Below are 72,089 nucleotides of genomic sequence, written 5' to 3'. Positions count from 1 at the left end.
AGAAATCTTCATCACACTTCCCAAAAAGGCATACTTCAGCATGATGAATTCGAGAACCTCACTCTAACAAAAACTTGAATTTCCAACATTGTCTAAGTAGTTCTTAACGTGGCTGTAGGCTTGAGGCTTGAGGCTTGAGGCTTGTCAAATGTGTTATAACCCTCCTTAGGCAGATTTTCCAATTTTATCACACCCATATTTTCAGACATTTGATCCCAACTTTTATGGTATTTTCAGGCTTATCACGTCTTTAAAAGCTTTAGCTGTAGACATTTTAAATTTTTAATCCCTTTTTCCATGGATTTCCTGGCTTATCAGTTATCACACTTGGCTCTATCTAAATGGTGTGTAGCTTATTATACAATGCTCTTGAAGAAAGCGCTGGAATTATCAATGCTGAAAGGATATGGGAAAAAAAATTAGAAAATTTTCTTGTTTCCATACGATAGTGGAATTGACTTAATTCAATGTCTCTGATTTTCTGGAAATGAATTATATACTTTTAGCACTAGAGTGAAGTGCATACAAATTGTGGATCCTCTTTAAAATTAAAAGTGAAAAAAATAAAATAAATGTAGAATATGTAGTACTTAGATAAACAGTCTATATGTGACATAGAAAAGAAATATTTAAACACAATTTAGCTCTTTGGTTGATGTTTACAGTTTGCACCCTCAAGTATTTATCAAATATAACAAAAATGCTTTGATTAGGACCAAGAATCTTCAATGTTCTGATGAATAGATTTATCTTAATAAGTTTTCTTTATTCTTTATATCTTCAATGTATCTGTGAAAAATCCTGAAGGAGCAGTTTGCATTTATTTACTGTTCCCAGAAAACACAACTTTGACACAGCATGGCAAATGTGTAACTATCCAGGAGTAATTAAGATAATTTCAAGCTTTGATTCAAATCTCACCTCGCAATATGGAGCAGATCCTTCGTTATAGAAAGAATATTTTCTTGATTTCACGAACATGTCATGTTCAAATTTGGTTTCTTTTTGAAGTTCCATTGAAATTTCTTCTTCTTGCTCAAATTTTTGAGCTGCATCTTCCATTGCTGATATGTCCTCCCTCAAGAAAATGGTACATTTTTCCCTACATGAACAATTAAGCAAATCAATCTCTGTGTCACATGATTAGGATTAATAAAACCAAGTCATAGTATATTAATCAGGTGTGTAAACACTAAATTGAAACAAAAGTATTTATATTAAATTAACACAGTTGAAACTAAAATCCTAGATGATTTAAACACAGTTGAAACTAACTAAATTGATTCCAAACCTTATTGTTACTTAACGGCAGCAGAAAACAAAATACTTTATTTAAACACGGTTAAAGACTAACATATTGATCTGCTTTGAGGTGTGGTAACAAAATATGACATTCAGAGGAATGTACATTTTCAATGAAATTAAGATCTCTAGCAATATTCTCATACCATGAAAAAGGCAGATGGGATCAGAGTAGCAGCAGTTGCACATGATATATGCCAAGTAACAGTCACGCTTGCAGAGGCTGCAATACTAGAGTTTCTTGAGCATGTGAGGAAGTAGAGGACACTTTTAAGCACCGAAAAGCCTGCTCATGTAGTCCTAAAACAACCAATATATGAACACTCAGCTCTTAAAACTTAGACAATCGCTAAAACAACCAATAAACCTGTACAGATAGTGTGATCTTCCAATACCAACAATTACTGTAATGTATATATTAATTTACCATACCAATATGGCTTAAAATCAAGTATTTATCAAATATAACAAAAATACTTTGATTACTAGGACCAAGAATCTTCAATTTTCTGATGAATAGATTTATCTTAATACTAGAATTAGAACATAATCGCTATATAATTCTTTCTAATAACAATATTCTAACCTTCCGTTACAAGTACACATCTTTTTGACAGTGTCTTACTAGGGGCATTTCAATGAAAAAAAATAATAGAATCAAAGGCACACATAATGTTTCTAAGGGTTATATAAGAGATCTGAAGTTCAATTTTTGCCTACACAAAAAATCGGTTGGTGTCTTGATCTCATGATAAAGAACTATCATCAGAGCGGATGCCATAGGTTGAAACTCTCTCAAAAAAAAAAAAAAAAACACACACACACACATAATGGGCGTAACAGCTAGATAGGTAATAATTTAATTCTTCAGTCTTCAAAGAATTAGGACAATGCCTATTCCATGATGGAATGTCCAAATACAAAACTTAACAAAAGATCATAAACCAGATTGCACTTCAAAGGGTTTGCTATTATACAACTAGAAATGATGTTTCAGCTCCCACTGGTTGTGTCATGTGGCATCCAGATGAAATTTATGGAAATGAGAACTTCGATTTCAATTAGCCTACGACAAGAGATAGTAAAAAATGTCCTTTTTAAAAAAAGAAAAAATTCATAATTACATATTTAGTAAAGATAATTAAAAAGGTTGACCAAATTACTTAGGCTATAATGGATCCAACCCGGTCTAAGGAACAAAAATCCATTGGGCGTAAGAATGGAAAAAATGGAAAATCTTATTCTAACTCCGTTTCCCAAAAATAAAACTATTTTCGTTCAATATGGCACGATATTATTTTTGATGAGGAAAAATAAATTTTAGACTCATAAAGTAGATGATCATGAGGAATTTTGAGAGAGGCATAGCATTGATAGCAACCCCAAACAAAGGAAAATCAAGGCCATTTAGGGAACCAGAGCCAAAAAAAAAAAATTTGTTTAACCCGATCATTTTGGGGTAAGAATAAAACTAAAGACTACCCCAACAACAGTAGCAAAAACTCATTTAATCAAAGTATAATGGTTAGTTTTCTATCATGACAGAAATGTACTTACCCATCAACTGAAATTTTATATGCACCGGAAATATGAATTTTTTCTGGTAAATCACTGATCCGATTTGATAATTTCTAGTAATATTGTTTGAGATCATATTCACGTTTAATTTTTGAAAGGGTAAGTGTATAGGGGGATTAATGGATTGGATTGGCAAGGGAAGATTGGGGACATGAGCAACTGAGGACGAAGACATGGATACTAGCAGTGGCAAGGGCATTGAGAATTGAGATGAGAAATCAGGGCTAGCCATGAAGGGTATTTATGCCTTCATGACATGTACTGAAAATAAAAGCGTGACACATCTACTAATGTTAACTTTGGAAACACATTCTAGCACTTATTGCAATTTCAAAAACAAAATTAAGGGCAGTTTATTACATTACAACTAGCTACCAAATCAAAGATGTCCTCTCAGATTTTCATGCCAGACGTGCTTTACATGCCATTATATCATCAATGCAAGTTGATTTCTTGTCTTAAAAGGCTGTCCAGACGTGCCAGACGTGCAAGTTGATTTTCATGCCAGACGTGCTTTACATGCCATTATTTTGCCAATTGGTAATTCTTTCAAGAAGTTCTCATATTGCATGGTGACAATACTTTAAAAACCAAAAAAGCAAAAACACTGAGTGTATGCTAAATTGGATTTCATCTCGGCATACTAGTTTGTTAAACAACGATTTTTTTTTTTTAATAACTGAAAAAGGGAGCTTGTGCATGTGTTCATTGTCCCCACCCACTTAAACCCTATCATGCATGGCGTGAGACCACTCAAGCACTAGTGGGATTTGTCTCTACTCAAATCCACAACTCTTAAACTCGCACTTATAATGGGTCACAAGAATTTCTTACTACTAAGGTATGCCCTTTATTGGTCAAGCAACGATTTAAATATTATGGAGAAACATATTATTTGCACTAGTACCTATTAGGGTGTTAGATTGAGGCAGTCTATACCAAATCTCTAGATGTTTTATCTCATTGTTGATGACTACTATGATACTTATGTATCCTAAAATCATATTTATATCATATGTTATATATTAATAGTAGGGGTGGCAAAATTTGACACGACCGGCGAACTTGACACGACTAACTTGTTTATAAATAGGTCATGGGTTAAGGTTAAATGGGTTCGGGTCATATTCGGGTTGACACGACTAACCCGTTTAATAAACGGGTCGGGTTCGTGTTCAACATGCGAACCCGTTTGACCAATTTAGCTTATTAAGTTATTAGTTTTTTTTTTTTTTTTGATATTACTGCTTAATATATGGTTGTTTTATATGTTTATTACTATATTTATGATTGTAATTGTATTTTTATTTTAGATATATGAAAATTGATAAAAATTATATATGTTAGGTATGACCTATTAATCAAATAGATTACTAAACGGGTTATTTGTATTGACTTTTACATGACTTGTCAATTAAATGAGTTAAATGTGTCGGGTCAGGTCGACCTGTTTAATAAACAGGTCGTGTTCGGGTTAAGGATTCCTAATACGCTTACTAAACAAATCGGGTTCGGGTCAACCCATTTAGCCAAATACTCATGACTTGACACGACATAAACCCGACCCGCAAACACAAATTGCCACTTCTAATTAATAGTTGTATCAAATTTCAATGTACGTAACTTTTTGACTTTTTTGTTGAATACATAATTGTTCTAGCTAGTAATTATTTTACTATTAAAAGAAAATTTAGTAATTATTTTTACACATTAACTTATTGCTCATCAAAGCCTCCACCGTCCATCTTGACCCCGACGACGTTGTTTCTCTTTCATACTCTTTTTTTAAGGATAAAGTTTAAGTACAAAATTAGTTGTACTCTAATACTACAATATTACTGAATATCATTAATTTTACTATATATTTCGAAGATCTAGCTGTTGGATTGCATCTTCTTTATTCTACTAATACACATGTCAAATTTTGTAACAATAGGATATTATTTACTATATGATCTATAAGATTATATTTTATGTATAATTTTAAACTATAAAAACTTGTAATTTAAGCAATTTATTGATAACATAGCTATTGATCTTTAACTTTCTAGAAATTTTGCAAGCATAAAAGATACAAGAAGAAAATTTAATCCAAAGGTGGATTTGTCAAAATTCACCCCCAATAAAAAATAAAAAATAAAAAATTGTTGAGTAAGATTGTACCCTTAGACTACAACCAATTTTGTAGCTAAACTTTATTATTTAAAAAAAAAAAAAAAGAGTTTAAAACTTAAGATAATATTTAGGTACAATTCTTTAAATGTTGCATTTTAAATTTCTCAATTAAATTAAACCATGTGATTGTATTGAGAAATGCAATGCAAAAGACACATATTCTCCTAAAAACAATTGAATTCAAAGCTAAACTACAAATTACACCATTTAATTTCAACATGTTTTGCCCAGAGTCTTATAACTCAAATGGTTGGCATTTCCTAGCATTTCCAAATAAGACATCAAGATACCAGAGTTCAAACTTCAAATCCCCTTTATTATTATTTAAAAAAAAAAAAATTAACAAGCTTTTGATTCAGTCCCTTAAGGGTTTTATTTATTTATTTATTTATTTTTTAATTTGTTTTGAACTTAGTTCGGTTGTCTAGTTTCATCCAATCTTATCGTTAGTGAAACGACACCATTTTAATGCACTTAACGGTGTGGATTGGCTTGAAAGACTATATTTGGAGATGATTGGAAGTTGAATGATTGAAATTAAGAAATAAAACATTAAAAAAAAAAAAAACCAAAAAAAAAAGTATTGGATTTAAAAATGTCAAAAGTAGATGATATAATTGGAACTTAGCCTAAATTCAACTTTGTTCTTCATGACCAATGTAATCACATGGTTGAATTCAATTAAAAATTTTAAGGGACAATATATAAAGAATGATACCAAACCTAAGTCATTTATACCCGTCAGCTTCAATCTCAACCCCCTCCACCCCTCCCCTTTTTTTTTTTTTTTTTTTTTTTAGAACAATGTGTGCTCCCTTCATTAATCTCAACTGAGCTAGTGAATTTTGATTAGGGTAGCCCAACTAGGTCTGTAAACCAATTAGACCCGTATTATAAACTCAAATTAAAATTTTGTAATAAACTCTTTATTTTGGAAATTTTGCTTGCCAAGTGTCAATGACCAATTGAGGTCACACAAAAAATAAAAATTTTCAATTTGCACCCTTTGGACAATTATTATTATTCATCAAACACATTTGGTTAATTATCATTTATTTTTATTTAAAATAAATTCTAATAATTTGTTAGTATTAAAAATTATACTTTAATGGTTAAAAAATTATATTTTAATGGTTAACAGCAATTATGGATGGAAGGGTTAATAGTGACAAGTGGCAAAGAATGTGAACTTAAATAAATAACAAAAATTAAATGTTTGTTGGAAAAAATTGGATTTAAACCCTATATGTTTTCATTAGAAAATAAATTAGGATGTGTGAATTAAGCCACTAAACTCTTGGAGATGATAGTGATCATTTTTTCCCCCATAATTTGATAGTTAAAGAGGATTTAAACCCTAGAGGTTAGTTGTTTATGTTAAAAACGCCAGAAGATGCTAGTTGAACTATAAACACTGGCGAAGTCATGAATTTAGTCTAGGGGGCAAAATTAAAAGACAATGTTTAAAGCGAAATTACTCTTAGAAATAGTAATCACTAATAATAACAAAATAAATAAAGAATTGTAAACAAATATGTATATATTTGATATCATTAAAATAAATAAACAAAAATAACCAATTCATAGCTACAACAAAAAGTCTATAAATTGATGTGGTAAAAATGTGATTAGTGCTACTTAAACAATATAATGAATAGATGTTTGAAATGATTTTTTGTGATTGGTGACTTGCCAATTTGCAAGACATAAATAGTAAAATTTTTAATATCTCTAATATCACTCAACAATAAAATACTGTGAAAAGTTTCGTGAATGGTAAAATTCGTGAAAATAATGATTAAAAAAAAACAGTGACAAAAAATACTGTGAAAAAGAAAAAAGAAAAAAAAAATAGTGAAATAGGTGCAAAATGTGGGACAAGACAAAAACTATTTATAAGAATAGTGAAATGGGTGAAAATGAGATACGGTTTGCTATTTGAGAAGAATTATATATATTTTTTCCTTTATTTTTCCTATGTCATAGTTACTTTCATCTAAGTGGGAGTCATTTTTTCGTTTTTTTCTCAATATCAGTGTGTAACTTCTTAAGACTTCATATACAAGGAAATTTTAGGAATCAAGGGGCAATTGCCCCTCTCCCCTTTTAGCTCCGCCCTTGTTTACAAGGCTTCTAGCATTAAAAATGACAATGGACAAACTTAAAGAATGTAATTTATACTCTCAAAAAAATGTCACACAAAGTCATATTTAAACACATAACTTGTTGAACTGATGGCTAAAATATTTTATCGTCAAATAAAATATCTAGATTCCATGCTGTGGGCGACTAAATTTTGAGTTTGAAATAAATCAACCAAGTAAAATAGTTTCACAAATATGAATTTGTATTGATGAATGTGTGGTACAATTTTCTGTAATTACAAAAGAGTAATCCTTTGATTAGATCTCCTTTAAAGATTTGTTGATTGGAATTAAGGTAATGTGATTTTGATTCGAACACCAAATATACTTCAATTTGGCTAAAAAAAGGATCAAAGATCTTTGAAACAGAATTACAATGAATTTCTAGTTATGAGCTTGTTAGAAATCCTTTGTTCTTCATGTTCTTCATGCATTCTTTGTCATTGAAATTTTGTAGTGGAAATTCTTTGGAGCTTTGGAGGCTTGAATCCATAGAACTTCACCAATTTATGGTTTCTTGAAGTTTCTGAAGGCTTTTGAGCTTGATTCTAGTAAACTTTAAGATTTAAGAAGATGATTTGGATGATTTCTCTTCGAATGTTCTTTGTATTCGAAAGTTTGTAGTTGAAATTTTTTGGGGCTTTAGAGGCTTGAATTCGAAGAGTTTCACCAGTTTGTGGTTTCTTGAAGTTTCTAAAGACTTTTGTGCTTGATTCAAGCAAACTTTAAGATCTAGGCAGGTAATTTGGATGATTCTATTTCAAATGTTCTTCGTATTTGAGGTTAAAGTTTTCAAAGTTTCTGGAGGTTTCAAGGCTTGATTCTAGCATAGCTTCTGTACTTCTGAATTTTCTATGATGTTGCTTGAGGCATGGATGCCTTGGTGTATCCCAACATGTGTTGGTGTGTAGAAATGCCTTAGGAAGGCTTTTATTTATAGGAGTTTGGGGGTAGATGAGTGACATGTGGCGAAGTTTGCTTGGTGACATGTGTTATAATCTGATTAGAGGAGCTTTAAGACTTTTTCTCCAAGACATGTGGCATTTTTTGATTGGTTGAAATGTTTTGATTTTCAAAGTGACACATGTCAGTACTTGATTGGATTGCTTATGTTATTCCTTACACGCACTCACGTGTGATTAGTTTTTGCATGCTTTTTATAATTTTATTTTAACAATACTTGACAAATTTCTATTGGTTTCTAAATAATGATAGCAGAATCTAGAATCTAGTAGCAGTACACGGTGCTTTGTAATTGGCCGTATGATACATTTGTAATACTACCACATCTAATTAAAATTAAATTAAATTATTATGATTTAAAAAGAAAAAAGAAAAAAAAAAAGAGAGCTCAGCTTGTTATATTAAAGCTTTATTCTAGCATTCAGGCCCATACCGGTTATAACGGTCCCTTTCTTTCGGCCACGTATACCGCACGGACAAGCAGATTGGACCTTAACGTTGATGGACTTAGATTTAAACCTCGTATGGGCCCAAAAATAAAGGCCACGCACAGGTTTGTTCTTCTTCTTCAATCTTCAGTCTTCACAGGTTTGTTCTCGCTCTCTACAGCCAATTGAAACAACTATAAAGAGATGCTTTAGTTTGTTAAACGGATGGGATTTTGTTAGGACTGAGCTGCTTGTAAACAAGTTCTAATTGAAAATGATCCTTCTTTCAATAATCTATTCTAATTTCTAAGTATGTCTCTCCAAAACCTCCTCAAAACCCTGAAAACTGTGAAAAGAAGTCACCGTCCAAACTTTTCCCCTACTCCTAACCGCTACCAGGAAATAGCACAAATTATCTCTAAACCCCTAAAACCCTCCTTAGCCTCCAAACCACTCAGCACCACAACCACCACTTTCCTCTCCAATCTCAACCCCACCACACTCCTCCATGTTCTCACTGACCCAGAACTCAAATCCTCTAAATGCTTACGTTTCTTCAATTTTCTCCTCCACAACCAATCTCTCTTGTCCTTCAAACCTGACCTGCAAGCCCACTTGACCTTAATTTGCAGGCTTCTTAGGGAAAGAAGGTTCTCAGATGCTGAGAAAACCATGAAATCTGACCTGGTTTGCCAAAATCCCAGGTACCCATTTTCTGTTATTGCCTCTACCGTTGTGAATTGTTGCAATGATCCAAAAGTTATAGCCAAGTTTTTCAATTCTATGCTTAAGGTTTATTCAGATTGTAAATTGTTCGATTTTGTTTCTCAAGATTTTGATTATATGAAGAATAATGGAATTGAGATTGATGAGAGGACTTGTACTGTTCATTTGCTTGCACTTAAAAGTTGTGATCTTTTGCAATTGGTTTTAGACTTCTTTTATCGAATGACTGAATCGGGTATCGAGGTTTCTGTGTATTCTTTGACAGTGGTGGTGGATGGGTTGTGTTGGAGTGGAGAGGTCAAGAGGGGTAGGGAGTTAGTGGAAGAGATGATTGGTAGAGGAATTAAGCCCAATATTGTTACATTCAATGTAATGGTGAATGCTTGTGCCAAGAGATGGAATTTTGAGGAGTTGGATTTGGTTTTGCTTTTGATGAAAAAGGAAAGAGTGGCATTCAGTGACCATACGTATAAAGTTTTGATTGATGGGTTCACGAGTTCTGGCAAGGTCGACGAAGCTAACAAGTTGGTTTTGGAGATGCATGATAAAGGTTTAAAAGTGGATACTCATTTGTACAATTTGATTATTGATAGATATTGTAGATTGGGGTCTATGGATAGTGCAATGTCAATGTTTGGTGATATGACTGATAGAAGCGTTTTCCCTAACACTGATACGTACTGTGCTCTGATAAGTGGTCTTTGCAAGGCTGGAGAAATGGGGCTGGCAATGGCATATGTGAATATGATGCAGAGTAAAGGGATGGAACCAGAAAATGTTATGTTTAGTATGTTAATTGATGGTTTTTGCAATAAAGGGATGGTCGCTGAAGCTTTTGAGGTGCAAGTTCTGATGGAGAAGAAAGGATTTGCTACTGATTTAACTGTGTGTGACAAGATAGTGAGTGGGTTATGTAAGTTGAATCGGTTTGAGGAAGCAAAGAGGCTGCTGAACGTGATGGTTAAAAGAGGTGCAACCCCAGAAATTGCGAGTTTCGCTATGCCATTTGATATTTGAAGCAGACGGGGGCTTTTTTGTGGAAGGAAAGGGCTGTTTTAGAGGATGGAGCAATGGGCATGTGTTCTAATATCTAGCACTTTGATAGTTGGGAAAAGTAGGGAATTGCCAAGAGGCTTGTGACTTAGTGGTATTATCCAATTCTCCCATGAAGGAGAACTTGGATTCTAATCTCCTTCCCCAAATATAAATGTTGCCTGTACGCTTGTAGTTGAGATGAAAGATGAAGGTTTTATGCTGGACTGGACTCATTCTTTAATTAGAGTTCCTGGAAACTCTTTTGTTGCGTAAGGCAAAAGATTCACTAAGCTATTCTGTGATACATGTATGGCCCCCCAATATGAGGATGATACATGGCAAAGTTTTCAGGCTTGTCAAAGGACTGGCAAGTGGCAATCAACTGAAGCTTGGGATATGTATGATGATGATATAGTAGAGAATTGTTAAAGGTGACAGGACCTTATCACCTCCCTTGATCTTTGGCTTCACTCGGCTAAATATATGACAGCTGTGCGCAGTAGAAGAAGCATAAATCTTAGACACAGTCACACAGTTAGAGCAATTGCTACCCACCTGGGATAAGCAAAAATATAATTGTGTATAAATAATTAATGAATAACGGTGTTTAATAAAATTGATTTCTGCTATTAATTGTGTTACTTTTTACTTCCTCTTATTTACTTGGGGTAAGGGTAAAAAACTTGACAACTGGGAAAAGCTGGGTTTTCTGGTTTTCCTCTAAAAGAGATAGATAAGCAAATAATTCAAACAATACCAGACCGAAAGAAGAAGTGACATAGAAGTTTGTAACTAAATAGAACTCTCACCAAACGGAACAAACTTTTGAACTCATTAACATTCCCTATTGCTTCACAATTCACATAATCCCACCATAAATACACGTGACCATCATGCCCTCCAAGTCCAACCCTTCAAAGTAAAATGCAGCCCAACAATTCCAGCGACCAAGGAATTCCATTCCGGTCAATTCTCATCCACTCCCTTTGGCTCACTATCGTTGGCATTGTCCTCTTCCGCCTTGCCACCGCCAACACACAAGCACTTATCTACATCAAAGTTTTTGGTATATCCGGTGCAATTATTGCCACAGCTCCTTGGATTACACAGCTTATTGTTTCAATGGCAATTATCATTTTATACAAAGTTGGAGTTTGTGATCTAACATGGCTAGTTAAATCTGAGGTCTCAGGTTGTGGGAGTCAGAGAGAGGTTGAAGAAGATTTTGATCAAGGTGCAGCTTTGCATAGGGTTGTTATTGCTCGTGGAAAAGCTAATGTGCGTGGAGGATATAATCTTAGAGACAGATTTGGCATGTTTGTGCGAGTTAATGAAAGAAACGGTCCTCAACTGCAGAGGAACATGACGGTTTGATCATAGGCTTTGCTTAATGATAACGGAGTTTGTTTTGCACATTTTTAGTATTTTGCCATTGCCAGATACCTCCTCTGCTCTGGTTGTCTTTGTTTGTTAGCCTTTTTCTTGCTCCATTTTGTTTCCCCCAATTAATGTGATATTATTTAGTGTACAATATATGGGATCAACTAGGCCATTCAGGGCATTCAGCCAAAAAAAAAAAAAAACTAAGCCATTCAGGGCTTCTTGTTTCTCTAGATATAGGTAATTTGCTAATGAAGGATCTAATATATATATTTTTTTTAAAATTAACAAGTAAATGAAGGACCTCATAATATTTTTTTTTTTTTAAATGTAACAAGTAAATGAAAATATATTATGAGGAACCCATCTAAAATTTTTAGCCTTTTGTGCCTTCAATATCCAACAAAGATCAAATTCTCAACAGGATTTTAACAAAGATGGTTTTGGCACGTTCATATGGTAGATGTAAATTTGATGGAAGATCTGGTCCTCAAATGGAAAGCGGAGCTGTTTATTGGTAAGCTTTAACCAGTGATATAGAAACTGAGTCTTTTACCGGACTAAAATCGGGGCTGGCAGAAAATGCAAGCTTTGTGAGCCGTAAGTGCTGGCATTATAGATTATCTTAGGGTTGCTAATCCCATAATTTAAATCTAAGCAACAGGATATATAATAATAATAATAATAATAAGGCCCATTTTGCCTTTTCAATCCAACAAGGTGCAAATCAGAAGGAGATTCTGACCTACAATTGAGAATCAGAACAATTTATTTTCTCGTATGGCTTTTGTGGTGTCAAACATGTCTAAAAGTTACCCCACACATCAGATGCCCTCAGAATCACCTTGAACTCCAAAACAAAAGACCTGGTATACTTTTTTAACCTTTTCATTTTTATCTTTATGCTCCATGAGCAACAGAGCAATCCTATGGCATGGAGCAACAGAGCAATCCTATGGTATACGTATATACATCGTAAGTTTCTAACGTAGACCAGAAGAATGATATAATCACTCAGTATTAACTCTTTTTGGCAGGATCGCCAAGTATTACCTCTTCCTGCTTTTCAGCCTCTTCCTGCTCTTTGGAATCACCTTCTACCAGAGCTTGATCTATTGCTATAGTATTGAGTGGGCCTTGTGGGGTTCCAAAAAGTGTAGTGAATATCTGCCTATGACATTCGTCACAAAAGTAGACGTAGGTAAAATGGCCCTCGTATGGGAGCTTATGTACTGCAGCTCCTGGTAGAACCCGGTGCACAAAATCAGTCATGGATGGGGGCACTACCCTATCATCCATCCCCTGTAAAAAGGATATCACAAAAATAGTGTTGATAGCAAGTATACCTCCAAGTAATAAGTAAACATCTATTCAAAGTTCTGTGTGAGTTTATAACTGATCTTCTTGTTGTCTCATCATCTTATTAAACATTAACTACATTAATCCAAATGTCTCCATGGAAAAAAAGTCTATCGGAATTGATAATCAGACTACTTTAAGCTGATGATGTCCAAGTATCTATGGAGTGCTAGAGAATAAAACATTATTCAATCAAAACAAACATGAAGCAAATGGATATGCCACTAACCTGCCATAAGTGTATTGGGCCAAGGAAGCCTGTATATTCCTCTTTAGCTTCAGTGAGCATAGACTTGAGCCAATTGAGCAAGCCTTTCCCTCTTTGTTTCTTCTGTAATTTAAGGTCCGCAAGGCTGAAACCCCAATTTGAGACCTGTAATGCAGCTTCCTCCACAAAGGGTTTTGCATTTCCCTGCCTGATCGATTCTTCCACATCCCTTTGCCAGAATTCTTCATAAATTGGGTCCTCCATCAATGCTCTGTCCTAGAAAGATAAGCAATGTCTTCAATAATGATGCATACAAGTAAACAAGCAGCTAAATAGGCTTATCTAAAAGAACCAGAAAGTAAAAGCCTCAGAGCAACAATGCTTTTCTCCAGTTTTAAATGGAAACAGCAGCATCAATCCTCTTTTACCATATAGCCTACAAGAACTATTGTGTAATCTACATAAATCACCAGCTCTATCCCTGTATCTTCACACACACCCCCACCCCCCCTTTGTTTTCCCACAAGGATAGAACACACTATAAATACAGGCTTTCTGAATACCCCAGAAGGAAATTTTCCACCCCGTCTATGCTCCACTATACAAGGGACTGTTCTTACTCATCTATACAAACAGCATAAAGGGTACTGGCATATAAAAGGACATGTCAGCCAAGATTTCACAGCTGTGTATAACTCTCCTTCCAATATTTGGAGTAATGTGTTTCAACTGAAATTGCAAAAGTGCCTAACTGGAAATAAGAAAAAAGACAGGAAGGGAAAATAAAATACATCAGCAGCCATCAGAAGATATCAAAGAGTAGTGATGGTACAAGGGTCAAATTTGTAGAAATATTAATCTGAAAGAAATTATCGATGATAAAATGGCTCACCCTCTTTCCCAGTGACAATGAAAGCCACTTATCAATCTGACCATGCTTTCCAGACAAGAAGCTTTGATGGTAGAAGTAAGCGAGAAATCTAGGAAACCTCCGAGCTAAAATGTACATAAATTTCCTCTTTTGATTCCACTTCTCCCAAGTTCCACGTCTCTCTTCCTTAGTCATGATTGTATCATATGGATTAACCATTGGAGCAAACATGGCTGCACCTGTTATAATACAGAAAAACTATTCATTTCCTCAATCATAAGTTCTGGATCATGGTCGTGTCATAAACTATTCTATCCTCTTGATGAATTTAGATTATTTAAAAAATTCAATTTCATGAATGAGCTCTAGCTCAAATTGCAACTCCTCCTCTTGTAGGAGTTGTGGGTTCAAGGGCTACCCATGACCCACCACCAGGTGCCCACATTACTTTCCAATAAAAGAAATTGATATCAACAACATGCCTATAAGTAAGGCATCTTAATTCCTTATATGTCAAGACTTGTTTATATTGACATTGATTACCAAAGTTAACCAATAACTTGCCTCCTTTTTTTTTTTTTTTTTTTTTTTTTTTGCAGTTTACTAGTTCACTTCCTTCAACAGCAGCAGATTTTGGGGCTATGTCACCAGTATCAAGAATAACAAATCAATAAAAAATGGCTTCAATCACACAGCACATTTAGTCTTTTTTACTTTACCATGCTAAACGTAGTTACAGCTTAGGATTAGTGTATACTGTCACCTCCTCTGTTGGACTTAATTATTTTTTTTCCTAGCCACTGCACTATTCATACAAAGCTTTCAACTAAGTTAAAATCTAGCGACTACATGCGCAATTTTGCCCCACAACTTATATAAAAGAACAAATTTTTATTTTTCCTTTGATAAGTAATAATATAATATCTAAAGCTTAATTGATGGCAACTAAAACTTGTCTTCTGCAAATATTTTAGTCTCTTTATTTTGGGGGGAAGCAGGGGGAAGAGGGGTTGTGGAAATTCTTTGATCAAGTCCTTTACCAACTGAGGAGAACCTTATAAAAAATCAAATAAATTTAAAAAAGTGATTTCCACCACATTTATTCTGCATGAGGAAAAGCAAATCTATATCTATATAGTGTGACTAGTGTCATTACATTTCACAGGGAAAGGTAACCGTGACCAAAAGATCTAGCATTCAGGAAACTCAAAACTCCAGAAAGGGACAAATAGATATTTCCTTCATAAAAACCAAATAAATGGTATTTATTATAATTTTATTTCATTCAAAGAGAGGGCCGTGTATTATTGATGTTCCACATTCTAGCCAAGCTAAGCTGATCAAAACAGATATTGGATGGTAAAATACCTGCAAGTCTATCAGGAATGTATCTGAGTGCAGCCCAAGCATGCATGCTTCCACTTGAGTATCCCACAACCCAAAACTTGTCATTGACACCAACAGCATTTGCTAAGAGTAACATGTCTATTGCTGATGACTCAAGATTTCTTTTAGGATGAGGATCACTCTCACCAAAACCCGGAAGATCATACGTTATCAAGCGAATGCCAAACTCTTCCAGCAGTGAAGCCTTAAGCCCAGGTATTCCTAATCAAAAAGACAATACAGAATCCAAAAAAAAAAAAAGTCAAAACATGTGGCTGATTTTACACAACACCAAATGTTACTCAAATGAACTGTGAAGCTGTATTCTTTCATTTCTGCCATTGTACAACCTGCAAGCCTGGAGGAAAGGAAAGTATGTGGAGCAATCATAGAAAATCTAGCTCTTTCAGCCGAAACACCTTGCTCCTTGTATGCCAAGTATCTACCATCCGGAAGCACTATGAGCTTAGCACTAGGAGGATGCAGGTACACTCTCTTCATCACCGGTACGGGGGAGGTATCCTGTTCGGTATTAATTTTCAAGGCTGCAAATTAACTAACCATGTCAGAAATTATTAGAGTCTAGAAGACATATACTAAAACATACAAGCATCTCAGGAACATACATAACAAAAGCTATACTCTAAATGAACTCACGACTACAAAGACCAATCATTAGGTTTTGAGTCTTAGGTTCCTCGATTAAATTCAATTATGTGGCCTTGGAAGCTGTAACTAACTAACTATAAACAAGGAAGTGCATTGGGCAATAAGCCACATGGTTCAATTTCATTGGGGAACTTAAGATAGCACCTAAGTAACTGTACCTAAGTTTTGTCATATGTAATACAGTTTTTTCCATAAATTTGAGACAAAGAAGGAAAGGATTTGAGTTGCAATTAAAATCCCATACAACATACTAGGAAAGTATTATAACAAAACATCATGAAACTACATATTACAAAATAGGATAGGATTTGAAGCCAATCAAAATCAATCAATCATCAAACAAAAAAAATATCCAAACATTCGCTAAATCCCAAACAAAGATTAAACCCAAGTTCTTTTGTCCCAAAAAAACATTCCACTTTCTAAGATCCAAAATAAAAACAAAAACAGAAGTATTAGAAACTGAAATACCTGCAAAAGCAATGAGAGAGACAAAGAAGATGACTAGCCAAGAGTGCAAGGGGTTCTTATCTTCAGGCAGGAACTGATTGAAGAACCTAAGATTGTGTCCAAGTCTCTCACAAAAAGGCTCACCGATATTACTCCACAAGTAAGAACCCTTTCCCAACTTTCTAGCAATGTAGGAGTCTTCTCTGACTACACTCTGTCTCACTATATCCCTGCACCCTTTTCCTAACGCCACCGTAATCTCCGCCGCCGCCTTCATAAACTCCGTTACCTGATCCGTCCACGGCAAGTCCTCCGGCACCCTCACATTACTATAAGCGCCTGACATTTCTCTATTTTAACTTTATTAATTTTTGTATGGGTGCTCAAAATGAATAGTAGTAAGAAGAAGAAGAAATGGAGTTGGGGAATATTGATATTGGTTCATTTCGTGGAAATGTGGAGGAGAGTGGGTGTGGGGGCAAGTTATAAAAAGGCTTCACTGGTACGCAAAGGTGGAGGCGAGAGAGAGGGGGACCAAAAAAGTTTGACAATGAGAGAGAGAGAGAGAGAGAGAGAGGGCTAAGTTTGGTGAGAAAAATACATAGTGGTGGCTTTCTTTGTGCTTGTAGGTTGGAAAATGTCGGCCCTTTTTTACGTAAATTTAAATGCATGTTTTTAATCTTTAAATAATATTATATTTTTTTATCCTTACATATTATAAAAAAATTAAAAAATATTGATTAAATACACGTACTAAAGTCCTTAGTCTTTTTTTTGGGTATTGCCCTTTTTATTTTCTTTTTGCTTACTTTGGTTTTTTTAGCTTTATACCATGTGAAAAGTTGAGGTATTCATTTCATTCCAAATCCTAAGCGGATAAAGTAAGATAAGATAAATAAATAAATAAATGTTAGAAGTTATTATCACTTTATTATTAAAAGTTTACAAAATTCTTTTTGCAATGAAAGAATTTTGTAAACTTTTAATAATAAAGTGATAAAAGAATTTTACAAAGAATTTTGTAAAATTTCATTGCAAAAAAAAAAAAAAAAAAAGTTTACAAAATTCTGATTAACTTTTTGCCAATAACTTATATGAAGTTGATTCTCAAAAAAAAAAAAAAATTTGAAGTTATTATTATTGATGGTTAACAAGAAAATCAGTGAGCTAAAAATCTCCAGATGTTGATGATCTTGAAGGCTGAGTTTTGGAAACTCAAATAAAATCAGAGAAGACCAGTGGAGGTCGGTCAAGAATCTTTTGATGGTAAAGTTAGTGAGTTTGTAATTCCAAATAAAAATAAGTGTTTCTTGGAATCAAAATAATGAAAAATCCCCTCTTTACCTTCCCGTGGACCAGTACTTATATAGTGTACGCCTTGGGACAGTTATTTGTTTAGCAACTGTCCCTATTATTAAGGAACTAGAAAAATCCGGAGGTAACTTCCATAACTGCCTTGGAAGTTACCTTATCTGGGCTGTTTCCCATAACTGTCATGAGAAAGTGCTTTTAGTAATAGACTTGCCAGTTGTGAGAGATAAAAGAGGAGTTCTTGTCCTAATCAAGGACGAGGAGAGGGGTTAAGGATGCAGGGAGGTCGTTCTTCACATGGACGACTTCATAGAGTCCCAGGGAGGTCGTCCTTCCCATGGATGACCTCATAGAGCAACGAGCATATCGTAGTACTGTCTATCCTTTTTCCCTTTGGATGATTTCAACGAACAAATTTGGAGTTGGTTCTTATTATGCACCATCAATTATCATTTATTTTTAATTTCATAAAGTACTTAGATAGTAGGTTTATTGATTTGAGACATGAAGTAAATTCAAAGGACTAAAGACTAAAACACTACTTCTTTATTTTAAAAAATAAAGTTATTATCATTTTTTTATAAACTGATATGATAAATATGTATATGGATTAATTTTTTTGACTATATCTTATCTTTATTTTGTAAATTATTTGATAATTAAAATCTTGTTTTTTTCCTATATGACAATTAGATCTTTGTCAACTTTTCATGAGTAAGCTTTTTACTCATCCAAACACTGCGAAATGTGATTTGTGCCACATTTAAAAATTAACCGATCAATTTGTAAGCTTATATACAATTTTTTTTAATAATAATTATGACTTTTTATTTTAGCTATTTAGCACCACCAAAACTTAATTTATCTATTTTACCTACATACATACTGCAATAGTGAATCTATTTTAGCTTTCAACACAATAAAATAATATATCTACTACAATAAAATAATTTATCCACTCAAAAAAAAAAAAAAATACATACTACTACCCAAAAAAAAAAAAAAAACACTACAAATGGCACAATCCACATCCACTGCCAAAGAACAACCACCCAAAACAACTACACAACAAAAGACAACAACACAAACCCAGACCACCATCAAACCCACCATCTGAGCTAGATTGAGAGAGAGAAGACCAGCCATCGCCATCGCCATCGCCATCGCCGTCACCGTCGCTGATCAAGCCATCGTTGACCCCGCCATCGCCAACCCACTATTTATCTTATGCTCCAGACCAATCATCGCCGACCCACTAATCCATGCCATTGCCGACCCACTTACCCACGCCATCCACGAAACCCACCGTCCCACACCATCACCGATCACACCATCCATAAAACCCACCAACTCAACCGCCGATCACGCCATCCATGAAATCCACTGGCCCACGCCATCCACGAAACCCACCGTCCCACACCATCGCTGATCAAGCCATCCACAAAACCCATCGATCCAATCGCCGATCATGCCATCCACGAAATCCACTGACCCACGCCATTCATGAAACCTACCGACCCAATCGCCGATCACGCAAAAATAAGAGAGAAAAGATAACGAAGAGGTAGAGAAGGAAGAGAGAGGCTGAGACTCTTGTCCAAGACGAAAAGAAAGAGAAGGCAGAGAGAGAAGGAATATTTTAATGAAAAAGGGGTAGAGAAGTTAAATAAAATATATATATATATATATTTTTAGCTTTGCGCTACAGTGCAAATCTATGGCTAGATGTGCATTGTAGCTGAACATCTAAATTTTTTACTTATGCCTCCACTGCTGCAGCGTGATTTTTGTGGTCAATCGTGCTAAAAAATAGCAATATAACTATTTAACACTACTGCTATGAATGCTCTTGAGGCACGAGTGAAGATTAACGGTGTGGGTACAGTCCACGTGGAGGAGATGAAGTTACGTCGAATATTTATCATTATAGTAATAGGAGTGGGAGGAAGTGGCGGTTGCTTATGCTGGCAGAAAAAAGGTTGGAAATAACGGCCCTGTTCGATTTTCTGTCCTATCCTATTTCCTTTGTTCTACTCTCGTTGATTTGCGCGTGCATTGCCCAGCTCACACATTACTAAACACAATGTCACTAATCCATACATCATAAATACGTAAAATTATTAGCTTCTATAATAAGAGTACATTGGAATTTGGAAGGACAATTTTTATTGAGCTGCTTACCTTTAATTTTTCTTTAATCAATTAATTTGTTTTTTAAGCATTGATTAATTCAATACCATACAGCTACAATTAGTATCAAGGCCATACACCTGTAAAGGTTGTTTAGGCATCACTTAAGAGAACAATTGTTTAGGCATCACTTAATCATCAAACAATTTTTTTTACTTTTGTTTTCCAATATTCAAGACATAGTATTATGAAGCTGTTTGGCTTTACTTGTTTGTTGTTTAAAACCCAAAGTTGAAAGTTTGTTTCCCTTTTTTTTTTCTGTAACACTAATTAATTTTTTAATTAAATAAATTGACATATAATTATATGATAAAAATGACTTTTACTCCATTGGTGAATTATGGAAAACCTAGTTACAATATATATTTTTTCAAAAGATAAATAAAAATTATTCAAAAACAGTTATTTTGTATCTTTTCTTTTATTGATTATTCAAAGAAATTTATTTAGAACCAATTGATGTATCAATCTTTAAAACACAATATAAAATAATTAAAAATTTATTTATTACATTGTTGAAATTGTGCCAATTATATTTGTAGGGTCAAGAACTGTAGCATAAACCCAAGAAATATGAAATATGAGCCCAACAAGCCCAATACAATGAATTTGTAGAGAGTGGGTGAAAGAGCTAGGCCGATAGTGAACTCAACAATGTCTAACAAAGGGTCCACAGATAAATAAGTGTAAGAACAAATTTGAAACTTGAATAAATTGTTGTCCGAAGAGACAAACTTTTGTTTATATAATTCTTAGAGCTACAATAAACCTTCTTCCTTTCTTCCTCTCTCTCTTTTCTCTCCCCTCCTTATGAGATGTCCTTTACATTTATATAATTTTCTTTTTGTCTATCTTGATCGTACACTTGTTCTTCATCAAAGCATTCACTTGAGTGTATGTTCCATTAAGTATCTTCTTTAGTTCTCCATGAGTGGTGGTAGCTGAGGCTACACTGTTCAAGGGTCTTCTCCACATAAATGCAGCCAGAAAAGTTGCTGCAGTACATTTAATGCGGTAGTAGCAGCTTTTCCCTTAGATATTTCTCTGTTCTTATCATCTTTATACGTGTATGAAATTCATCCTTATCAATGGAACTTCTCGGAAGATTGCCCAAGCCACCAAGGTATTTGCTTGACTAGAATTCTTCGTATCTGAGAAGGATATACTCCTCAGACTATATTCCTCCACCACTTCTTTGCATGGTTCTCCAGTCCGGGGTCTTTCCCAATCATTTGCTCCTCCTCGGGCATACCAATATCTTCAAATAGGGCCCAAGACCCAATATATAAATTTGGGCTTTTATCCTCACAATATTTATTGTCACGTTAATTTGTAAATATTTTTTGTAAAATTGGTAATAGTTTTGATGTTTTTTATTTGAGTTGATTACAACTTTCCATCCTTAACTATTGGGTCAATCACAATGTCCCCCTAAACTATAAAATTAACCAATGTCCCTTTTATCATTAGACTAAAACATCAATTGATTTTTGGTTTAAGCGGAATTTGAACTTTAAATTTTTTATTCAAAGACAAGAGACTTTATCAGTTAAGTTAACTAAACCCATCCCTCTTCAACTATTGAAAATAAGCAAATAGCCTCATGTCATCCACTTTGCTATTATTAACATTGTACTAAATATTTTAATTCCCTTTATAAAACATACTGATCAGGACTTTTAGTCACGAAAATATTTTAGTGACAAAATGTCGTACTAAATATTTTAGTGACGAAATTTTTCGTCACCAGGACTTTTAGTGACAGGGCTACAGTGACGAGACGGGGCTATAGTGACGAGACAAGTTTCGTCACTAAAAGTCCAATTTCGTCACTAAAGGTCCTTAGTGACGAAAAACTGGACTTTTAGTGACGAATTTTTTCATCACTGAAAATATATTATATAATTAATAATTTTTTTAAAATAACTAACTCTTCTTATCCTATATAAAAGCCAATTAGTTCACACAAATCCTAGTAAATTACTATTGTTGTTTAGTCATTAGTGCTATTTGCCTTTAAAGAGTTATATTGATACTAATCTTTGGGTTATTTTTTAATATATTTATATTTATATTTTTTTTCTACATAATTTGATAATAATAATAATAATAAATTTGTCCAACCTATTAGGTTCAACCCGACCCGACCCGACCCATGTGGGTTGGGTTGGGTTGAATTTTTTTTTACCCACCATGGTGGATTGGGACAAAAAATCCCCTTAACCCGACCCATGCACACCCCTAGTTTTTAAAAACTTTTTAGTTTTCCCTTGCATCACATGCACACACTTTGTCTTGTCCACCTCTCCCTCTCCCAAAACCTCCATTTTCTTCATCAATCCTTCATCAATCTTCAAGAAAAGGTATGGGTTTTCTCTTATTCTCAAAGTATTTCATGTTTCTAGCCCTAGTTTTCTTGGATTTTGTGTATATGTTGGGATATGAAATTATGATGATTGAATATGGTTTTGTTGATGTTTTAATGAGTTTGATTTATGGTTTTGTTGGTTTTGTTAGTATAATGTTTATTCTACATATTCTACATGTTTGTGCTTCATTTTTTTTTGCATTATATTATGTTTGTGTTGTGTTGTGCATATCATGTTCATGATAAAATGTCTCTTAGATGTTTTTGTGTGTCTCTTTGGATTCCATGGAATACAAAGTTTGTAGGGATAATCATGTTCCTTTGATTTTGAAACATTATATGATCATGTGTTTTTCTTTACACTTTGTCTTAGTTTGCACACTTTTTCATTTGATGCACACACACAAACACCTTGACATGATTGAGTGCTTAATGTCATGACTCTATCATGTTTTGATACTATATGTCTTCACATGTCAATTTGTTTATGAATTACTCTTTAAATTCAATTTTTAGGGTTTTAATTCAAATTCTCTAATTTGGTACTAACTTGTTACTAATCAAGTTTGTTATCATATTTTGTGCTCTGTTTTGTGGTCTTTGCTACTCTGTTTTACAGATGGCTCCAAAGAAAACCTCTACTCAGCGTGGTGACAAGAGGAAACACATGGATAAGACTCGGTTTCGCTCCATCCAACATTTTGAGCGATACAACCAGCACTTTATGAAAGCTCCAATCATTTAAGAGCTATTTGTGGATCTTGTTGATTTCACGGACCACCTCAGCCCAAGCTGTTTTGTGGAAAGAGGTTGGGTAAAGCTACTGACTGATCTCTCAGGGGTTTGTGAACCACTGATTTGAGAATTCTACGCCAATGCCATACTACGAGAGTGTTAGGACATATGTATTTTTACTTGCTAAGAACATATGTCACTTATTTATGTAAATTGGCTAAATCCTTTGACAAAACGCAGTCTACTTGTAATTCGGTAGTTCTAGGTGTTTTTAATACTTCAAGAAACAATGTTTCAAGGTCAAGTGTTGAAGTCATTAAGTCTGTCCAAAAAAAAAGCAAGCTGAAGTGAAAATTCATTAAAGCTTGACACCTGCTCGATAGCTACCTCGACACCTGCTCGATAGCTACCTCGACACCTGCTATCTGTCGAGATTTATAATTTCAGATTTTCTGATCTGATTTTCTTGGGATCCGTGAATATGCTTTTGGGCCTTCTTTTCTCCAAACCCTAAACATATAAAAGGATTGTTTTAAGAGCCATCAAGTGGGACACAAGTTGAAAAAGTATTGAGCAATCTCTGTTTAAGCAAATTGTGATCAAAGACGAAGTTCTTGATCTAGTTCATCTTCTCTGAAGAAGTTGCTGTGTATTTGCACCAAAGGGTTTTGTGACCAAGCATCTTCTTGGGAGCCATGCATCAAAGGTGGAAATTGTCACTACAGATCAAGTCTAATTGGGTATTGGGGTAAGGGTTCAACTGTAGGTTGGTAAGGTACTTAGGATTCCTTTACTTGTAACCGCTTGATTTGATAATAGTGGAGTTTCGGGAGTGGTGACCTGAAAATCACCTGGTAGGGTTTTTGCCACGAGGTTTTTCCCCATTCGTAAACAAATCACCGTATTATTTAATTTCCGCTGCATATTTAGTTTTAGGTGATTTGTTTGTGCTTCCACGTTATTGCATGATAAATTGATTAATTAATAACTTGGCTAAGTAATTAATTGGTTTAATCATAAGGGGTTATTCAGATTGTGGCCTATCAGAGAGGAAGTCATAGACTGTTGGGTTAAAGGCCATGAATTCACCATTGAAGTGGAGGACATTGATGAGGTTCTCGGATTTGGAGATGTCAAACATGACTTAACTCACTTTAAGAACAGAATGCTCTCCATAAAGACGGTCCAATCCCATATTGGTGGTGTTAAAGAGATGAGATATCTCAACATAATTGCTTTCCCACCGGATTTGCAATGTCTTACCTACATCATGGTGTTCAACCTATATCTGGTAAGAAAGATGACCACCATTAACAATGCAAGCACCATCTTCCTCATGGAGGTTCGGGAGAATATCTACGTTGACATCAGTGTCCATCTATTCTCCATTCTTGCCAATGAAACAAGGACAACCTCAAGGCCTAAGCTTATCCTCCCTAGTCTAATCATGAGGATCCTTTAGGAAAAAGGTGTGGAGATTGGACTGATACAAACTTAAGCATCGGAGGCTCCCTCACTGGGTACAACTCATTGGTCTCTTTGATTAATCTCTCCTTTATTTTGCAGGTCTTACAAGATCATCTAATGCTCCAGATTGGACGAGTGACCCAATTGATGATTTTGGCATCATCACATTGCTTGCTAGATTTTTAAATCATTGAGATCTATATTGTATAGTCTTAACTGATTGTGTTTGGAGTGTTTGCATGCATTTTTTAATGGGTCACATAGTATCAAGTTTGCATATATTAAAAGAGAGAATATTTGTATTCATGTGTATCATCAACTTATTTTTTAAGTTTAGTTTGTGTCTTTTTAGTTTTCCCCATCTCCTAAATTTTCCCCAAACCTATTTTCTAAACCTACGTTGTTCTTAAGGGAAGTTGTTGCTCTTTGTAGGGGGAGTTGCCTCTATTTTCTATAGAGTTTAATTCTTTTTGTGTTCCCTTGGTTCTCTATTTTTTCTTATTCTTTGTTGTGTATGTTTTCTATCTACTCTTTATTTGAGTTGTCTTTGTCAATATGTGACAAAAGTGGGAAAAATAGATGAAATTTAGGAATCATGTTGAAAAGGTTTTTAACTGTTTTTATTTAGGGGGAGATGAAATTGATTTTGAAAAGGGGAGAAAATAATTTTTTATTTTATTTTATTTTTTTATGTATCTAACTTAGGGAGAGAGTTAGTTTGCATGTTTTATTTGCTGTTATTGCATATTTGCTATTTGTTGTTTACCTGTCTTTATTTCTGCACATGTGTTGATGTGCTCTTTTGAGTGTTTCAAGAAAGACGGGTACATTCCGTTCAAAACCTTTTGCCTCTTCTTGCAACTTTTGGGTTAAAAGTATTTAGATTGGAATTTGTGATGTATTTGGGTATTTTATTGTAATTGGGTTGTTCTTGTATTTGAGCATTTCATTTTGTATGTAAGTTGTCACAGATTGCCAAATGGGGAGATTGTTAGGTTTTAAAAGTGTAAAACAATTGGCAAACCATGAGCACAAACTTGTCTAAATATATAGATCTTAGAGTCTATAGGTTTTGATACTTCCAAAGAAATTCTGATAGATTCAAAGGAATTCTAAGGAGTCAATGGGCTGGAATGTCTCCGGATGTTCTTGATCTAGTAAGGTGAGTCATGAGAAAACAAAGAAAGTCAGCAGAGAAGACCGGTGGTGGCCGGCCTTTGATTCTCCGATGGTAAAGTTAGAAAACTGGAGGATAGGAAAACTTTCTGTGTTTTTACGTTTTTAAAACTCTCCCCGGATCAAGAAAAAAGATCCCCTTACCTCTGCAGAGACAGGCCTTTATATAGCAGTAGAAATCAGTTACTTCTGCCAATCGTTGTAGGGTTTGGAGGATTCAGTGGATAACTTCCTTAACTGCCACAAGGGTTACCTCTTCAGAAACTGCGTTGAGACTTGAGCGATACAGCTTTTGGTCGAAAGGGTGCTTAGTTTTGCTGTGAATTGACCTCGTCCGTCATTAATGATGGACGAGGTCTAGCTCTTTATTAACCCATCTCGTCCGTCACTACTGAAGGACAAGATATGCAGCCCGCTCGTCCTACACTGGACGATCGTACATGGGTATTGGTGGCAATGGAGGGACGAGGGTATTAAACACAGCTGAGCACTGAGGTGGACGACCATAAGGACGAGTGTTTGAACTTGGATGTTTCCTGGCACCATCAGGTTTGATTAGAAAATGCTCATGGTGTTGCAAGTTAGAATACAAGAATAAGGAAACTGTAGGCTTAGAAATTCAAAACATGCCAGCTTTGACCAATTGAGAGAACAATTTCGATTGATCGAAAGACGGGTTCTACAAAATTTAATTAAAGCCCAATAGCCCATCAAGCCCATTAAGTGATTAGGGTTTCAAATCTATTTCACATAATATTTGAAGGAAACCCTAAGGCACATTTTGTGATGACTTTAATGGTACTCTTGTGAGATCTAAAAGGAACTGTGCCTTCTCCTTTCAAAGTCACTACCAGAAATCATTCTTATATCATTAGAATCGCTGGATCTAAAGTTGCTACCACAAGATCAACAACTGCTGATGATTTGAAACCTTTAAGCGAGATCTCAAAGTCATAAACGTGGGTGTTTGTATTTAGCAAATTCAAGATAGAAGAGTCCATAAAGTCAAAGTTGCACGTGGTCGTGTTAATAAGTTCTACATGAAGTAACTTTAGATTTAGGGTTTAAATATATTGTAATCTTCCATTCTATCACAGTGGATTTATTTACCTTGAGGATAGTTAGGTTAAATCATTCCCGAGTTTTTACCTTGAATCGATTGGTTTTATTGGTTTTCCTGGATTATTATATTACTATCTTCTTTACTTTTCCGCACCAAGTAATATATTTGCATGTGTTTAACCTAGATTTCATAATTAACCTAAGTAAATACTTGGCTAATTCATTAGGTTAAGCTAATCTATGTGATCTAAACAAACAAACAAACAAACAATAACAATAATAATAATAATAATAATAATAATAATAATAATAATTTCTTAACGTTAAGATTTATAAGACGGACAAACAAATTAAGGGAGTATGTGCATAAGGCACTATAAAAAAGGATACATATAAATTGGGCACTATTAAATGAATTTAGTGAAATTTATACCTAATTAATAGGATATCTTTGAATAGTAAATAAAAATGGGTAAACTACTAAGTGAGTCCTTGTCCTTTAATGGCCAAAGTGGAAATATCTGACATGGTCAAGCGCTGTTGAAGCTTAGACACAGGAAGCACAAAGTTGATTTGGTTAGCCTCAAATTCATCGTTCAAATTTCTTTAGAAAGCCCTTAACTTCAGTTTCTTGACTTTTGAGCATCCAATACTCAAAATAGCTTGGGTCCTTCAATTCGTCTGTTCTCTTTATCGGATCTTATTCTTTTTCCTCTCTCTCTCTCTCTCTCTCTCTCTCAAATGAATTATTAATAATATAAATTGAATTATTGTTGATAGTTCAACAAATTCTTTAATTTAATTTTAATTTCTTTATTCTATGTGGCAGTACATGTGTCATTTGATGTTGCATAAAAATAATTTTTTATTTTAATTGTTAACTACGTTAGCATTTTTTATTCATTACTTAATGGCAAGGAATATTTTGACACAATACCCAAAGGGGGGGGGGGATTAAACTAACACATTTGAAATATTAGAGACCAATTTTGTAATTTATCCAAAAAAAAAATCAAACAATTCTTGAAAACAAAATTACATGATATTATATTGAATAAATAGCTTCCTTAATTTTGTCACAACTTTAATGAGATATATTATGATTAACTACGTATCACTTTTACAAACCATCAATTTTTCTTCACCACTCACAATTAGCCACTTATAACAAAAATTGTAACCCAAAAATTATGTTATTGTATTTTTCAAATATAGAATATATATATATATATTTATATACTACTTGTAGAATATAGAATATAGAATAACATAACAAATATATATATATATAGACAGGCTAGAGATTAAAATTGAAGCTCTCTCTTTATCGATTTTTTTTTTTTTTTTAATTTAAACGTGCCTTGAGATTTTCTTCTGACAATTTCTTTGTTGTTGCTTGTTTTGTTATGCAGCATGCTTTCCTTGTTTTTTGGGCTTTACCGTCAAGCTTTACACCAACGTACTCATAGCAATAGTCATCTAGGCGACAATGTTATCAAAGTTGTTCATGATTCAATGATGCTATAACTAATACTTGACTTTGAAGTTGTACTGACCTTTGTTTTGCAATTAAGCTGCACCAACACTTGTCTTTTTAACCCAGCCACCTCAAGGGTCTTTGCAACGCAGCCATGTCAAAAGTCTTTACTGTGAAGCCATGCCAGCGTTTGTCCTTGCACAGAAGCTGCACTAGCACCCTTCTTTTGCCATAAAGTTGCCTCAACACTTTATTTGCTTTAAAGCTATACCAATATTTATCTTTGCCATGAAGCCACGTCAATACTTCATTCACACCAAAGTCATGCCAACATTCATCTTTGTCATGCCAACACTCATCTTAGCCATGAAGCCACGTCAACATTTCATTCGCACCGAAGTCATGCCAACATTCATCTTGCCATAAAGCAACGTCAACATTTCATTCACATCGAACTCATGCCAACATTCATCTTTGCCATGCCAACACTCATCTTAGCCATAAAGCCATGTCAACAGTCCATTTGCACCAAAGTCGTGCCAATGTTCATCTTTTCCATGAAGTAATGTCAACAGTTCATTCGCACTGAAGTCGTGCCAATGTTCATTTTTGCCATGAAGCAATGTCAACACTTCATTCGCACCGAAGTCATGCCAACATTCATCTTTGCCATGAAGCCATGACAACATTCCACATTAGAATTGAAGTCAAATTGAAGTTGCATCAATATTTGCACTGAATTTGTGCTAACATTCATCTTTACCATGAAGCCGTGACAACACTCCACATTAGCACTGAAGTCAGGCCAATACTCGTTTTTGCCGTGAAACCACGTCAACACTTCATTTGCATTGAAACCATGCCAACATTCATCTTTACCATGAAGCCTTGACAACACTCCATATTAGCACTTGCACTCACATTGAAGTTGCACCAATATTTGCACTGAAGTTGTGCTAACATTCATCTTTTCCATGAAGCCATGACAACACTCCACATTAGCACTGAAGTCATGCCAATACTCGTCTTTGCCGTGAAACCACGTCAACGCTTCATTTGCATCAAAGCCATGCCAACGTTCATCTTTATCAAGAAGCCATAACAACACTCCACATTAGCACTTGCACTCGCATTGAAGTTGCACCAATATTGACCTTTATAATAAATCTACAATAACACCAATTTTCAGAGGCAACATAGCATAGACATCGAGGATACATTACACTGTAGCTAGACATCAAGATTTCAAAGACGCCAACAAGATGTTGAAGATGCAAGGAGTCTCTATCAAGACTTTGAAGGTGCAAGGAAATGCCAAAAAAAAATTCGACATTGCACGAATATGCCCATAGAAGCAAGGTGATGCAACACCAACTTCAGATATATAATCTATCATCATTCTGGAGGAAGTTGACGTCATCCAAATTTCAAAAATATGATGTGAAACGACACCACTCAGAAGGGAGATGATGTGGTTCAAATTTCAGAGCTATGAAGTGACACAACCTAAAAAAGAGACGATGTAGCTTAGACTTGTAAGGTACAAGAAGATGCCCCTAAGAGATAAGTGATGCAAAGCATACTTCAGAAACATGGGAAACTGTCCATTAAAGATGAGCAATGCCATGCAGACTTCATTTTTTGCAAAAGAGATTGAAGATTTTATTTTGCTCCATAACAAAGAATTAACTTATGTTTATCATCATTTCAAGGAAAGCTAAGCAACGTCAACTCCTTACAGTCTTCATCTTTGACTACAATGATATTCGATCATTCTATTGAGCAGTTGACTACCTTTAAGCAATGTCTTGCCAACCAAAGGGACCTTAAAAGCATATTGACAACCATTGCAAAACTCTTCAAGCCAGACTGGCAATCCTTCTTCTTTTCATGTGACTGAACTTAGTGACAAGTACTAAGCTGCCTACGTACCTCGAAGAGGGATCAAGTCATCACGTAGTTCAACGTCTTCTTCAACAAACTGTCAAGTGTTTTGTTAAACACTTCAGCTAGTCCATTTGCTGGGGCATTGTACATGGAGGAGTTGTATTGTTTAAATCCAAACTTCTCGCACAGTTCCGTCATCAGCCTATTGTAGAATGGTTTTTCATTATCGGTTATGATATAACGAGGGACACCATACTAATAGATCAAATAAGTTCAAATGAAATTAACTACTATCTCTTTTTTCGCTTCCCTAAGGGGCATAACTTCCGCCCACTTCGAGAAGTAATCAGTTGCGGCCAAGATGTACAAATGGCCACCGGATGACTTTGGTAATGGTCCTATCGCGTCAAGCCCCCATGCATCAAAAGGCCAAGAAGCTACAATTGGGTGTAGAGGTTCTGGCGGCTGGTGGATGAAGTTCGCATGATACTGACAAGTTTTGGATTTCTTAGCGCACTCCATGGAATCTTGCACCATTGTAGGCCAATAGTTACCCATTCGTTTGATCCTGTAGTGTAACTTAGGACCTGACTGATGTGCGCCACATATTCCAGAGTGAGCCTCCTCTAGAGCTTGTTTAGCTTCCTCATCTCCTAAGCAACGGAGAAACAATCCATCAAATGAACGATGGAAGATAGTGTCCTTATAGTAAATGAATCAATTAGCCCTTCGCCGAACTTTGGTCTTGTGATGTTTATCATCCAGAAATCTTCCATGTTGAAGATATTCAATGATCACTTGTCGCCAATCTTCTTTTTCAACAAGGCATACAGAAATAATGTTGGATTGCTCTTCTTCTTCTTCTTCAACCACGAGAGGTACCACCCACCTCTGGGAAATAGCAACTTTGGTTGTCTCTTCTTGGGATAATGCTAAGGCGATAGCCAAATTAGCTAAAGCATCGGCCTGTTTATTCTCCTTCCTTGGTACATGCTCCAATATGATGGCCTCAAAATTTGCTAGCAATTTCTTCGCATATTTGCAATAAGGGATAAGGTCTTCTTTCTTGACGTCATACTATTCCAAGACTTGGTTGATAATTAATTTGGAATCCCCAAATATCTCAAGTTGCAATATGCCTATCTCAATGGCCATTTGTAGACCAATAATCAATGCTTGATATTCAGCTACGTTGTTAGAGCAAAGTCAGCTTAACAAGAACGAGTATAGAAGTATTTGCCGTTGTGGAGAGACAAGCACTACACCTGCCCCTGCTCCTTCTTGACGTGCAACCCCATCAAAAAACATCATCCATGGTGGCATTACTTCAATGTAAAACACATCTTCATCCAGGAAATCATCGAGAACTCCAAATCAGATAGGACTGGGTGATTAGCTAAGAAATCTGCCAATGCTTGTCCTTTGACAGCTTTTTGTGGAACATACGCGAGGTTATATTGTTGTAGCAAGACTGCCCATCGAGCTATACGATCCGAAACCATTGGCCTAGAGAGGACATACTTAATCAGGTCCGCTTTTGCTATCAAACGAACCATATATGCTTGCATGTACTGCTCCAGTTTGTCTATGGCAAAGAAAAGAGCGAGACACATCTTTTCGATAGGAAAATAATTTAATTCAACCCTATTGAGAGTTGGACTTAGATAATAAAAAGCTCTTTCTTTCCCCTCTTCATTTTCTTATGCCATAAGAGCACCCAGAGACTTTTCTTGTGCCGCGATGTACAGCACCAGAGGCTTTCCTAGGATAGGAGCACCTAAAACTGGAGGATTTAGTAAGTATCTTTTGATGCATGCAAAAGCATTGCTACAAGCCTCATCCCATTCAAAGTGCACATCCTTCTTCATCAATCTATTGAAAGGTTGACATTGACCAGCCAAGTTTGAGATAAATCATCATATGTAGGCTAGTTTTCCCTACAAGCCTCTAAGTTCTCACATATTCTTGGGCTCTGGCATTTTCTAGATAGCTTCAATTTTGGACTGGTCAATTTCAAGACCGCGGTGCCTCATAATGAAACCAAGAAATTTCCCAGATGTTACACCAAAAGCATATTTACGGGGGGTTCATTTTAAGCTGATACTTTCTTAGGCAGTTGAACACGGATCGCAGATCTACCAGATGGTCTTCCCTCCTTTTTGTTTTAACCACTAGATCATCGACATAACTCTCCACGTATTTATGAAGTACATTATCAAAAATCTTTTGCATGGCCTGTTGATAAGTGGCACTAGCATTCTTTAGTCCAAAAGGCATCACTTTGTAACAGTAAATGCCTTTAGAGGTACGAAAAGCTTTGAGCTCTTCATTCTTAGGATTCATTCGAATTTGGTTGTAGCTTGAAGAACCATCCATGAAAGATAAAGCTTCATGACCAGTAGTGGCGTCAACCATGACCTCAGTGATGGGTAATGGAAAATCGTCCTTAGGACATGCATTATTCAAATCACGGAAGTCAACGCACACCCGGATTTGTCCATTCTTCTTTTTGACAGGGATCCATTATGGGTACTGTACTTCACGAATGAAACCTGCCTCAATTAGCTTATAGACCTCATTTTCTATTTGAGGGATAAGCTCTGGCTGAAAGCGTCTTTGGGCTTGTTTGACTGGGCACACGCCCCTCTTTACTGCCAAATGGTGTAAAGCAATACTTAGATTAAGCCCAGGCATTTCCTTGTAAGTCCAAGCAAACACATCTTTATATTCTCCTAGGAGCTAGAGGTACCCTTCTTCTTCTTTAGGGGTGAGAAGCGCACTGATGAAAGTTGGCTGGGGTTCTTCAGCAGTTCCTAAATTAACTTCTTTAAGTTCATCAACTGTAGCCTATCCTCCATCTTCCAAGGCTAGAGAAGCTTCATCGACCTCTTCATTGGCTACTTTAGCATCTGAAAGTGTATCCTTTTCTATTGTAATATGAAACGAGGATGATACCTCTTCAATTTGCTTATTGTGGACAAGTGACTGACTTGTGTGTACAATCATTCATCTTTTGACTTTGAGCGATCCTTCAGTGCTGATATCTAAGGTAAAGTCACATTTCATGCGTGAAGGAATGCTATTGGGGATCTCATCATTAGCTTTCTTCTCCTCTTGAACCTCAAAGTTTATTTGATTTTGAGAATGACTATCAACAAGCCTTTTTGTGGCTCCCAATCGATCAAAGACTGATTTACAAGCAAGAGTGTCCTGATTTTGTGTTAAGCAAGTTGCATTTAACCTATTGAACACTATGATTCATGACGATGAGGCCTCAATGTGATCAGACACCGAAACGCTCGATGAAGAGTGATCTTTTCTTTGATTTGAACTTTCGCCGACCTCCACTGTTATGTATTGGGAACTTGAAGCATCGCTTCTTTTCTTGATCCATATCTGAGCTAGTTGTTCAGGAGTATAACCTAATCCGGTCTTTAGGATAGGAATTTCATGCCCTTTAAGCCGCATTCTCCTTTGTGTTTTGCTAAGGCCATACATCTTTTCTCCAGTGGCTTCTGGAATTAGCTTCCCTAAGTCCCCTTTTTTTGAGAAATCGTAGCCTGCTTTGGCTAACAGCCTGTACGTCTTTAGGTCGAACCATTCTTTTGTCCGCTCACTTGGTAGAATACCATGCTCCATTAGACATTGTGAAGACCTCACGAATCCATTTAGTGGTTTCAAAGGCAAAGGATTTGTGGATGAAGTTAAAGGCATGACGTGATTTTCTTTCAATATGGTTATATCCTTAATTGTGAGCTTTGCAAAAGGCATTCCCATGTCTCCTATAGATTGAAGGCATTCCACAAATGATGATTGTCCATTCTTGTGGCGTGATAATGGTACATAACAGAGGAATTGAGGGTTATTGGAAGGCGTTGAAATTTCTACTCTCACTACATCACTGGTAGATTCACTAGAATGATCATTCTCATATTCTGGACCTTCCTTTGGGGAAGGAATATCCTTTCTAGTGATGAATTTAACATGCTTCTTTTCACTTTGCTTGCTTTCCATAGATGGGATCTCAACTGGGAGAACTTCACTAGCAATGTTATCTTCTACATAAAATTTTGCGTCAGCAAAGTGAGCTTCAGTCTCAACAAAAGGCTTCAAGTCAGCATTGGCCTTCTTTATTCCACTTTGTAGATACTTGAAACATTGATGCAAAGTTGACAGCACTATTCCATTTCCATGGATCCATGGACGTCCTAACAACATGTTGTAGGTTGTCTTGGCATCAATGACATGGAACAAAACGTTGCTTGTCAATTCTCCAATGATTAATTCCAAGTGTATCATGCCGATTGCACGTTGTTCTCCTTGGTTAAAACCTTGAATGACCAAATGACTATGTGATAATTCCTCCATAGTAAGACCAAGTCGTCTCATTGTCATTTTTGGTAGTATATTAACAGCTGAACCTCTGTCAATGAGAATACAATCGATCTTTTGTTCACGAGCATAACCAAAGACATAAAGTGGACGATTGTGGGGCTTAAAGCCTAACAATAGATCCTCATCCGTGAAAGTTAAGTCTAGAGAGCACGTGTAACATTCCTGGGTTTGTTGAAGCAGATTGGTAGAAGGAGTGTACATTTTTGGCTTTTCAAGAGCTTGGGTGAGCACTCCCTTTGGTGAGATGGAGGATTGCAAGGGTTTAACTTCATCGACCTGAGATTGGAGTTCCTCTAAAAATGACAAAGTCTCATTTGGACCACCATAGCCAACATCCTTCTTCTCGTCCTGAATTTTGCAATGAGAGACCGTGTGAACGGCCTTGGCTGAGTCATTTTGAAAGAATTTTCTGGGGAAGAATTCTTCCAATGTTATAAGATTTTGAAGTTTTTGGGTTTGTGTTGAATCGTCATACATTTTTGTCCCCGGACTTTCTTGCCTTTCATCACTCCTTCTTCTTGACCGAGGCTGAATCTGGTTTTGTGCTCTTCTGGACTCTTGGGTGATCAAATAAAGAAAAGTTGCTCGTCTCTTTTTCCATCTCCTACGAGTAACCATCGTCCAGCCTTCTTCCTCATCCATTGTTGACCTTTTATCATTATTTGAATTATAATCAGATGCTTTTTGTGAGAGTTGAACTTGAATAGGTTCTAGAGAACCAAACTGGATGAGAGTGGTATTTTCCCCTTGCTTAGTAGTTGGAGACATGCAACTAGGTAACCCACAAGCAAATGTCACAAGGTTTAACTGAGCAACGTCATTAAAATCCCAGTCAATTTTCCTTTCCTTGGCTAGCTTCAATGATTAGTTCTTTAAGAACAAAGCATTTTTGGATTGGATGGCTTATGATGCGTTGATACTTACAATAGTTTGGGTTATCAACTTATCCCATCTCTTCCAGTCGTTTGCATTCTGGCAATTCAATTAATTTCAACTTGAGCAGTTGTTCTAGCATTTCGGGCATATTGGCATCTAGGAAAGGATACACCTTTTGTTCTCATTCCTTAAGTGATAAGCGACGCGTCTCACGCTGTTGGCCTCCCTCAGGCCTCTTCTCATTGGCCTTCACATTTCTTGTTGAAATTTTGACTGGAGCCAGGTTAATATTCATTGAGTCTTTGATATTACTGTTCGCATTCCTGTCATTTTTCCTTATTTCCCATCTTTCTTTACTTTCCTCAGGTACGGGAGGTTTCATATTTCCATGGCTAGAGATACTCAATTCCATGTCACACGTACGAGTTGCCAACTCTTCAAATGTTTGGGGCTTTATCTCTTAAAGGATGTAAAGAAGTCCCCAATGCATGCCTTGGATGCACGTTTCCAAAGCAGATATTTTAGAAAGTCTATCCTTGCAATTTAGACTCAAAGAACGCCACCAATTGATATAATCAACGACGGGCTCATCCTTCCACTATTTGGTATTGGTAAGCCCCATCATGCTCACTGTACAATGCATGCTATAAAATCGGTTGAGAAACTCTCTTTCAAGTTGTTCCCAACTATCAATTGACTCAGGTTCTAAGTCTGTATACCAATCAAAAGCATTCTCTTTTAGTGAACGGACAAACTGCTTTACAAAGAGGCCTCCTTGAGTCCCTACATTCTCACAGGTTTCTACAAAGTGAGCCACGTGTTGCTTAGGGTTCCTTTTGCCATAAAATTGCAAGAACTTGGGGGGTTGATACCCATTTGGCATCCTCATATTATCGATGCGCTTTGTATAGGGCTTCGAATATATGAGAGAACTTGTAGAAGAACCTCCATATTGTGCTCAAATAGTGTTCGTTGTCATGTCCTGCAAATGTTGGACAGATATCAAGGCTATTGAGGTGGAATGTCCGTGTTGAGAAGTGCCTTCACCTTCTTTTCCCTTATCAACCCCAGCATTTGCTCCTTTCATGTTAAAGCCAGGTGGGTGCTTAGGACCAAGACTTGATTCACCCGAATCTTGTACCTCTAGCTTGTTCATTAGGGTTGCTATTTTGACGTCCTTTTCTTCAAGTGCTTTGGTGAGAAGGGTGACCCTTTGTTCCATTTCAGCCATCTTTTCTTTCATGGTAGAGGTATTAGTCATCATCATTAGCATGACCTCTAGATATGATGGAGAAAATGATGAAACAGGATGAGTCAAAGGTACTTCATTCCTTAAGTTTCTCATCATGGGTGAAGAGTTGATAGAAAAGGTCTTTGTTGAGGATGATTCATTATTGATCTCCAAATCTTTCGAGATAGATGAATCCTTAGTGGTAGCTTTCCTATTTGCAAGAAAGTCCAGAGAGATGGTAGTATAAAGCTCGCTCTCTTTGGTTGGTTGGGGTTGAAGTCGATCAAGAGCTTTGGCTTGACTGCGAGTGATTAGGCCAACAAAATCATTAGCACTGGAAGCATTGACTACTGATTTTTGAACATTCTTGTTAGAGGCCATTGAAGCTAGTAGCAAAATGATGTCGAATTTCTTTTCTTTTGAAGAAGAAAGAGATGAGAGGTAAAGAGGTCCCACTGGGCGTGCCAGAATATGTAGACGACTAAATTTCATGTTTGAAATAAATCAAACAAGTAAAATAGTTTCACAAATGCGGATTTGTATTGATGATTGTGTGGTACAATTCTCTGAAATTACAAAAGAGTTATCCTCTGATTTGATCTCCTTGCAAGATTTGTTAATTTGGAATTGTGGTAATATGATTTTGATTCGAACACCAAATACACTTCAATTTGGTTGAGGGATGGATCGAAGATCGTTGAAACAGAATTATAATGAATCTTTAACTATGAGCTTGTTAGAAATCCTTTGCTCTTCACGTTTTTCGTGTGTTCTTCGTCTTTAAAGGTTTGTGGTGGAAGTTCTTCGAGGCTTTAAAGGCTTGAATCCATAAAACTTCACTGATTTGTGAATTGTTGATGTTTCTAGAGGCTCTTGAGCTTGATTCCAACAAACTTTAGGATCTAGGAAGATGATTTGGATGATTTCTCTTCGAATGTTCTTCATATTCGAAGTTGAAGTTCTTGAAGTTCTTGGAGGCCTTAGGGCTTGGTTCCGGCAGAGCTTCTGGACTTCTGAGCATGGTTTTAAAAATCGGTACGGTGAAAGAACCAGAATAGAGGGTGTTTACCAGTTTTATGGTCCGACCGGTGGTCGAACCGATGATGTCATAAATAATAAATAAATAATTATTAATTATAAAAATAAATAAATAATTTTATAACTAGTCATTTTAACTAAAAAATTTAATAATAGTAAAACATTAAATATTAACTTACCAACTTTTGGACACCACTTAACAAAATTCAACCAAAAAAATAAAAACCATAAAAAGGTAAATTGTAATAATTACCAAACATTTTTAGTTATTTTTTAATTTGTCAAATAACCAAAAGAAAGTCACCAATAGGTAACAATATATTTACCCACATGATACTTTTTTCCCACCTATCCTACACTCACACGTCTATATCACACCCACCACACATTTATTCAAACTTTCAAACATCTCTCTGGACTTAAAAAGTTTCTTCCTATTCCACTTTTTGCTAAAGTCTCATTTCCGGATTTCCATCTTCAATATTCTCTCCCTCTCTCTGTCTCTTTGTCTTTTTGACTTCTCCCTTTCCTTTTTCCTATCTTTCTTTTCATCTTTTCGTTTTCCCCACTCTCTCTGCTTTGTCAGTTTGTCTTCCTCATGAGAAATAAGGAAGTTTCCGCCTGAAACTTTAGCATTTTTTGAGCAATATTCATGAGTTTTTTTCTCCTGAACAATTTTTGGCCTCCATTCACTTGGTTTTTTAGCATACGGCGTACCTGTACAGGTTTATGCGTGCATTTCTTTATATTAGTAGTATTTTAGGTGAACTTGTACTGGTTTTTTTTTTTTTTTTTTAAGAAGCAGTACTGGTTTTTCTTTGAGAGAGTGAGAAATACATTCCGACTGAATTTTGATTTCGGCCGGTAATGACCGAAACTGTAACGTGAGAGCGAGAGGACAGACCACCACAGCAAAACCGGTTCGACCTCCAGTTTTTCGGTTCTCAGGCTGAACCGACCGTTATTACTGTTTACCGGGTTTTAAGCTATTCCGATTTTTATCATAACCGGACCGGATTTGATGCCGGTTCTCGGTTGAACCGGCCGGTCCAGTCCGGTTTTTAAAACCATGCTTCTGAGGCTTCAATGGCTTGGTCTCCTTTTAATGTCTAGGAGGGCTTCTATTTATAAGAGTTTGGGGTGGATGAGACACGTGGGGAGCTGATTGGTGACACATTCATAGCCTGATTGGTCTGCTTATGTCATCTTACACGTGTGAGGCTGATTATTCATCGCTTTCACGTGCAGACTGTTATGTCATCGCTTACATGCCTGATGTGTGATTGGTTTTTGCATGACACTTGGCAAATTTTTTTTGGTTTCTGAGTAGTAATAGCAAACCTAGCAGCAATACGTGAACTTTGTAATTGGTTGTATTTTGTGGACTTAGTAGTGCTGTAACGACCCCGCCCCAACTGTGTAGATATTGTCCGCTTTGGTTCCAGACCCCTCACGGTTTTGTTCTTCCCCAGGTTGCGCTGGGGAAAAGGCCTCTGCACATTGAAGGGAGATCATTCCTTATAAACACATTTTCATGTGCTTCCCTAGGCGATGTGGGATTCCATGGATTGCAAGACCCCCTTTCGGTCACTACAATCCACCCCCCTTACGAGCACACGTGTCCTCGCGTGTGGGACCCACACTTCCGGCTAGGGCATGGCTCTGATACCATCTGTAACGACCCCGCCCCAACTGTGTAGATATTGTCCGCTTTGGGTTCCAGACCCCTCACGGTTTTGTTCTTCCCCAGGTTGCGCTGGGAAAAGGCCTCTGCACATTGAAGGGAGATCATTCCTTATAAACACATTTTCATGTGCTTCCCTAGGCGATGTGGATTCCATGGATTGCAAGACCCCCTTTCGGGTCACTACAAGTGCGATGTGTTAGCTTGTGATAGGTCAGGAATTTTCCCTCTCTGCATAAGGTACTGTGATTCCTTTACTTGTAACTGCTTGTTGTGATAATAGTGGAGTTTCGGGAGTGGTGACCTTAAAATCACTTAGTGGGGTTTTTACCGTGTAGGTTTTCCCTATTCGTAAACAAATCACCGTGTCAATTTATTTACTGCTACATACTTAGTTTAATTGGTGTTTTTTGTGCTACCACACATATTGCATGTTAATTTGATTAATTAATAAACTTGGCTAATTAATCAATTAATTCATCACAAATGGTCAATTCGTTTTTGGCCTATCATGAACAATTAGCAGTTTAGAATTATCGTTTTGTATTTTGATTTTGATCACAATAGTGGCAACATAACAGCCCCATTATGGTTAGGAGGCATTTGATCTAAATTGGTTTTTTGAATAAGAGACTCAAAGTTTTGGTTATTTTTCTTCAAATTTTATGAGTCTTGCAACTAAATATTTTTAACATTTGTGTTTATAGGTGTTATGTTGATTGTGTCAACTAATTTAGGTAATTGAGAAGAGACTGGGAGAATTTGCTACCCTAAGGGCTGAATTCCACAAAAATTTGGCATTGGCGGTTCCAAATTAGGGGAAGAGAGAGAGAAACTTTGATAGCAAATTTAGTACTTGCTTTCATATTACTATGAGACTAGTTATCTCTGTTAACATCATGCAAACTAGAGACTCCTTTTAATAAACAAACACACACACAAGTCCTAAGTCATCAATTAATCCGTTAAAAATAAATAAATAAACCATCAATTAATCTCTCATTTTCCAGAAAAATTAGAGATTCAAACTAATGACTTAGTTTAATGAAGGACTCTCTTTAGTCATTTGTGTTACTCAAATTCTTCCCAAAAAAAAAAAAAAATCACAACTATTGAAAAGACAAATTATTATTAATAATTTGATAAGTGAAAACACGATATTGATGACATGTTCAGATAAGAATCAATAAAATTTGTCTAGTCAGCTATTATAAAACTACTATGTTTAGAATATTCCTCATACAATTAATGTCTTTAAAAATGAAAAACTTGCTTTTATAGTGGAAGACTTCTTTTTTTGTAGTGGAAGACTGTGCAAAAGGGTTTATGTTTTGTGACTTGTGAGAAAGATGATTGTGGTTGCTTTTTGTAGTCTAAACTCTATAAACATGAATCATGAATTGATTAGAAATTTTGAATGCTTTCAATAGGTCAAAATTATTATTATTATCTACTTTTTGATAAAAACCCATCTTAATTACCTAATCTTAGTGCAGAAAATAAGATCCAATAGATGATCCATTTCAAATTAGTGTAGATCTTATGTGTGCATGACTCACATGTAGAGTGCACCGTTAGAGAAGAATTGCAAAGGTTAAAATCTCTGCCTTTTTTTTTTTTTTTGGTGAAAAAAAAGGAAAAAAAAATATTAAAAAAAAAAAAAAAAAAAACTCTACACTTATGGTATTATATCACATACTGAGGCTATGCTGGTACAGCTTAATGCATGCCTCGGGTGGCCTTATATAGAGGTTTATGGAGCGCAAAGTCAGATTTCGCAAACTCAAATGCACTCAAGGCCAGGGAAGTCTGCACCAAATTTTGAAAATAAAAGATGGCATTCAGTGCAGAGAAACAAAAAATGGTGGCTCACCAACTACCTTTTAACCCTCAAGTCTAAACGCAGTCACCACTCCCTGCCTGGGTTGTCAAACGTTGTCAAAATGGCCACCGCCAAAGTAGACCAAAATGGCAACAAGTACAACAATGCCTACCGTCCCCTCTTCCAGATTTCTAAAACTTTTGATAAGATTTCACAAAAAATCAACCCACAGGAATCTGCCAAGGACTTTAAACAACAAAACCTAGAAAAAGATGTGCACAATAGAGCCATAATGCGCCGCCACAAATTCTTAACAATCTGCGTGTTTCTTATTCAAATCTGCATAAATCTGAGAGAATTTTTACAAAACCAGTGCCATCACTAGATCCATTGGCCCACGATCTACAAAACCCAGAAAGATCATCAACAACGGAAGCTCACAATGACCAACGGCTTAGTCCTTCAAACCTGTGTAAATCTGTTCACAATTTTACAAAATTGACATTACAGGGGTCTTATATGGCCCAATATCTACCAAAACTGAAAATTTCAGGTCAAGAAGCCCATACATGTGCCTCCACGCGACACCAGATGCGTCAGAGATCCCAGCCTTAGATTCATGTGCCAACATGCACCACCTTCATCAACTCACGCGCTCTCACGTGCCACACACTCTCACGCGCCATGCACTGATACACGGGCCTCAAAGCTATGACATCATGGATGACGTCATCCTCCACTACCCTGACTTGACTCGTTTGTCCAGGCCAACCCGAAAATCTGACCCGATCCGAATCGTTGCAAAATTAAAAAAAAAAAATAATAATAATAAAAGGAAAGAAGAAAGGAAATGCTTTGACCGAGTGAACCTTTGACCTTGACCAAAAAGTCAAAATTTTCAAAACGAACCTGTCCCACTCAGTTTTTCAAGTACATTCTGATTTTGGGATATGTTTCTTCATTTGAAGCTCATAAATTCCGCAAACGTCCAATTTCCAGAAAGTTGACTTTTGCGTAAATGTTGACAAAAAGTCAAATTTTTAAGATGGACTTATCATGCTCAATTTTTCGTGTACATTCTAATTTTGGAGTCTGTTCTATCATTTGAGACTTGAAAATTGCATAGATAACTCAATTCCAAGATAGTTGTCTTTTGTGTTGAAATCAACCCAAAGTCAAGATTTTTAAGCCAGACTTGTCTTGCATAGTTTTTCGCGACTTGGAAATCACCAATCTAACCCATATCTCCGAAGTACTGACAATGTCCAAAACTAAAGCTCTCAATATCAAAATTTGAGATTCATCCATTTAGTTTGGATCCCCTCAGGGTTATTCTTTAGACTTCATCAAGGCTTTCCTTCTAAAGTACAAATGAACTCTCACAAGTATGTCTTGAATTTGAAATTATATTGAGTCACCAGTTCAACCTGCCATTCTCATTCGGTGCCTACCAATCGGAAATCTACCATTCTCACCAAAAATTCTCATCCGCCATTCTCAACTACCCATCTACCATTCTTCATCTCAAATAGAGGGGTCGGGTTCGTTAAAAAATTCTCATCCACCATTCTCAAATAGAGGGGTCGGGTCCGTTAAAAACTTATCAAGAAAAACACATTGAGTCATAAATGAAGATTTGCTTCTTTCAAATTTTCAAGTCCTCCTTCTCACAAACACTTCTCACTATGGCCTTATCATTCTCAACACCTAGCAACCAAAATTGCCTCATAATTAGTTTGAGATCAACCCTCTCATGGTTCAGTAGAAACCCCCTTCACAGCATCATTGTAGTTTTGAGATTCAAACAAGTTTTGTTTCTCCACTTAACGACTACCTTTGTCCATAAAATTACTCATAACAAGGTCCGTATCATCCTTCCATGCTTCCGTGGATTTGGTTGGCTAGGAAATCCAAGTCCAATAAAGACACCTGTTCCTAACCTCAGGTCTCCTGTGGTCTCTCTCCAATTGTTTGGCCTTCCAACAGAAGTAGCAGTTCAGAACAAACAGCAACTTGGCTGGTTTCTAAGACCAGAATTACAAGTTGGCTCCATCTTTCATTTTTCTGTACTTTTCTAACAAGTAGCAGTAGGTGAAGATGGTAAAAGTGTTGGGGTATCCTATAAATTGTCTTTCATCCAACACTTGAAACAACCTCCAAGGCACTAGCTCATCAGAATTCAGCTTTTGGAGCCAGTAAATGGTCACCAAAGCCAACTTTCATGTCCCCACCAATGTAGGACCCAAAGGTTATCGTTGCTGGTACCTCAAAACACACTTTCTGGAATTACTCCAACTTAAAATCAACTTGAAGAATTTCAGAAAATACTATTTTGAAATTACTTCAACTTAACGTCCGTCGACATGGTCCCATCATGCAAGCACATTCAATTACTTGCCGTCGGACCTTATTCAGCATGCAATCAGTCCCATATCCAAAGTTGTACTTCCTAGAAACATCTATACCAGAAGGTCCCCAACATACAGGGCCAGTACCATGGTGGTGTATGTTTCACCCATTCGCTTTGCTTCATCCCTGTCTTCTTCACCACCAACATCACATCCCTAGAATCCATAAGCTTCTGAAATTACCTCAACTTAACTTGAGTGATGCAATAACACATGCACATTCAACCACTTTCCCACATAACCTCTGCGTAATCTGAAGTATATTCTTCCAAGATAACTTCACCAGAAGTTGTTAAAAATGCAAGGCCAACCCCATGACTCTGCATACTGTACCCAACCAACATCTTCACCTCTTCCTCATCTTCTACACCCTGTGATCGTTGCCAACGATCCAAAATACTCTTCTGAAATTACTTTAACTTAACCTCGGCTGAGAAGGCTTGGTCACGCAAGTACATTCAAATACTCGCAGACCCCTTTTCGGTCTCATCAAAGCCTTTCATATGGTTGGGTCTACTCCTTGGAAATTATCTCATCCTCCTGAAAGCTCCACCACTTTCAACTACTTCACTTAAAGAGTTAAGTGCAAAAATCTATTTTCGAAACTCATTCCCACACCATATTCCGAAACTCTGTGTGTGAATGAGTCTCGAGGGGGTATTTGTAGAGAGGAAAAATTTTCGACCTATCATAAGCTGACACGTCACACTACCAAGTTCACAAAATACAACCAATTACAAAGTTTCACATATTGCTGCTAGGTTTTGCTATTACTACTCAGAAACCAACAGAAATTTTGCCAAGTGTCATGCAAAAACCAATCACACATCAGCGCATGTAAGCGATGACATAATCAGCCTCGCACATGTAAGCGATGATATAAGCAGCCTCACACGTGTAAGCAATGACATAAGCAGACCAATCAGGCTATGAAATGTGTCACCAATCAGACTCCGCCACGTGTCACTCATCCACCCCTGAACTCCTATAAATAGAAGCCCTTCTAGGACATTAAAAAGGAGACCAAGCCATTTGAAGTACTCAGAAGTCCAGAAACTTTGCTGGAACCAAGACCTAAAGCCTCCAAGAACTTCAAGAACTTTAACTCCGAATACGAAGAACATTCAAAAAGAAATCATCCAAATCATCTTCCTAGATCCTAAAATTTGCTGGAATCAAGCTCAAAAGCCTCCAGAAACATCAACAAATCACAAATCAGTGAAGCTCTATGGATTCAAGCCCCTAAAGCCCCGAGGAATTTCCACCACAAACCTTCAAGGACGAAGAACACACGAAGAACACGAATAACGTGAAGAGCAAAGGATTTCTAACAAGCTTATAGCCAGAGATTTATTGTAATTCTGTTTCAACAATCTTTAATCCATTCCTCAACCAAATTGAAGTGTATTTGGTGTTCAAATCAAAATCATATTACCACAATTCCAAATTAACATATCTTGCAAGGAGATCTAATAAGAGGATAACTCTTTTGTAATTTCAGAGAATTGTTCCACACAATCGTTAATACAAATTCGCATTTGTGAAACTATTTTACTTGTTTGATTTATTTCAAACTAGAAATTTAGTTGTCTACACCTTATACCAACCTACAATTAAACCCTTATCCCAATACCCAATTGGACTTGTTCTGTAGTGACAATTTCTCCTTTTGATGCATGGCTCCCAATACATGACTAACCAATTGCGCGGATACTAGTATGCGACTTCAATCACCAACTGGAGAAAGTTGTTGGCTGCAAATTTCTTCAGTTCATCCACGATGAAGATCAAAAAGATGCTCAGTTACAAAAACCTATGGTGCACAAACACAGCAACTTCTACAAGAATGATGAACTAGGGCAAAATTCTGTCTTCAGTCACAATTTGGTTGAACAAACTTTGCTCAACACTTGTGCAACTTGTGTCTTCTTTGACGGCCCTTAAAATAATCTTGTTATATGTCTAGGGTTGTGAGAAAAGAATGCTCAAACACATAATCACGAATTAGAGTTGAAACAAATCTGAAATTCTGTTTTTCATAAACCTTGACAGATGCCTATCTATTGAGTTGCTGTTAAGCAGCTGTTGAGTCACGGGCTGAAACAGCTTCTTAAATCTCGATAGATGGCTAGCTGTCGAGCTTTAATGATAGGCACCTCTTTAGCTTTAATCTTGGACAGACCTGCATGTCTTCAACACTTAATCTTGAATCAAAGTTTCTTGAAGTGTTAAACACATCCTAGATCTATTCAAATACAAGTAAAGTGCATTTTGTTAAAGAATTAGCCAATTACATAAAATAGTGACATATGTTCCTAACAAGTGAATCACATATGTCCTAACAGTTCAAATAATGATAATTCAATTTATATACTTTATTTTTTTGAAAATTACAAATTTATAATCCAAAGACTTTGAACATCTGAAGTCTTTCCAAGAAAGTGTAAACTTTCTACATGTTATAGTGTCTAGTTTTCTCCAAGAAACTACAGTTCTAGTAGAGTAAATTTCATGGGTCCCCAAAATCTTGTCCACCTAATTTTCCACACGTTAGCAAAAGTGTAATTCTAGTAACACTAACGTTTTCTTTTTTTGATAAATAGTAACACTAATGTTGAATACATTCAATAGCATTTTTCTCCATCTAGTTTTTTAGTTAATATAATTATAAATATATTTAACCTAAAAAGCCTAAACCTAACATATATGAGCTCAATTATGATATATTAATCACTCATTCCTTTCATCACTACAAAAAACTTGACCTATAGTGGCGTTTTCTACAAATGCTGCTATAGCCATATCTATAGTGGCGTTTGGAAAAATGGGTCTACAGCAACGTTTCTCACGACCTATAGTGGCGTTTTCAAAACGCCACTATAGATTTTGGTCTTACAAATGCCTATAGTGGCGTTTGTCAAACGCCACTATAGCCCAGAATAATAAAAAAATAATAATAATAAAAAGAATCCAGCACAAACAGAAAAAAATAAAATAAATAAATAAAAGAGGGGGCCTATAGTGGCGTTTGACAGACGCCACTATAGGCATTTGTAAGACCAGAACCTATAGTGGCATTTGACAAACGCCACTATAGGTTCTGGTCTTACAAATGCCTATAGTGGCGTTTGTCAAACGCCACTATAGCCTAGAATAAAAAAAAAAAAAATTTAAGAAAAAGAATCCAGCACCAAAAAAAAAAAAAAAAAAAAATTAAAAGAGTGGACCTATAGTGGCGTTTACTAAACGCCACTATAGGTCAAAAAATGCATATTTATCTACAATATTAAAAAAAAAAAAAAAAAAAAAAAAGCTGAATGAATTCCAGCGTACATAAAGAAATGAAATATGCCATAGAATATGCCTAGAATATTCTATGGCATATTTCAAAATATTTGAATATATTATAAATATTTATTTATTTAAATGTATATATTATTATATATTTATATTTAAGTGAGAGATGTTAGATTCACAATAATTTTACAGTATTTTGACAAAAAATCATAAGTGGTTAGTTGTTATTTGTTTAAATTTGAATTTAACACTAAGATTACTTTTTTACTTCAGGAATAACAATCAGTAACAACCTACCACTTCAAATTTGTTATAAAAATGTTGTGAAAATGTTGTTGACATATCATTTCTCTTTATATATATACATATTTTATTTTTTTTATGTATGAAAAATGCTACATACACAACATTTTCACAACAAATCATAGGTGGTTAGTTGTTATCGGTTTAAATTTGAACCTAACACTAAGATTATTTTTTGCTTCAAATAATAACAATCAGTAACAACCCACCACTTAAAATTCTTGTAAAAATATTGTTGACATATCATTTCTCTTTATATATATATACATATTTTTTTTTTATGTATGAGAGATGCTACATCCACAACAGTTTCACAATATTTTCACAACAAATTATAGGTAGTTAATTGTTATTGGTTTAAATTTGAACCTAACACTAAGATTATTTTTTTGCCCCAACAATAACAATCAGTAACAACCTACCACTAAAATTTGTTATAAAAATATTGTGAAATATTATGAATATATCATTTATATATATATACACACACATACATACTTATCATTTCTCTTTTTATACATATATATATATATATATATATATAAATAAATTTTAAAAAAACATTAAAGCCCTCACCTACCCCCACCTACCCCCACTCTCACATATCTCCCTTATCTCAACGCCAAGCCTCATACTAATTCCTTTCTCTTTTGCTTTTTTTGTTTTTTCATTTCTTTTTTTTTCTCCCTTAACTCTCCACGCAAAGTCTCAGCAGACTTCCTTTCTCTTTTGTTTTTTTGTTTTTTTTTTTCTTTCCTTCTTCTTCTCCCTTATCTCCACTCCTCCATCTTTCTTCTTTACTTTTTCTTTCACTCTTCTTTCAATTCACACTTGAATTGATTCTTTTTTGTTTCTCTCCATTTTTATTTTATTTCTTTTGTTTTATTTGTGGTGGTGTTAATATTTGTGGGTTTTGGATTTGCAGATGGTGTTGTAGCTTACTGATTTTGTTCAAATTTGTAGATGGTGTTTGAAGCCATTGGTTGTATAGCTGCAGGTAAGCTTTTTTTATTAAAAAAAAATTTATGATTATTTTGGTCTATTTATTTTCTGGTAATAGTTTTGGTATATTCTTTGTTTGCTGTCAACTTTGCTTCGTGGGGTGGATTTGCTATTTTTTTTTTTTTTTCGATGTGAGCATGTTGTGTTTGATTTTGAATTTTTTTAGGTGGGTTGTGTCTCATTTTGAATTTGCTGGGATAGGTTTAGTGTTTGTATTTGGAGTTGCTGTTTTTTTTTTTTTTAAATTTTGGATGTGAGCACGTTGGGTTTGATTTTGAATTTTTTTTAGGTGGGTTTGTGTCTCATTTTGAATTTGCTGGGATTGCTATAGGATTTGTATTTTGTTTTATGTATTTTGTTTTGTATCTTTTAATTTAATTAAAATTGTAATATTAATTTAATTACAATCTTAATTCAACTAAAAAAAACTTTTTCACGTCAAAAAAAAAAAAAATCTTTTGATTACCAAAAATTAATTTTTGGTAATCAAAATTAATCAAAAAATTTTTTTGGTGGTTTTTTGGCTATAGTGGCGTTTGTAGAGTCTATAGTGGCGTTTTACAAATGCCACTATTGTACCGTCACTACAGACCTATAGTTTGCAAACGCCGCTATAGACCAATTTTTTTATTTTTTTTAAAAATGCTATAGTGGCGTTTAAACTAGGGTCTATAGTGGCGTTTACAAACGCCACTATAGGCCGACCTATAGTGGCGTTTTACAAAAACGCCATTATAGGTCTATAATGGCGGTACAATAGTGGCGTTTGTAAACACCACTATAGAAAACGCCACTATAGCCAAAATGGGCCTATAGTGGCGTTTTTAGTACCTATAGTGGCGTTTCACAAACGCCACTATAGGTCCAGTTTTTTGTAGTGATCATTATTCGATATTGGACTTCACTCGCACATGTACACCCAACATCTAACACTCTCAGATTAAAAATAAAAAAATTATAATTCTCTAGTTCTAAGAAGTGTCGAAGTTGATGTGGATAAAAAACCAATCATTGGAATGATTGGTTTTTAGTTATGATCATCTATTAGATCTTATTATTCTAGCATCACTATTTGATATTACAGATTTATTTACTACCATTGTAATGTTTACTTCTTCTTTTTATTTTATTTTATTTTATTTTTTTATTATGAATTATGGCTCATAAAAACTTGAAAAGGAAAAAAATGAGTAAAACTATATATTAAAATCTATAAGAGTGTAATAAATTAATCTTATTATTTCAAAACTAACAAATTAAACACAGAGAATTTAACCAATTAAATCCTTTAACAATTGATCAATACAACCATATTTCATGAAAGAGGGGAGGATAAAAAAAAAAGCATTTTATATATGCAATGGTTGTGACTTGTGATATACATCTCTGTTTCTTTTCATGGTAACAGAGCACTAGCATGTGCTAGCTTCGTTTTTTTTTTTCTTTTGCAAAATTCCTTTTTTGCCAAACAGAGATTACTTCAAGAAATTCCTTAAGATCCGATTTGCAAGGTTTCAATTCATCTCCAACAATATTGAATCTTGTAGGATTTTTGGTTCTTCTTCTTCGTTTTTCATTTTCAATTTCATTCAAGCTTCGTGAATATCATCAATGGCCTCTGCTGAAGGAAGTGGTTCTGATCCTGCACATAATCAATCCACACAACAAGTCCCTCAGTCCAACATAGAGATCAATTCTCCAAATCGATTTTTCCTTAGTGCAAGTGAGAATCCTGAAAATATCTTGGTCACTCAACCACTCTTGGGAATGAGGAACTATCAATCTTGGTCTAGGGCTATGGTTTTAGCACTAACTGCCAAGAAGAAGATAGGCTTCGTGAATGGCAAAATTACAAGACCTGAAGATGATTCTCCTCTGTATGAAGATTGGGAGAGTTGTAACACAATGGTGCTTTCTTGGTTGATCAACTCTATGCATTTTTACGTTTCAAGTAGTATCATGTACTGTGAAACTGCAAGGGAGATGTGGCTTGAATTACAGCGTGTGTTTTCACAAGGAAATGGACCAAAGGTTTATAACCTTTAGCAAGAAATTTCACAGATAACTCATGGGCAATCATCAGTGACTGAATACTACTCAAAATTCAAGAAGCTTTGGGACCAATTGATTCACTATGAACCTTTACCAACCTGTACTTGTGGAGCAATGAAGGTTCTGAGCATTGCACATGAGAAATCTTATGTGATGAGGTTCTTGATGGGGCTTAACGAGAGTTTTGAGACAGTGAGGAGTCATATTCTCATGCTTGAGCCATTTCCTTCAATGAGCAAGGTGTATGCTCTGGTTCTCCAAGAAGAATCTCACAAAGGTATTAGTCATGGCTTTACTTTCACTTCTAGGCCTGATTCAGTGGCAATGTATGCCAACACCAGGGGATATTCAGGCACTAAAGGTGGTTCTAAGAAGGAAAGACCTTTGTGTACCCATTGTAACATGCTTGGACACACTGTGGACAAGTGTTACAAGCTTCAGGGGTATCCACCAGGTTACAAACACAAAAGGAAGCCTAATTCTAATGCTAATCAGGTTTCATATCCTCAAGGTCAAGCTGTTGAGGTTCTTTCCAATGCCCTTGCTCAGTGTCCTATTTCCAAGGCACAGTGTGAGCAGCTACTTGCTCTTTTCAATTCTGGGACTGATCAAGGTTCTAATTACCATGTTGCAAGTGTTAGTACAAGTGCTGCTGCCTCTAGTATGATTTCTGGAGCTGCTGGTGTAACTGCTGCAACTGGTGTGCCTTCCACATCTTTGTCATCTTCAAGCAATGCTCACTCTGGTTTTGTTGATACCATGTCAGGTATCAATTCTTCTTTTACTCCTTCCTTGAAACATTCTATTTTTTCTGCCAAAGTAATTGATAGAGAAGCCTTTCATGCCACTGATTGGGTCATAGACACAGAGGCTATGAATCATATGGTCCATTCCATCACATGTTTCACCACTATTACTGCTAGTCTAAACACTTTTGTCAATTTACCCAATGGGGAGGTAGCTTATGTTACTCATGTTGGCACTGTCAAAATATCAGAACATCTTGTACTTCAAAATGTCCTCTGTGTTCCTTCCTTTAGTTTCAATCTTATTTCTGTCAGTCAGCTTGTTAAGTCCACTGCTTGTTGCCTTATTTTTTTTGGAAACCTATGCTTCATCCAGGACCTTGCTCATTGGAGCACACTTAGTCTGGGTAGAGAACTTCATGGGCTTTACTTGCTGGACAAGAGTTGCACTTCTGCACCTGTCATTACTGCTTCCATTCATAACTCTCAAGTCCACATCTAGCACTCCAGATTGGGTCACTTGTCTAATGCCAAATTGGCTTCAATAAAACAAAGTGATGTACCTAGTTTTGTTCCTGTTGAGAACTTTGTTTGTGATATTTGTCCAATTGCAAAGCAAAAACGTTTACCCTTTAATAAAAGTTCTCATTTGTCTAAGTCTTGCTTTGAATTGATTCATTGTGATTTGTGGGGACCTTTTTCTGTTTCTACCATTGATCATTGCAAGTATTTTTTAACCATTGTTGATGATTATTCTTGGTGCACTTGGGTTTATCTGTTAAAGCATAAGTCTCAAACACAATCTGTTTTAGAGCATCTAATGCCAAATTGGCTTCAATAAAACAAAGTGATGTACCTAGTTTTGTTCCTGTTGAGAACTTTGTTTGTGATATTTGTCCAATTGCAAAGCAAAAACGTTTACCCTTTAATAAAAGTTCTCATTTGTCTAAGTCTTGCTTTGAATTGATTCATTGTGATTTGTGGGGACCTTTTTCTGTTTCTACCATTGATCATTGCAAGTATTTTTTAACCATTGTTGATGATTATTCTTGGTGCACTTGGGTTTATCTGTTAAAGCATAAGTCTCAAACACAATCTGTTTTAGAGCAATTTTGCACTATGGTGGAAACCCAATTTTGCAAGAAAATCAAAACCTTAAGGTCTGACAATGGGACTGAATTCATCATGAAAGATTTCTTTGCCAAAAGAGGCATCTTGCATCATTTGAGTTGTTTTGAAACCCCTCAACAAAATACCATTGTTGAGAGGAAGCATCAACACATCTTGAATGTAGCAAGAGCTCTCATGTTTCTGTCCCACTTGCCTTTGCACTTGTGGGGTCATGCTATACTAGCTGCTGTGTACCTAATTAACAGAATTCCCTTAGCTGCTTTGTCAAATCAGATTCCTTATGATGTTTTGTTTGGTCATCCACCAAGTTATGCACTTTTAAAAGTGTTTGGTTGCTTATGCTTTGCCTCAACTCTTTCAAATCATAGGTCTAAGTTTGCACCTAAAGCTGTTAAGTGTGTTTTCTTAGGATATCCGTTTGGGGTCAAGGGATATAAAGTTCTTGATTTGTCTAATAACAGGGTGTTCCTTTCTAGGGATGTGGTTTTTTATGAAAATCTTTTCCCTTTTGCTTCTATTTCACCTCATTCTGTAGACCCTTTTCTACCTTCTGCTGTTGAGGCTTCTTGCTCAGCTAATGCTAATAACTTTGTTACTCCTGTTAGCATTTCTGAGTCATCCTACTTGGACATTACTGATCCACCTTCTCATTCTCATCAACATTTTCAAGTTCCTTTACCTTCTAATCCTCTTCTTTCTAGTCCTACACAGCTGCCTCATTCTGATTTAGAACCTTCTTCATCACCGCCAGTTGCTTCAGCACCTCCAGTGCTCTTAAGGAAGTCCACTAGAGATGTCAGACCTCCTACTTATTTACAAGACTATGCTTGTACTGCTACTGCACCAGGTGCTCCTTATGATCTTGGTCAATGTCTTACCTATTCTCATTTGGAACCATGCTACCATTCTTATCTGCTGGCTGTAAGTTCTACCTCATTTTCCCAAGCTGTTCAAGATCCACTTTGGAAGGCTGCCATGGACAAAGAAGTCCAAGCACTTGAGCAGAATCATACTTGGGATGTGACCTCCTTGCCTCCTGGTAAGCTGCCCATTGGCTGCAAATGGGTTTATAAAGTCAAGCTTAATCCTGATGGTAGTGTTGAAAGGTTCAAAGTTAGGCTGGTTGCTAAGGGGTATACTTAGAGGGAAGGCCTTGATTTCCTTGAAACCTTTTCTCCTGTTGCTAAAACAGTTTCAGTGAGGGTACTGCTTGCTCTTGCTGCTGCCAAGCAGTGGCCTTTGCACCAATTAGACATCAACAATGCCTTTTTGCATGGAGATTTAGATGAAGAGGTCTATATGACATTGCCACCTGGTTTTCTCAGTAAGGGGGAGAATGTTTCAACCTCTTCTAATGCTCCTAAGGTATGTAAATTGGTTAAGTCCCTCTATGGATTAAGGCAAGCTTCAAGGCAATGGTACACTAAGCTGTTAGCAACAATAAAGGAGCTTGGTTTTGATCAATCTCAGGCTGATCATTCCTTATTTGTTCACAGCAAAGGGTCATCATTCAATGCACTCTTGGTTTATGTTGATGACATGGTAATCACTGGAAATGATGATGCTTGTGTTGCCTCTCTCAAGACTGTTTTAGACCAAAGGTTTGGCATTAAGGATCTAGGATCACTCAAGTATTTCCTGGGTTTAGAAATTGCAAGAAATAAGAGTGGGATCAGCCTGACCCAGAGGAAGTATGCCTTGGAAGTCCTTGAAGAAACTGGAATGACTGGGTGTAAACCAGTCCAAACTCCAATGGAACAGCAACTAAAGTTGTCTAAGGGAAGTGGAGATTTACTTACCAATCCAGGACAGTATAGAAGACTTGTTGGGAAGCTTATGTATTTAACTCTAAGCAGGCCTGACATCACTTATGCAGTTCACAGACTTAGCTAGTTCTTGGCACAACCTAGAGCACCACATATGAAAGCAGCCTCTAGAATTCTTCAATATATAAAAGGAACACCTGGTCAAGGTGTTTTCTTCCCAACTGAGTCTGATCTGCACCTAAAAGCCTACTATGATGCAGATTGGGCAGGCTGCCCTGACACAAGAAAGTCTTTAACAGGCTATTGTGTATTCCTTGGTGATGCTTTAGTGTCTTGGAGGTCTAAAAAGCAAAGCATAGTGTCTAGGTCCAGTGCAGAAGCTGAGCATAGATCTATGGCCACCACCACTTGGGAATTGACTTGGATTTTGCATCTGCTACAAGACTTACATGTCAAGCATGATAGGCCTGTGCTGATGTACTGTGACAACCAGGCAGCAATCCATATAGCAGCAAATCCAGTGTTTCATGAGAGGTCAAAGCACATTGAAGCTGACTGCCATACTGTGAGGAATAAGATTCTTGATGGTTCACTCAAAACTTTCTATGTTTCAACCAAAAATCAGTTGGCAGATGTATTTACCAAAGCCTTAGGAGTGGAAATTTTTTTAAGACTGATTAGAAGAATTGGTGTCATCAATATCTTTGCTTCTAAGGTGGAATATCCACATATAAGTGTAGAAGATCCAAAGGCAAGAGATGTCCTCTTAAGGGGGAGTATTAAGAATACAAAGATATGCTACAAGCCTAAAGTCACACAGCTAGCCAGTGGTGCAGCACGTGTTGCTGAAGGGTGCACTAACTCAGCCGTAGGAGCAGCAGTCAATGCAGCATTTGCTGATGAGGTGCACACTGATCAGACCACTAAGCTTGCATCAAAGAACATGATTGACTCAACAGTCTTGGAGATGATTGAATCCATGCCACATCATGAGTTCTTCATCTAGGATCATTGAGGAAGTCAGTTCTGCAATATAGGAGGTTGTTACTCATCCTTGCCACGTGTACAGAGTCCAATAAATTCAAATAACCATTTTGGCGCCAATAGTAAAGTTAGTTATTTTTCTTGTGTATATAAACAGAGCAATGTATAGATGTTCATTCATTCAATTCATTTCATTGTAGTTCACAATTCAATCAATGAAATACTCTCCATTCTATTTAGACTCTCTGTTTCTTTTCATAAACACTATTAGTATTTTCATAAATTAAACAAGAATTGTGATTTTTTTTTCCCAATTTATTGTATGAGATCACTAGCTATGACCATGTTTGATTTTTTTGGGGATAAGTCGATAATTACAACAGGAGGAAAGATTTAAACCCTAGATGTGATAGACATACTAGGAGTTATTAATTAGTTAAATTACAAGACTCTTGACGAGGGAAATCATTATTAATTCACTATCACCATATTTGAGATTTAATATAGGTGGATCACCATGTATATAATTGACTTGATTTGGAATTACTTATCCAGGGAAGAACTGTCCATTATGTTAAATATATGGCCATATTTACACGATCGACTGCATTTCTAGCTTGAAAAGTAAGAACTCATTCCCCAAAGAAAAATCTTTACCAGCCTTTCCACTCGGAAAGTTCAACAAACATCACTTTTATTTGTAAGGTCTGGAAGAAAAATGGCCCACTGGGTGGTGCCTACCACTTTTACTTGTACTTTCGGAATGCTTACTAGTTACTACAAAGACATTATGTGGTCCATTTTGACACAGACATTCTTGTTTTCGTTGACTGTTCTCGGGCACTCATAAACGAATGGTTGTAGCTCTGCCGTTTTGGAAAAATCTGAATGAGTGCATGAATTTGACAAGAAATTTTAAATATGACCTCACTATTCATTCACGTCTTCGTCAACCATGCATTATTCGGTTCAAAGCTTTGAATTGATCATAAAATAAATGAATTAAAAGATGACTGATTGATGCATTCTTCTCACTTGAAAAATTTTGAAAATTATAAACATTATAAGAGGCATTCACATGTGTAAGATAAAAGAAGGGATATCACCACAAATAAATAAATAAAACTCTTATATGTATTTCAATTAATACTCTGCCTTGTAAGGATTCAGTTTTTAGTAAAATACTCTCTAAAACAAGGAATAAAGAGCATATGACAAGTTGTGATTTTAGGCTTCTTCCCCAATTTCTTGAAAAATATTAAAGTGCAGCTCATGATTTGTTATATAACTTGATCTTTTTTAAGCAAAACAAGATTTTTATCAAAACTTGGTCCTATATTAATTGTGGACTCTAATATTATATATTCTCTTGATGGATGAATATATATAGAACATAAAAAGTTATATTTATTGAGTATAAACTTTTAGGCTACTAGCGCACGAAAATATTACATTATAATTCATGGGAAAGAAATTCAATTGCACGCTTCTTTTTTATTTTTTTTATGATGAATGAATTTTGTCCTTACCATTTTGGAATTCATTGAAATTGAATTCGTTCCCAGCCAATAACTTAAAGCATAATAATTATTTGTTTATAAATATAAATATAAATATTGAACTTTTCTCTCCCTAAACATAACCAAATAGTTATTGAAATCTTTTGGATGAAGTAACCAAAAAAAATATATTAATTTTTTTTTTCATGAGATCTATAAATAGTATAAAAGAAATCATGCTTATTAACAAGTTTCTATTTAAATTTTTAGTTATTGAAATCTTCTAGACGGAGTAACCAAAAAAAAAATATTAAAATATTTTTCTCATGAGATCTATAAATAGTATAAAAGAAATCATGCTTATTAACAAGTTTCTATTTAAAATTTTAATTCTTTTTTAAGATCTTTATTGAAAACATGCTTATAATAATAGGTTGCTTCGTAGCAATATTTAATCCGCGACAATTATGATTATAATTTCCACACAAGCATGTCCATGTCAACGTCAGAGGAACCATGAAAATGGGCTGTTCCAAACTACAAATTTTCAATATGATTATAATTTCCACACAAGCATGTGCATGTCAACGTCAGAGGAATTAGTCAATGTAGAAAGTAGACACATGCATTGAACAGGAATGATATATATTGCTATATTAAAATTCTTCAAACCTACAACTGCAGAGGAACTATGAGAATGGGCTGTTCCAAACTACACATTTTCTTCTATTTTGCTCTCATTCATCTTGTTATTCCCACAGCTGCCCAAATCTGTTATGAGACTGGTAACTACACCAGTAACAGTACTTATAGGGCCAACCTCGATGGCCTCCTGACCTCCATCATTAACAACACCAAAATCGATTATGGGTTTTACAATTTCTCTGCTGGTGAATCTCCGAACAAAGTATACGCTATTGCACTTTGTTCTGGAGACGCTTCCCCCAGCGTATGCCGTAGTTGTATCAATGAGTCAAGATACGAACTACTGCAAGCTTGTCCAAACCAAAAGGAGGCTATCCATTGGGCTTGGCGCAAAAACTATTGTTTAATTCGATACTCATACAAATCCATATTTAATATTTTGGCAACTGACCCTAAAAGAGGGTCATACAGAGTAGCCAACGCCGTAGATGTAGAAGCTTTCAACAACGTGCTAGGACCCTTGTTAGATAGCCTAAGAAAACGTGCTGCAAAAGGAAACTCTACTCGCAAGTTTGCTCTACAGAGTGTGCCTGCCCCAAACTTTCAAACCATATATTCACTTCTGCAGTGCACCCCCGATTTGAGCGAGCTGGATTGCAACACTTGTCTGCAGGTTCTTCAGGGTTATACTTCATCATGTTGTAATGGAAAGCAAGGAGGAATATTTCGAACACCCAGCTGCGTTCTAAGGTATGAGACATACAGTTTTTATGACCCTTCTGCTGAGTCACCGCCACCACCACCACCATTGCCACCACCAACTGCAGCATCACCACCACCGGAATTGCCGACAAGTACACCAGGTATGCACTGATGTTGTTTCATGACTCTTTTTTTTTTTAACTGGTGTTTCATAACATAGATGTTGACTTAATTATCTTCTTTGGTTTTTTTTTTTTTTTTTTTTGAGAACTGGTCAGAAAATTTTATTTATTTGAGCATTATTTCTTAACTCCTCCTTTAAATATTATGCATGAATTTGTTGAGTTATTTTGAATTTGACCGTATTAGACCTCATATACATGGGTACACAACTGTATTTGCTATGTGGCAACTCATAAGTAATGAAAATAAAATGGTGTGTCCATGATTCACCATTCATGAGTCACCATGTATAAAGTTGTGACTAAAATTGATCCAGGAAGATATGTCCATTAGTAAATTGTGGCCATATTTACACGTCGACTCATTTACTGCTTGAAAAGTAAAAACTCATTCCCAAAGAAAAACTTTGCTTGCCTCCACTCAAAAGTTCACAAACATCACTTTTATTTGTAGGTTTGGAAGAAAAATACATGGTTTTAGTCCCGAACCATTCAATAAACTGTTAAAGGGTGGTGGTTTAAAGTTTTGAAGATCGGATGGAGGTTGAACCAAGGTTTGAACATTGATGACGTCATAAATTAATTAATTTTTTCTAAAAGATAAATAAATATATTAAGGTTGCGTTTTGTTTTGGGTGGAAAACCATTTTAGAAATGATTTTTTTGTAATTTCGGGTGTTTGGTTGCGCATGGAAAATAAATTTTCCGAAATGCATTTCAATTGACCGTGGTGATTGGGTGTAAATCCATTTCCGTTTTTATTTTTACCTTCAAATCCCATTTTTCGAAAAAACAGAGAGAGAGAGAGAGAGGAGAGAGAGAGAGTTAGTAAAACGTATGTCGGTATGATATTGTTTTGCGGTATTACACGTTTATACAGTAGCTTCAGAATTCGGAACAGTACCTCAGGCGACAATACATGATCCTAAGGTAAGTAAGGATAGGTCACTCATACATAGGTCGAGGAAAAATATGTACAGTACAATAATCAACTCAGGCCATGCAGTAATATTAGTATAACTATATACTCTATATATATACTACTCCGGATTAGTTTTTGAACTCGGTAACTTGACACAGTGAGTCAATTCAACCACCGGTTACTACTGGTACGTACTACTACCAACACTGGTCCGTCTCCCAATTCTTGCGGGTGTATTTAGAGAATCCAGACGACGCCGTCGAAGGCTGGTACCTTCGGATATTAATCCTGCGATCATAGTCGGCGCGTTTCTCTGGGTCCGATAAGGTGGAGTAAGCAGCATGGACTTTCATGAACTCGCCTCCTCCTGACGTGTCCTTAGGATTGGTGGAGATCGCCACGTCGGGGTGACACGTCCTCGCCAATCGACGGTACGCCGATTTTATCTCGTGACACGTGGCTCCCGTGGATATGCCGAGGACCTGGTACGGCGATGAAGTGCACGCTGCTGCGGCGGCGGCGGCCATGTTGGGCAGATACGACGACGACGACGTAGTATATTTATTGGTGCAAGTTTCAGCTGATGATGACGTGGTGGTTGCGGCGAAAGCTAGGGGTGGTGGGAATCTGACACGTGGCGAGGCGTGAGCTGGGTAGAGAGGCTCGGCCAAGAATTTTGGAGGAGTCAGAAAGGAAGAAGGGGAAGAGAGCATGGTACGGTGTAAAAGTGTGGTGTTGAGAGTTGAGACTTGAGAGAGAGAGAGAGAGAAAGAGCTACGTGGGGGCCTGAGGCCTTGGATTTTATTATTTAAATAGATAAAGTGGGAGAGAGGATTGGGTTTAACTAGGGTTAAGAGTTAACTTGTGTGTGGTTCAGTTCAATCCCAAGAAATGCTTATCCACAAAGTTCGGGTTGGGGGGAGGCTGAGTCAGCTAAAAGATTTATCTATTTTCATTATGAATTTTTGTCTCAATTTTTATTAAAATTCATTGAAGTGATCCATTATAAAAATCAGTTTGACATTAATTTATTACTTATCTTCGTCACTCACAAATAATTACATAATTTATAATCGTATAGTTATAACATAAAATAAGTACTTTTATATTTTGTAGATGAGAAACACCGTTAAAAATAAATTTACAAGATTCCTTCAAAATTGTTACTTATTAGGCTTGGTTATATTGTGAAGACAAATTTATATATAACCTTTTAACAACACTTGTGTTAAGTGTTTATTTAATTGTTTTTTATTATTTTATTATTTCTAAAGTTTACTGTAAGGTCACGATTTGTAGCTCAAGTCCAAAAGATATAGAATGTGAGTCCGATAAGGCCAATACAATGAATTTGTAGAAAACAGGGAAAAGAGCTGGACTATTTGCGAATTGAACAACGCCTAATAAGAATTTAAAAGATGAATAAGTACAAAAACACACATAAAACTCAATTAAATTGGTGTCCGAGAAGATGAACTATAAATTGAACTACTCTTCCTGAAAGTTAATATAGTCCTTAGTGTTACAGTAATTCTTTTTCTCTCCTTTTTCACTCTCATTTCCGATCTTTCTCTTATGGGAGGTCTTTTACATTATATAATTTCCTTTCAGACCATCTTGATCGTACACTTGTTAATTATTTAAGCCTTCACTTAAGTATATGTCCAATCAGACATCTTCTTTGGCTCTCTGTGAATAGTGATGGTTGAGACTGCACTGTTCAGGGGTTTTCTACACATAAATGCGACCAGAAAAGTTGCTACAGTGCATTTAATGCGGTGGTAGTAGCTTTTCTTTTAGATATTTCTGTGTCCTTATCACCTTTGTACGAGTCTAAAGTTCATCCTTATCGTTGGAACTTCCTAGAGGATCACCTAAACCGCCTAAGTACCTGCTTGACTGTTATCCATCATATTCGAAAAGGATATACTTTTCGGACTATATTCTTCCATCCTTTCCTTACGTGATTCTCAACTTTGGGGCCTCCTCTAATCATTTGCTCCTCTTCAGACATGCTCACATCCTCGAATAGGGCCCAAAGCCTAATATACAAATTTGGGCTCTCATCCCCACAACAGCCCCTCAAAATTTTAGTTTTTCCCTCGCATCTGAGGAGAAAAAGTGAGATTTTGACCTACCACAGAAATGAGAGCTAGAAATGTAAAAATACCAAAGTTTACACGTGTAGGAGCATAGTTTTAGGTGCTTCATCATTGCTACTGACGTTTTGGAATTCGTGAAGCGTCATTAATTGCTCCAGGCAGTGTTATGTCTTTAATATCCAACGTTGAAACATTGATCCAACGGATGACATTTTTCCTCAGGGTTTGGGCGGGATAACTCCCACTCATTTTCTACCCCCTATATAAAGCTTCAAAGGAGATCATTTTTCCTTTACTTCACAATCTCTTAGACTCTCCAGCGAACTCAAGCATTTAAACTCACAAAACCCATTGAATCATCGAAATTTTATTTCTTTAGAAATCTTTGAAAACCCTTCTGTAGATTTCAAGGATCACCTTCCACCTTAGTTCGTGTAAGTTCTACTTCTTCGAACCCTTCTTTTTCTCCTCGGCCTTCAAATTCTCATTTCCCAGTTGTCATTTTCAGTATTTTCTATTTTTATTGATCCGAGATGGGTAGATTTAAGTATTTAGTGGACAGTCCTGTCCTTATAGAAACGTATCACATACCGCAGGAAGTAGTCCTGCGGTATTGTCCTCCGGAAGGAGTAGCAACAGACCGAGATGTGGGAGAAGTCATAATCCCTATGATAGCCTTCATAGAAGGAGGAATGACTCTCCCCATGGGTCACATTACAAGAGATTACCTTCGTAACCATAGGTTTTGTCCCCACCAATGTGCACCTAACCTCTTTAGGATCCTATGAGCGATTGATGCTCTGAACCAACACTTAGGCTTGGGGCTCACCTGGCTCGACATAGTACATATGTACGAGTGTCATAAACAAAAAAAGGTGTGATTTTATCTTAAATCCCGATCCGACGTAGTTCGGCTCATCTCCTCTCTTCCCAGGTCTAACAAGGGGATGAAAGACGACTACTTGATTGTCTTGGGAGCGTGGCATGATGGTCTTCATTACCCAACCCAACCAGGAGAGCCAGGTGGGATATCTTAGATTTAGGTTCCCTAACAATAGATTTAGGTTCTTCATCCTTAGCTCTACTCTACTTCTCATTGTCTTAGTGCTTTATTATTCGCTTGTATGTTCTTCCTCTCTTTTTTTTTCTTTTTTTTTTTTTTTGTGTGTGGTTTTACAATAGACTTTCAAGCTTCTGACTATGCTTAGCTCTGTTGTGGTGTTAACAGATAGAAGGCATGTAGCTCCTCAGCTAAGTTTGACCAATGTAGTAGCCCTCAACTTCTTGCTCAGATCTCAGATTTTTGTAAGTGAAGACGGGTAACTTCGGGCTGTCAATTTAATTTTGGATTTCAAACCCTTTTCAAACACATTTCAAGAGGTCGGCAACGCTATAAGGGCGAACAATTATCGGCTGGCCTGGATAGACGTATCTCGACCTAATTTTTCAGCACCATACGACCTTCCACCAGTAGATCACCCAGTCCCCCAGGTGTTCCTTTGATCGCCCCACCAATTCAACAAGTACCCCTCAGAGTAACAGCGGCCAAAGAAGGAATTGTCTTTTCTACTTCCTCACTTGAAGAAGAAATTGACAAATTTCAATTCAAAGAAGAGGAAGCACAGGGAGTAGAAGCAATTTTAATATGGGAGGCAGAAGAAGAACCGGATAGATATTCAAGTGTTCAGGCCCCTATTCTTGTAATCACTTGCTTGGAAGACACTTCAGACGAAGAAGCAGAAGATATGGCCCCGAAAACAGATGGCAAGAGTTTAAAGGAACTCATGAAGGGGAGGACTAAAGTGTTGACCCCAAAAGAAGCCAACAAGTCCAATCCATCAGCGAATCTTCCTCCTCCCTTTCCTCAGCTTCCTGCTGACCTCGGGCTTAAGCCAATCTCGGAACTAAAGAAGAAAATGCCAAATGAAGCCCTTGAGGAAGGAAATGTGGGCCCTTCAAAGGGAAACAAGCAGCAGAAAGTAGTTAAAGACTAGTGAAGCAGAAGGTTTTCTTCTATTGAAAGCCAAAAGGATCCTCTCGCGGCTAATGTGCACCAAGGACTGTGTATTTGGTCTCCTAAACTGGAGCTAGATGGTGCTCCTCTCCCTTGGGACACCTCAGTCAGAAACTATCAAGAAAGGCAGGCAGGTCTTATTGTTGTGGGCTTGGAGCAACCACTTCTCCTACCAAGAGATATGGATGCTTACAGGCGCTTCAGTCAGTAAGAACTTTTCCTATCCCTTAAAAGGGACCTGGCTATAGTAAGTGATTCGATCCGTTTCTCTAAGTAAACATTCGATCATTTTTACTCATTCCTCTTCTTTGTTTTACATTAAACTTTCGGATATGTAGATTACCCAACAAGTTTACGTGGCCAAAAAATGGAATAAGGATGCCCACAATGAAGCCAAAGCGGAGGCTCATTCTCGGTCCGAGACTGAGAAAACTTTGAGTAATCTTAAGGAGGATTATGCTAAGCTATTCGAGTAGCTGAAAGAGGCGATTAGGGCCAGGGATAGTGCTGATGCTGGCCTCAAGAATGCTAAAAAGCAAGTCAAAGATCAACGCCAACAGTTGCATTTAACTGAAATTAATCTAGAAACAGAGAGGCAACTGGTGAAGGGTCTTTGAGCTAAGCTTCAGAAGGCCAGGGAGCCTACCCAACTAGCCAAATAGGCAGCCGAGGTTGAGAAGCAAGTAGCATATAAGCTTGGGGTAGAAGAGACTCAAGTCAGACTCACAGAGGAGCTCTCTATAGTATGCAGGGAATACTAGGATGTATCTTGTGGTAAAGCCCTTGATGCTGCTGGGGTCCCTGTAGACTCTGACTTGAGGTAACCTGGGAGAGTCTATTACGATCCTAACCTTCGCGAACTCCGAGGCCCTGACTCTTCTCATCCTCAACAAGCTCCAGAGGTATCAGAGTGGCCATTGGTTGACCAAGCCCCTCTTGCTCCCCTTGAAGCTCCTAAGGAATCCGACCAAGCTGGCAGCCAAGGTAGGAAAGTCGAGGATCTTCAGGATAAGGGTAAGGTCCAGAGTAAGAAGAAAACTCTTGAACCCAAAGATCAAGCCTCAGATGCTGCTGCCTCCCAGCCAAGCCAGCCTATTGACCCTTTGGCTTCCAAGACGAAGAGTTAGATAGTAGGACCTTTGTTGTTTTTATTTGTTTTTGCTTTTTTTTTTTTTTTAGTTAATGTTGTATGGGACTGAAAAATACTTTCTTCTTGATCAATGAAAGCGTTCTGCTTTTATTTTCTATATCTTCACTGTACACACTATAAGATTTATTGTTATTGTAGATACTGTTGATCTATTGCTACTTTAACTTGAGCAGACTCCACAACAATATCATGCTAATAATGCAAATAACTTAACTAAATACTGGCAAAAATTGGGTTGTATAAGAATTAGTAGTGAACTTAGTAAGCAATGGAAGGTATAGGTGTCTTTTATATTCTCTAATACTTAAGCAAATAATTAAGTACTCTACCTTACTTGGGGGTGTTAATCTAAGGACTTGATTAACTGTATAACATTTACAAAGAACAAAATTGAGCGTTAATTTTAAACTGAGTATATGGTCTGAGAGGCTTAACATGAGTTAGAATCCGTTTAAACGCTTATAAAAGGTGTAATGGAGTATTAACTAACTCATATTATCTGGTCCAAGGACTTCAGGTATGATTAAGTTTAAGTTTAAACACTTATAAGAACTATAATAGAGTGTTAACTAATCCATATCATCTGGTTCGAGAACTTCAAGCATAATTAAATTTAAGTTAGACACATATAAGAACTGTAATAGAGTGTTAACTAACCCATATCATCTGGTCCGAGGACTTCAGGCATGATTGAATTTAAGTTTAAACACTTATAAGAACTGTAATGGAGTGTTAACTAACCCATATCATCTAGTTTGAGGACTTCAGGCATGATTGAATTTAAGTTTAAACACTTATAAGAATCGTAATGGCAAAAAATACAAAACCTTTATTAATAGAGAAACATATTAATCAAGGAAAAAACTCATTTAATAATAATACCTTTTAAGGTTGTTTACATTCCATGGGCGTGATATTACATGACCTTCTAAGTCTTCTAAAAAATATGCCCCGATGCTAGCCCCTGAGGTAATACGGTATGGCTCTTCCTAATTAGGTCCTAACTTTCCCCAAGTTGGGTTTTTTGTAGTGCCCACAACTTTCCTTAACACTAGATCACCAGGTGTTAAAGGCCTTAACTTTACGTTGGCATCATAACCTTGTTTGAGCTTTTGTTGGTAATATGCCAATTGGACCATTGCATTTTCCCTCCTCTCTTTAATCAGGTCCAAATTCTTCTCTAGCTGTTCATTATTGCTACTCAGACNATACTAAAAAGTACACCAATAAAGAAACCTTGTATAAGTCCAAGGCCAGCTACAAGCAGCTGGCCATAGACTGAGGCTACACTAACGTAGCTAAGAAAAGACCCAAACTAAACAATTATCTCTGTAAAGAAAACTTGTATAAGTCCCAAGGCCAGCTACATGCAGCTGGCCATAGACTGAGGCCACACTAACGTTGCTAAGAAAAGACCCATACTAAACAATTGTCTTCTTGGATAATTTAATTTATTTATTTGTTTGCTCGTTTTCTGTGGAGTTGTTTTCTAATATAATAGTTTTTTTTTTTAATAATGTAGAAACTAATAATAATTCAAAATTGTATTACTGAACGTGATTGAAAACGAGATATATATTTTCACAAGACATTAAAATAATATATTTCCTAAAAAATTTGCTACCAGTTTTTATTTTAAAGAGGAACAAAATCAGTGAAACGCCTTATTAATTATATTCTGGGCACAGTTTTTGAGTTGTCTACTTTTGATTTTAGACCACACAAGAAAAGAAGTCATTGGTTTTCATATGGCGGTAAAAAGAAAATAGGAAGAGGAATATTGGTAAATTACAAATCAACAATTATTTACTGAGATTATTATAAGTTTAAGATTATATTATTACAATTTTAGGATGCAAGAGTAAAAAAACTTTAATACAAACGATTAGTTGAGTAGCTTTTCGGTTTTGTATAAATCCGGATTGGTTCTTAACTTTCCCTCGATAGCTATCTAGGATTTTGAGATAGCATACCCTCTAAAATACTATGCATGAATTTCTCAAGTTATTTTTTTTGAATATGACCATATTCATTACCTGGTCACATGACTTTATTTCTGGCTTAATTAAACTTAAAAACTCATTCCCCAAAGAAAAAGCTTAAATTACTTACCTTTCCACTCGGAAAGTTCAACGTACAACCCTTTTATTTGTACGGTGGAAGTCCATCTGATCTGGAAGGAAAATGGTCCACTGGGCGGAGTCTGAGTGTCTCGCTACTTTACAACTACTGCCTAGAGAAAATCGCGTAAGATCATTTGTTCAAAAGTATATGGTGTGAACTCCTTGTTGTTCAACACTTCAACGTAGACAGAAGAAACTATATATATTATTGGGTGTCGTTACCTTCGCACCACTTTCGATCTCAGAATTGAATATTAGGTTGTCTTAAATAAGAACATATTTCCTTAACATTATTAAAAATGTACATAGAGAGAGAGAGAGAGAGCCCATCGCCGGCAACCCACAAGCCGTCGAGCCACCGATCGCCAAGAACCTTCGACCCACCGCCACGAGCCGTCGACCCATGAACCCAAAGCCCAGAGCCTTCGACCCACGACCCACCGATCTTTGACCCAGAGTCGGCGACCTAGAGTTTGCTGCCTTCGCCAGAAACCCACGAACCGATCTCGCTCTCTCTGTGATTTTGATTTCTGTGTGATTTTGATTTTTGTTGTTGTGGTGGTGTGGGTGGTGGTGTTTTGGTGGTTGTGGCTTTTGATTGCCGGAGTTTGCTGCCGTGGGTTGAATTGGAGTTTCGGTGGTGTGCGGTGTTGGGATTTGGCTGTGATTTGTTTTGTGGATTGGGATTTGGCTATGATTTTGAAATTTTCTGTAATAAAATTTGTTTGGATGCTAAGAAAATAGCTGAGAAAATGTGAAAAATTTGTAGGAAAATAGCATTTTCATAATAGAACTAAACACATGAAAATATTTTCTATAACAATTTTCATAATGCAACCAAACACTTGAAAATATTTTCCTTTCTCGAAAATAGCATTTCCAGAAAATATTTATTTTCCGGAAAATATTTTACGGGAACCAGACGCAGCCTAAATTAGTAAAAGGAGAAAAATTACTAAAATAGCCAAAATAAATATCAAAATTTATCTTTCAAATGTATTTTTTATATCATAACTTACATAAGACAAATACGAAATATAAAATTACAAGCAAACATAAATTAGATATCAAGTTTCTTAATCAAGGGAGTTAATAACATAATGAAAATTGTTTTAATTTATGGTTAGGTTCAAGTTACACCTAGTATAACTCTAAGCAATGTTACATTACCCAATAACTTGTTATAAAATTCATATTTTGAAAATCTCATCGTTGAAATAAATATTCTATATATTCTTAAAACTCATGCCAATTTTCATGTCAATTGGATGTTATTTATCATTCGATCTATAAACTTATCTTTTATGCATTGTTTTAAACTACAAAAATTTGAATTTAAATAATTGTTTGATGACATGGTTATTAATTTTTGATCACCTTGAAATTTTGCAAGCATAGAGAATATATGAATATAATGTAATCTAATGGTAAATTTGTCAAAATTCATATTGAATTAAAAAATGGTTTTAAACTACACCTGGTGTAACTCTAAAGAGTTACACATTTTTTAAATCATTGGATTTAAATAGATCCAATGTTTAAAAAAAGACTATAATTATTACAAATATTTTGATTAAAATCTAATTAATTACCCTCATTTGTTACCTTTTAAACCTATCTCTAAACCCAAAAAAAGTTTGACTTTTGACTCTCTCTCTCTCTCTCTCTCTCTCTCTCTACATTTCTCTCTCTTTCTCTTCTGGCCGTCCGTCCCATCAGAGGCCTTATCAGTACTCAAGTGGTTCACTCTGATCAACGTTGCCCTGCTAAGGGGTTATATCCCCATTAATGCGGCCAGGGAAGTTAGGTGAATGCATTAAATGCGAGGGTGACAGCTTACTTTGAGCCTGGTCTTTCCCAAAAATCATCCTTGTCAGGCCGAGGATGAGGAGGTCCTCCGCGTGGATTGGGAAAAGAGACTTTCCCCAATTTAGCCTTGAATAGTCAGTATTCCTCGGCGTGGGCCTTGGGCCTGCTACACGATGGGTCGAGGCTATCAGGGCCACGGGCCCCACATAAACATTTGATTGATGACATAGCTATTGATTTTAGATTTTATTGAAATTTTGCAAGTATAGAAGATATAAGAAAAAAATGTAATCTAAAAGTGAATTTTTCAAAATTCACATCTAATAAAAAATATACATATTAAGTGGAGTTGTAAACTTAGTCTACAACTAAGTTTATTACTAAATTTTGTCCAAAGTTTAATTACATTGGTCCAAAAAAAATTAGTATATCTTCTCAAAAAAAAAAAAAAATTATTATGGTTGCAAATTTTTTTAAGGGTAAAATATTCATAAAATTTCTATGTAATAATTACTTTTTACAATTTATGGTGGTCCTGTGACCACCCTACATTCAACGTGGAACCGCCCTATATCCTTCTATTGCTATAATTTTTCTAGTTTTACATCATACTTTACCTTTGTTTTCCATATAATTATCATGTGAAAATGGGGAAAAAAATGAGAGGAAGAAGTAGAAGCACGCAATCACAAAACAGTAGATTGGTATTTGACTAATTGTATTCTAAGATTAATTTGATGAAAATTGGAGAAATTTAACAGAATTGAGTCTCTAGTCTAAACGTAACCCTGTCATTTATAGTGGAAAAGACAATTTACATTTAAATATTTCTTTCGTTGTGGATTTTTTTTTTTGTCCTCATTTTCTTTGGTAGTTAAATAACTCATATTTACCTTATGGTTTGAAGTTTGTCTTTTAACTTTGTTTCTAGAAAAGTGTTTTGTTTGTTTGAGGTGCGCTTAATTGCTATGGAAGTTTGCATTTGTACTATTAGTCAACTTCATTGAATTCACTATTAAAGTCCAAAAAGGCGTTCTCCATGCTATAGCTGAGAAATAGACATATTCACATGAATGAAAAATCAGGTAATTTAGAATTTGGGTGAACAAAACATGCCGAAGACCACAAGTCAAGAAGAAGATAACAACGTTGTTACCTTATAGGAGACGTTTGGGGCCTCTATATAAGTGTAGACTTCGTCTTGAATTTTTCTCACATTAGAAGAAATTTTCAGTAGTATACTTTCTTAGCTTTTGGTGCCAACAACATCAAATTGTCAATATGACGGTATTATTTGCAATCATAATTCATATATTGCTTCTTTTCTTCTTCTTCTTTGTTTTATATTTACAAAAAAAAAAAAAAAAAATCTCATGACCTCTTTCATGGTTTGATTTGCAGCAAAAGATTGTGATGAAGGTTCAAATGAATTGCCAAAAATGCCAGACTAAGGCACTCACTGTTGCTGCTGAAGGAAACGGTTAGTGTTATGGATCATAAAGTTTTATCATGTGTTTCAAAAATATGATAATTGACACATACTTACGCACTTCTTACTATATTCTTATACCTATGTGACTTTGACTTACAATTTGTACAAAGTTTTGCCATCTTTCATCATCATATTTTGGTGACGTTCAACATTCTTTGTTAACCAAGTTTTCTTAGAAGTGGAAACATCTTGGGAGTATATTCTCAAATGTGTCAGATCACATAATAAAAATTATAAATAAAATATGTTAAAAGTGTAGACTTAAATTATATATTTTTCCTTTGCAGGTGTGAACTTTGTGGGATTAGAAGGAGCAGAAAAAGATAAAGTGGTGGTAATTGGTGATGGAGTTGATGCTGCAAGGTTGGCTACTACTATGAGGAAGAAGGTTGGGCAAACTGATATTATTAGTGTAGCAGAGGTGAAGAAAGGAAACTAAGTTGGAAAGCCATATACATGTACTCTTTGGCTAATAAAATTCCTTCTAAAGGACACAACCTTTTCTTTTACTTTGTTGTCAACCAGGAGAGAGAGATGTATATTGGCAAGGTGTTAATGTAATATAAACATTCTCTTTGCTTTTTTGTGTGTGTGTGGGGTAATTTTGGCATCCTCTATCAACATTTTGAGCATTTGGGCCCATTTAGTACATGTGTTTAAATAACAGTTTTCAATTTTTTTGAAAATACGTGTGGGTGAAAAAAGTGTGGGAATATGTGTAATGTTATTTAAAAACTGAAAACATGTGTTTAAATTCGCATATCAAATAGAGCCTTAGAGAATTTAATGTCTTTGGCAAATAAGGAATCTATTTTTTAAATAAAATTTTTATTTGCTAATTAATTAATTAAGAATGAAAAATAAATGGAAGGTATTATAAGTGAGAGTTCCAAAACTCACCTAAATAGGAGTTTGACTTACCTTTAGTACTTTTTTAACTGGATGTTGGTTTTTTGTTTTAAAAACACAATAGCAAGTGGTAGTGGGTTTTAATCTTCACATTCTATTTAGTTAGTGGTTGATGTAGCAATTTCTTATTAAAACAAAAGGAGATTCCAGTTAAAAAAGTACTGCAGGTAAGCCAAACCCCCTAAAAAGAAATACTTTCAAGCATCAATTATTATGCGTTTTAAAAATGGGCACTGAGAGTACAATTCCTAGCCCACATGTAAAACTTGATGAAGTTCTAGTAACACCATAAATGATAAAAACTTTATAAAAGAGTTCAGTTTTAATGAAATCAAAGTAATAAGCTGTGTGATTGAGGCAAAAAGGAAAGAAGAAATAAGTAAATGAACAGCCTATGGTCCATTTACAACCAAGCCCATTTTGAATCTCATTTCAATACCAAATTATGGTTTCGGTGGGCTTTTAGCCCATAAGCCTCCAAGTTTAATGGGCCAAACCAATACATTGATTGTGTGAAAACTACAAATACAAGCTTATCCTATTAAGGACTGGTTATTAACAAACAAACACACATTAACATAATCCATTATATTACTTATAATTTCAATATTAACAAGTGATTGCTATCCACTATTGCGTGCTAAAAAAATTATACCCCAACCAAATCAAGCTTTATTAGATACTTAAAAAACTGGTTGTGCTTGCCCACAAAGTCAAAAAATGCTAACATATTCTAGATGTGGATGCAAACAAATTTAGAAAATAAATTTTCAGGTAATATTGTATAACAAGTGACCTTCCTTGGGATCCTCAAAGTGACATTAATTTAGAGCATTCTCATCAACACTTCTAAAAAATTTAGCATTTTCTATCTTAAAAACTAATTTTATAATATATACATCATTTTACAATATCTCTTCCATCAAAATTTCTATTTTTTTAACACTCCATTTAAATATTTTTTCTTTATTATTTTTTATTCATTTTTTATTTTTCCTCTTTCTCTCCTCTATCTCTCTCTTTCTCTCCTTTGTCTCTCTCTTTATTAAACAAATAATTTTTTTTATGGAGCTGGATTGCAAAATGAATAAGATTTAAAAGCTTTGATGGAGTATGCTTTTTGATCTTTTGATGCTAAAATTTAGCATTTATAGCATTTGAGAGTGTTGATGAGAATGCTCTTAGGCGTTGGTCACCATACTGAAGTTCTTCCTGTTTGTTTCTAGGCTCAATCAAGCTTTTTTTTTTCTTATTTATTTTTAATTTTCTCACATGCTGAATTAAATTCCCTCAAGCATTGTATCTAAAAAAAAAAAAAAAAGCCCTCAACCACATTAATATCGACCTGTATTACTGTATAAGAAGTTAATAGCTCTGACCACAGGATTGTGTATGAGACTTTGAACATAAGACATTTGGGTGAAAAAAGAAATCAAATAAAATGTTCAAATGCAGTGG

At 35.9% G+C, this 72,089-nt stretch overlaps 7 protein-coding genes across 7 annotated transcripts; 5 read left to right on the top strand and 2 right to left on the bottom strand.

The window, feature by feature from the left end:
• Nucleotides 1-8,586: 8,586 nt before the first annotated feature.
• Nucleotides 8,587-10,980, top strand: LOC112038982 (pentatricopeptide repeat-containing protein At2g28050). Its single transcript, XM_024071811.2, has one exon. It carries the CDS (start codon nucleotides 8,903-8,905, stop codon nucleotides 10,331-10,333), a length of 1,431 nt encoding a protein of 476 aa, XP_023927579.1. The 5' UTR covers nucleotides 8,587-8,902; the 3' UTR covers nucleotides 10,334-10,980.
• Nucleotides 10,981-11,275: 295 nt separating this feature from the next.
• On the top strand, nucleotides 11,276-11,725 carry LOC112038983 (uncharacterized). The gene has a single exon (XM_024071813.2). The coding sequence runs from the start codon at nucleotides 11,276-11,278 to the stop codon at nucleotides 11,723-11,725; it is 450 nt and encodes a 149-aa protein (XP_023927581.1).
• A 652-nt stretch (nucleotides 11,726-12,377) lies between these two features.
• Nucleotides 12,378-17,239, bottom strand: LOC112038966 (uncharacterized). The gene is made up of 6 exons (XM_024071792.2): nucleotides 16,696-17,239; nucleotides 15,906-16,100; nucleotides 15,538-15,777; nucleotides 14,191-14,408; nucleotides 13,320-13,574; nucleotides 12,378-13,033 (listed from the first exon to the last, which is right to left on the bottom strand). The coding sequence occupies exons 1-6, from the start codon at nucleotides 17,018-17,020 to the stop codon at nucleotides 12,752-12,754; spliced, it is 1,515 nt and encodes a 504-aa protein (XP_023927560.1). The 5' UTR covers nucleotides 17,021-17,239; the 3' UTR covers nucleotides 12,378-12,751.
• Nucleotides 17,240-50,014: 32,775 nt separating this feature from the next.
• LOC111985499 (uncharacterized) lies at nucleotides 50,015-50,449 on the top strand. Its single transcript, XM_024017146.1, has one exon. The coding sequence runs from the start codon at nucleotides 50,015-50,017 to the stop codon at nucleotides 50,447-50,449; it is 435 nt and encodes a 144-aa protein (XP_023872914.1).
• A 6,829-nt stretch (nucleotides 50,450-57,278) lies between these two features.
• LOC136067034 (cysteine-rich receptor-like protein kinase 14) lies at nucleotides 57,279-58,145 on the top strand. The gene has a single exon (XM_065772253.1). The coding sequence runs from the start codon at nucleotides 57,279-57,281 to the stop codon at nucleotides 58,098-58,100; it is 822 nt and encodes a 273-aa protein (XP_065628325.1). The 3' UTR covers nucleotides 58,101-58,145.
• A 790-nt stretch (nucleotides 58,146-58,935) lies between these two features.
• LOC112033401 (chaperone protein dnaJ 11, chloroplastic) lies at nucleotides 58,936-59,818 on the bottom strand. Its single transcript, XM_024066167.2, has one exon. It carries the CDS (start codon nucleotides 59,743-59,745, stop codon nucleotides 59,230-59,232), a length of 516 nt encoding a protein of 171 aa, XP_023921935.2. The 5' UTR covers nucleotides 59,746-59,818; the 3' UTR covers nucleotides 58,936-59,229.
• Nucleotides 59,819-69,408: 9,590 nt separating this feature from the next.
• On the top strand, nucleotides 69,409-70,306 carry LOC112016377 (heavy metal-associated isoprenylated plant protein 47). The gene is made up of 3 exons (XM_024048938.2): nucleotides 69,409-69,517; nucleotides 69,632-69,710; nucleotides 70,010-70,306. Exons 1-3 carry the CDS (start codon nucleotides 69,512-69,514, stop codon nucleotides 70,159-70,161), a joined length of 237 nt encoding a protein of 78 aa, XP_023904706.1. The 5' UTR covers nucleotides 69,409-69,511; the 3' UTR covers nucleotides 70,162-70,306.
• The last annotated feature ends 1,783 nt before the right edge of the window (nucleotides 70,307-72,089 follow it).

Source organism: Quercus suber, unplaced genomic scaffold, assembly GCF_002906115.3.
Source record: "Quercus suber isolate HL8 unplaced genomic scaffold, Cork oak 2.0 scaffold_55, whole genome shotgun sequence".
Classification (NCBI taxonomy): Eukaryota; Viridiplantae; Streptophyta; class Magnoliopsida; order Fagales; family Fagaceae; genus Quercus; species Quercus suber.
Note: the sequence above shows the minus strand (reverse complement) of the source record. Positions and strands in the feature narration are given on the sequence as shown.

What these genes read in the sequence shown, in the direction of transcription:
- LOC112038982 (XM_024071811.2), top strand. Translation starts at nt 8,903, where the DNA reads ATGTCTCTCCAAAACCTCCTCAAAACCCTGAAAACTGTGAAAAGAAGT.
- LOC112038983 (XM_024071813.2), top strand. Translation starts at nt 11,276, where the DNA reads ATGCAGCCCAACAATTCCAGCGACCAAGGAATTCCATTCCGGTCAATT.
- LOC112038966 (XM_024071792.2), bottom strand. Translation starts at nt 17,020, where the DNA reads ATGTCAGGCGCTTATAGTAATGTGAGGGTGCCGGAGGACTTGCCGTGG. An exon ending in CTCTCTCATTGCTTTTGCAG is followed by an intron (nt 16,101 to 16,695) that starts GTATTTCAGTTT and finishes GTTAATTTGCAG; the next exon opens with CCTTGAAAATTAATACCGAA. An exon ending in CATTCCTGATAGACTTGCAG is followed by an intron (nt 14,409 to 15,537) that starts GTATTTTACCAT and finishes GTATTATAACAG; the next exon opens with GTGCAGCCATGTTTGCTCCA.
- LOC111985499 (XM_024017146.1), top strand. Translation starts at nt 50,015, where the DNA reads ATGGCCTCTGCTGAAGGAAGTGGTTCTGATCCTGCACATAATCAATCC.
- LOC136067034 (XM_065772253.1), top strand. Translation starts at nt 57,279, where the DNA reads ATGGGCTGTTCCAAACTACACATTTTCTTCTATTTTGCTCTCATTCAT.
- LOC112033401 (XM_024066167.2), bottom strand. Translation starts at nt 59,745, where the DNA reads ATGCTCTCTTCCCCTTCTTCCTTTCTGACTCCTCCAAAATTCTTGGCC.
- LOC112016377 (XM_024048938.2), top strand. An exon ending in TGTTGCTGCTGAAGGAAACG is followed by an intron (nt 69,711 to 70,009) that starts GTTAGTGTTATG and finishes TTTCCTTTGCAG; the next exon opens with GTGTGAACTTTGTGGGATTA.